Source organism: Ailuropoda melanoleuca, chromosome 20 (assembly GCF_002007445.2).
Source record: "Ailuropoda melanoleuca isolate Jingjing chromosome 20, ASM200744v2, whole genome shotgun sequence".
In the NCBI taxonomy this organism is placed as follows: Eukaryota; Metazoa; Chordata; class Mammalia; order Carnivora; family Ursidae; genus Ailuropoda; species Ailuropoda melanoleuca.
In genome coordinates, this window is record NC_048237.1 from 19,298,826 (window position 1) to 19,370,914 (window position 72,089).

A 72,089-nucleotide genomic window follows, 5' to 3' on the forward strand; every position below is an offset into this window, starting at 1 on the left:
GATATGGTATAATAAGTGGCATACTGTACCAGAAAGCTGAAGTTTTGGCATTCATTTGTAATTATTATTTTTGTTAATTCTCTTCTGGATCACATGACACTTTTCAGTGTATCTGAAACCTTAGATTCTGTGGCACTCAGCTGGAGGTCTTCTCCTAATTTTGACACGTTGCCATTTACCATTAAACATCAAGCCATTTTCCAGTCAGTCTTCATGACAGTGTTCATGTCCCAACCAACTTCAGTACATTTTGCATAATGTTATATCTAACATTATATTCAACATTTGAATAACTTCAAGATATGTCAGTATATATTTTTAGCAATTCTGTCAGAAATCATTCTGTTTTGTTTAATATGATAAATCTTTTAAAACTCAATCTCCTCATTGTATAGGATCACTTTATAATGCATTTAAACTTTCTTCCTCTTTGACTTTTTTTTTTTAATTATATCCTATATAGAATGACTGGTAATACTTTGAAAAACATTAAAGGATTTACATCCCCATATATTATTTAGTAAAGTCAGATATTGTAAATAGTGTGTGAATGCAGTAGTTTCTTTGATGCCAAGAAAAATTATATGAACTATTTAATACTTATTAAATATACTTTCTTGTTAGCAAAAGATAATAAAAATATTTTAATTATTTCACTTTAATAAAAATGTCTTGCATTCTTACCAAAGTATTTATGGTAATTTAGTTGTTAATAAGTACCAATAAATCTTTCCTTTCTCAATCTATTTACTTTTACCACACTTGCATATTATTTTATTTATTTTGAAATTATTATTATTTTTTGAGGATAGTTGGCATACAGTTCTATTCATTTTAGGAATACAATGTAGTGATTCAACTCTACATGTTATACGATCTTCACCATAAGTGTAGTTGTCATCTGTCACCCTACAATGCTATTATATTATTATTTACTGTATTCTTTATGCTGTGCCTTTTATTACCATGACTTATTCATTCCATAATTGAAAGCCTGTATTTCCTATTCCCTTTCACCCATTTTCTCCTCTCCCTGACCCACTTCTCTCTGGTGACCAGTTTGATCTCTGTATTTATTCTACTTTCTGTTTGTTTATTCATTTGTTATGTTTTTCAGATTCCATATATGATTCAGATCGTATGGTTTTTATCTTTGTCAGTGTGAATTATTTCACTTACCATAATAACCTCAAGGTCCATCAGTGTTGTTACAAATGGTAAAATCTCATCTGTTTTTATGGCTGAATAGTATTTCCTTGTGTGTATATGTGTGTATACATACACACATACCACATCATCTTTATCCATTCATCTATCAGTAGACTTCCATATCTTGGCTATTGTATAATAATGCTGTGATATACATAGGGGTACACATATCTTTTCAAATTATTGTTTTTGTTTTCTTTGGATAAATACCCAGTAGTGAAATTATTGGATCATGTAGTATTACTATTTTAATTTTTTGAGAAACCTCTATACTCTTTTCCATAGTGGCTGTACCAATTTATATTCCCACCAAGAGTACACATGCATTCCTTTTTTTCCACATCCTTGCCAAAACCTGGCATTTTTTGTCTTTTTGATTTTAGCCATTCTGACAGGAGTAAGGTGATATCTCCTTATGTTGTGTTTTTTTTTAAGTTTTTATTTAAATTCAAGTTAGTTAGCATACAGTGTAATATTAGTTTTAGGTGTGCTATATAGCAATTCAACACTTCCACACAACAGCCAGTGCACATCACAGCAAGCGTAGTCCTTAATCCCCATCACCTAGTTAACCCATCCCCCCCGCCTCCCCTCTGGTAACCACCCGTTTGTTCTCTATAGTTAAGAGTCTTTTTTGGCTTGTCTCCTTCTCTCTATCTCTGTCTCTTTATTTTCCTTTGTTCATTTGTTTTGTTCCTTAACTTAGATTTGCATCTCCCTGATTCTGAGTGATGTTGAGCATATTTTCATGTATCTGTTGGCCATCTGTATGTCTTCATCGGAAAAATGTCTATTCATCTATTCAGGTCCTCCGCCCATGTATTAACTGGATATATCCAATAAGGGGTCAATATCCAAAATATATGAAGNAGTCTATTCAGGTCCTCCGCCCATGTATTAACTGGATATATCCAATAAGGGGTCAATATCCAAAATATATGAAGAGCTTATGAGATTCAACACACACAAAAAATAAGCATGATATTAATGTGCGGAAGAATAAACTTCCACTTCTCTGACTACCGGATTAAAGCACTCTTGTCCCTTCTTCTACCAAGTACATTTATGAACTGCAAAGACTCACATATGGTGGGCTGAACCATGCTCTCTTCTAAAATCATTAGCTTAGGTATGAATTTGCTAAGTGTTTGCTCTTGAATGTTTGCTAGTTTCACTTGCGGTAGTTATGTAATTATATATTTGTAAACTATCTTATTGAATATTACATAAATTTCATTTGGAAGAGTGTTCTTCTATAAAATCATTGTTGAAATATGTTGAAAAATGTGGAAAAAAGACTTTCAAATTAGCAATATATGCCAGGTATTTAATGGAAAGATAACTATATAAGAATTCTATGCACATATCATTTCACAAGGATTTTTAAGTTCTTGATCTTGTCTGAGGAAAATTTTTTAAAAGATGAAAATAGGAGGAGATGCAATTTTGATGTTTTTTCTTCAAGAATTTTGCCAGAGAACTGCCATAATATAATAAATATTTAATGGAATTATTTGCTTATAAAAACCTTGCTGAAAATGTGCATTTATATATTTGTAAAAATATATTTAAGTTAAATATATACCTTAAAAACAATTTATTAGCTTATCCATTGCAATGTGATCATACTCCAACAGTATTTGTTGATTTGCAAAGAAATCTGTTTGATAAGGTCATATCCATTATGAATTGTGTTCATCATATAAGAACATCTTATGCTTCTATTTTATTAATGTTATCATAAACTTGTTTTATTGTAAATATGCATGTAATACTTAGGAACTCCCACCCTCTTCTTTTTTTTTTTTAAGATTTTTATTTATTTATTTGACAGAGAGACAGCCAGCGAGAGAGAGGGAACACAAGTGAGGGGAATGGGAGAGGAAGAAGCAGGCTCCCAGCAGAGCAGGGACCCCCATGCAGGGCTCAATCCCAGCACTCTGAGATCATGCCCTGAGCTGAAGGCAGAGGACCTTCCACCCTCTTTGCATCTACCTTTATCCTGTAAAAATGCGTGGCTTTTTGTTTTAGTGGCACCACTCTCCCTATACTACATTATTCCCAAATGGATTTTTAAGCAACACAAATGAAAGGATTAATGCAAATTCTTCATAGTCTATCTTCATAGGTCAATCAAGTAGAGTACTCAATACCAGGCTTTTAATTGGAGATGAGAGACTAGTACATAAGGGTGTTTAGGCCAATAATTAAATAGATATTCAAAAGGCAAATAAACAAACAAAAGCATAGGAAAAAGGCATGATATTAATAGCACACTCCCCATTCTCCTGCACAAGGCCCAACAGAAGAAATTTTTAAAGTCCGTATATCATGCAGGTCTGGATGGAAGTTGCTGCTAATTTCTTTGGGTCAAGAAACATGATAGCTTAAATGCATTGATTTCCAGGTGGTTTGCTTACCTTCTTTTCCAGAAATTAATGAGGTTTGAATTTGGTTTATATATACATATATATATATATATATATATATATATATATATATATATATATATGGCAGAGAGATGGAACACAAGCAGGGGGAGAGGGAGAGGGAGAAGCAGGCTTCCCACTGAGCAGGGAGTCGGATTCAGGGCTCCATCCCAGGATCCTGGGATCATGACCTAAGATGAAGGCAGCCGCTTAACTGACTCAGCCACCCAGATGCCCCTGAATTGGGTCTTGAAATAGACTTGAACAAGTTAGATGCATCCTACAAAATTTCTACCATCTGAGCTTACACCACAAATTCTCATTTTTCCTCCATTAAGCAGTGGGTTCCTCACCCTTCCCTCTAGGTTAGTTTTCTGTACCTTGCAGAAGAGAATCCTACAAGTATAGAGCTCTCCGCAGTATGTGTTCAGATACATTAACTTGATTAGGCTATAGGGTTTACTTATATTTAGAAAACAAAGCACCCTTCTAATGTAATTACCCTGAATGTTATCATTTCTCTTTAATTAATTCTATATTTTAAAGATAAGCATGGTTATTATTTAGTGTTGTTCCTCAGTTGAGGAAGGGTCTCTCCTCTTAGGCACAATCATGTTTTCACTGGCCTTCTAATGACTTGCCTATTATTGACTCTCCCATCTCTTTTCTCTGTCTTTAATCCCACCTTGACTTCTTCATCCTTCTTATTTAGAATTTAAATGCAAGTCTTTTTTGTTTTGCTTTGTTTTTTTAAATCAAACATACTCTTTCTAAACTCTCTCTGTCTTGCTACTATTCTGGCTATTCTCTTAATAGCCGAAATGATCTCCATAGTCTGCTGATTCAGTTGCCTCATCTGAGACTCCTCAATTTCCTTTGCCTCTATTTCTATCAGTACACTGAATGAACCCTCATTAAGGTCAGCAAATTACCTCAGTTAATTGAAATTTAAAGATTTATTTCTTATATAACTTGACTTTATATCATCATTCTAAAAATGTAAGCCCAATTTCACTTCTGTGGATATCCTTGTCTTCAAGGGAGTAAATGCCTCTGCCATTGGCTACCTTTCAACAACTAAGTTCAGTACTTAGAACTCCCACATACTGACTACCTTCTTTGTCACAGATCTGGCATCTGATTCATTGGCATATCATCTTGAGCATCCGAAAGTCATCTAAAAACACCTTGTTGAAAGCTGAAACTTCGATCTCCTTTGATCTCCTCTGTAAGATTATTTTCTCTTCCACATCTTAGTGAAGAGGTCCATCCACATCCAGTTGATAAGTAAGAAACCTGGGCATCATCTCTACACATCTCTCTATTCTTACCATTCTGATCTTCCCCAAATCAGTCCACCACTAAGTGTGTCATGTCTTACTTCCTAGACAGCACTCAAGTAATTCCTTCTTTCTATTTTAACTGGCAAAATAGCTCCCCAGGGTGCTTTAAGAGAGACAAAATTGCATGTTAATTAAATTGATATTTGCCAAGCTGTATAACCTCTTAGCTTTAGCTTTCTCATGTATAAAAATAAAATTAATAATAATTGATTGGATGACTAAGTAGACATATATTTTATGTGTGCATAATAGTATTAGTAAAGTTTCAGTAAACTTAGCTTTCACATAATCTCTCTCCTGATAATGGCAGTAAGTGAATGCTGAAAATTTCAATCTTAGTTCTCCACAATGGTTCAAGAATAGTCCTTTCAGAGCAACAGTTTCACCATGCCATCCCCTGATTAAAAAATCATCAATTCTCTTCTGTATTTTCTTAGAAGGAAGGACAAAACAACACTGCCTCTGAGGCCCATGGTGACGTGAATCCAATCTTCTTTCGAAGTACATTGGAGACTCTGGTCAGTTAGTCTTGCTTCTTCCTGACTTCCCCAGTCTCACAAAGTAGGGTGGGATCCCTGGATATATGCTTGGTCAGTTCTGTGTATTTCTCCTTTAGAACATTGTCAGGGTTTGGAATTACATACATATCTTCTTATTTTGTTTATGCTTATTTATATTACTACTCTACTAAGTTTCATGAGTAAAAGACCATACCACTCACTATTATACTGCTAAGGTCTAAAACAGTTTCTGGCTTATAGAAGGAATTCAGCTAATATTTTAAAATAGATTTATGCATCAATAGATGAATGAATGGACTTAAAACATATCATAATTTTACTTCTTTTTCAGGACAGATCACCATATACATAATTCTACAGAATACTCCTTTATATAAGATGCTGTTTTCTTTTCCTTGCTTTCTAGTTTAGATAATTAGTAAGATAAACAGCATGGAAACCTCTTACACATTTATTTAAGGGGGGAGATAATGCATTGCTAATTTATGACAGCATAACACCACTAGACCAAATAAAATCAGTAGAAAGATTTTGGCAATAAAAAAAAAAAATACCTGAAAATACTAGGTGTATTTTGTATATAGTTCTGCAACTAGTAGAATAATCATTTTTTTAAAGCAGCATCTGCTGAGTGCGTATTATGTGCCAGACACCCATACTATAACTCAGGGCTAAACTAGTGATTGAAAATATTAAAATGGTTTAGATGAAAGTCTTTGTTATCAGTTTTTCTGTGTGAGAACCCTGGTTTAATCACTTGCTAGATGCCCTGGGAAATTTCTTTAATCTCTACTTGGTTTCCTCTCTCTCTAATGATGAGCAGAAGGTAACATCATCTACCTTCCAGGCTTTTTGTGAGGATTAAATGAATGTAAAGAATTTAGGATTATAATTTGTATAAAAAACTGTGCTCAGCAAAAAGGAAGTTTTATATTATCATTACTCTTATTTCGTAGCCTTAGATGGCAATTGAATGGGAGAAAAACAAGTAACAATTCACCAAAGATATATTGTGATAACTGATATTGCATAGAAGTATGATGTTTTCAGGGTGCCTACGTGGCTATGTTGGATGAGCGTCTGACTCCTGATTTTGGTTCACGTCATGGTCAAGGTTATGAGATTGAGCCCCACGTTGGGTTCCACTTCTGTGCTTGTCCCTCTCCCCCTGCTCCCATGTACTCTCTTTCTCTCTCTAAAATCAATCAAGCAATCAATCTTTTTAAAAAAGTATGATGTTTAATGGAGTCCCAAAAGTGGGATGTCTTACCTGAACTTGTGGGTGTGAAGAAAATTTGATTCACGATGTGGCATCAAATAGGACCTGAAGGATGAGCCCAATTTGTTCATGATAAATGTGAATAGCCCTGCAAATGGTAGCATGTTCAGAGTTGGCATATGCAGTTGTCTTGACTTGTGTTGGGGCCCTGGAGTCCATGCTGTCGAACTATATGGAGCCAAAAATGTTTAAATGAAAAAGGAAAAATATCTCACAGTTGGTTAAAACCTCTGACTTACAATGGAACAATACTTCATCTTTCCCTTCATTATCCATTTACTCACAAGCACATTTTGTCTCAAAGAGAATGATTCTAGATTAGCAAACAATCGCTTAAACAACTCAACATGTTTAAAAATATAAGTCCAAATGCCTTTTGATAGAGATCATGATACCATTTTCCTCCTTCTCTCCCTTCCACTGCTTTCCTCTTTCTTCTTTTTCCCTTGCTTTCATTCTTTCTCTCTTCTTTCTTTCTCTCTTTCTTTCATTCCCCTTCCTTTTTTCCTTGCTTCCTTCCTTCCATCTTTATTTTCTTCTTTATTTTTTTTCATAATGCCTATGCTACTTTGCTTAATTCTTTTTCTTCTTTAGTCCTATACGAATTCTAAGAATTCTAGATATTTAAACTAAGTCTAGTCTTCTGGTTGAAATACAATTTACTCATTCACACACACACACACACACACAATGTTTTCTAAGAAAGAAAAATGAGTGAGTAAGTAAAAATAATTTGAAGTATTTGGAAAAGAGATGAAGGAATAGACATCATTCAAGTTCTGCTCTAATACCAGTTTCAGAGTGTTACTATCAGGCATCTATAATTTAAAAGAATTCACTCAGGAATGGTGGTATAGGTATAGTCAACAGAAGGTGTGATTACGTAAATGTGTTAAACAGAAATTCATATGTGCAGATTATCTTGAAAATATAAATTCTGATTGCCTGGATGTTACACGTACAGCTCCACTAGTATAAGGAATTGGCAGGAATACTTTGTTGCTTTTTTCTATTAGAGTTTTTGCTTTATTTTCATAGAGTTTATATTTTAATTGTTAGTTTTGTTTGTTCTGGACCCTTGAGTCTATTAAACAGATAGGTGTCTGTAACTCAGTTTTACGAAAACCATAGCTATCTAAATCAAAATCCAACCTGATAGTCTAAGCCACACTTACATCTGAAATTATTAATCTCACTAACTGCCTGCATAAAACTTAGTAAATGAAAGTGAAAAATGTCAGTGAAATGGTCTGCTGAAATGAATAATCTTTTTTGGCATATATACGTAAGTCTACTGTGCAAAATAGATATTGCATGTTCATTGTTTTTTGAATAAATATTTCAGTATCCTCTTAAACATTAATAAAATTCCTTGCATCATGATTTAAAATAAATCATTTAGATCTGTCAACTTTTTTTTTCTTTGTAATATTGGATTTGGAGTGAATTCAGTAGCCCTTAGTCATGAATATTGCCTTAGAGTCATTTTATTCCTAGTGAGTGGAACTCTGAGCTGACAAACTTGTCCTTACACTTAGCCAGTATTGAAACTGTTACAAAGGGATTATGAGATTTATCCAGGGCCAGAGTGCTAGTCATTGACTAGTTGGCTGAAAATTATGTTGCAGATGCCTGGTTCTTAACCCAATTGGCTGTGTAACATCCCTAGAGAACACTGGTGCTAGAAGATTCAGGCTGTTTCAATTTACTCTTTTAATTAAAACATAGAACTGGAGAAGAAACAAATAAAAAAGATGAAAGCAGAGCTTAAAATATCCTCTTGCTCACCCTCAGTATTCTTTGTTAAAATTCTGCAGTAAGGTTCCACCAACATATCTGAACAACTGCCACTTTTTCTTTTTCATTATGCAACATGCCACATTTATAGGCTCAAAATGATACTTTACATTCCATTTCCTCAACATAGCATTGTTAGAAGGAGCACATAATTCCGCACACTGACACCTAGAAAATGCAATGCATTGTGTTACTTCATTATACTTCCTCGTTTAGTTAGAAACTGTAGATTTAAGAATCCATCAACAACTCTTACCAAGCACAAAGTGTTCAGAACCTATCAAATATAGGCAGTGGCTTAATAGTAAAATAATAGAACTTGTTTTTAAGAGAATGGTGTTAACATATGTTGGTGAAGAGGGAAAGACTAAAAGCACCATGTGGTCTAAATGATTTATACATATAAAAACAGATCACCTCTCTTCCCTAAGAAAAACTCATTCTGAATTTAAAGGTTCTAAAAAAATTAAATTGGGGAGAATTATTTTAGTTTTCATCATGTATTCATTCATTCAGCACAAACTGAGTCTGTGCTAAGCTTTAAAGAAATAGGCAGACATGGCTCTTTCCCACAAGTAGCTTATATTATATAAAGTGGGGGCAGACAACATGTATTTACCTATGCAAAAATCAGATACTGATAAGTGGTAAGTATCAGGAAAGAAAATCCAAGACATTAAGAATTTGCTGTTGAATGAGCTTGAGTATGTGACTTGTGAAATTTGGATACACTGCATTTTTCCAGTTACTTTTTATAACTATAATGAAAATAAACACATATTTAAAAGAAAAAAAATAATTGACAATTAATTCTGGATGAAAATCTAATTAAAATATAATGGCAACAAGATAGTTCATTGCTCTGGCAAACTTATTGTGTCTGGTTAAATGTCCATCATAAATATAGGTTTAGATATGATCAGGGCCTATAATTAATGTAATTGAAAATTATACAGCCATGTACTATGGCTCACTGTCTTTCTTGCCTTTGGAGAAATATTCCAAGATAAGGCTACACAGAGATGATTAGGTTATATTTGCCTGTGTTATTAATACAAGTAATACAGGTATGTTCTTATTTGATGGGGCATGCATATTTTTAAGCGCAAGAAAACTTTCCCACAGTATAATGCAGTGTTGATAATATAAATTCTGGAACCAGAACCATTGTATGTGAATCTCAGTTTTGCCACTTAACTGAGTTATGTAATAATGGACAAGATATTTAAACTATCTGGTATCAGTTAGCTCATCTATTAAATATAGAAAAATAATCTTATCTTTCTTACATGTTTTTGTAAGTATTAATTGACTTGATACGTGTATGAATGTATTAAAACAGTGCCAGTTTCACATTGAATATTCAATACGAAATATGGTGATATTGAGGCTTACAATAATACTGATGGTAGAATATTAAGAGAGAGTCAAATTTACACTTACGGTATGAGATCAATAAATGGAATTGTGGACTATGATTTTTGCATCGTCCTGCATTCATACTTACATCAGTTAATGTCCAGTCAGTAGAAAGAAACAACACACTAATTTGAACAGGGGAGTTTACTATAAAGAATTGTTAATTGTAACAGAGGACTAGAGTAAGAAGGGATTGGCTAGTAAGAAGTAGAGAACCCCAAATAGAGAGACAGCGGTTGCAAACCCTAGGGCTGAGCCCAGATGCCTGTAGAAGACGACTGCTTCCCCGAGGCTGCCCTGCGAGCCTTGTTACAGATGGCACGGCTGCTGCTCACTGAGCCGCAGAGAAGTGCCTAACCCTACCCTTACCCTTAATTTTAACCCTAACCCTAACCCCGCAGTAGAAACCGACATAAATCTGCCCTCTGGGTTGCCAGGGAAGTCTGTCCTTTGTGGGTGCTGCTGGCTATCATGCACCAAAGGAGCAGGGCCTGGGGGAAGCTGAGTGTGATTCAGGGGTGTGAGGGTCTCTGCCGTAAAATCCCCTGGTCATGGAGGAAGGTAGTGAGGCAGGTGGCTGCATCGGAGTGCCCACAGGTATGCAGTGTAGGAGCTGGGAGGAGAACCCGCAACACTGCAGGAGCTGGAGAGGTACTCCTGCAAAGTGGCCGGGTCTGGGTGCCTCGAGAAGCTGCTAGCTGCTTCGTGTTGCTGGCCCCTGTGTTCCACAGCTGGGACACCGAAGACGTGCAAGTGCTGGCAGGAGTCCATTGCCGTGAGTGAGCAGAACTGCAGGGTGAAGAAAAGCCCTTCCACTGACAAAGCTTCTTGCCAGCTGTAACAGGGGAAAAAAGAATATTTGAAGGGTCGAGTATCATTTTCATAGAGCAGTCTAACAGGGTCGGTTTGGAGCTGGGAGGCAGTAAAGCAATGACTGGAACATTATGACAAAGAGGTTGAATATGAAAAGTTCATATTTCTATTCTTTGTGCTAATTTATTAAGCATACTTCATTCCAGTGTGGATTCTAGAAATCCTTATGATTTGGAAAATCCGCAAATACTATTTGCATTTATAGTATTGAAAACAAAATCTCTAAGTGACAACCAACCCTTAAGAAAACGGTGTACTCGTGGGGCATCTGGGTGGCTCAGCCGTTAGGTATCCATCCGACTTTTGATTTTGGCTCAGGTTATAATGTCAGGGTCCTGAGATTGAGTCCAGCATCCAGCTCCGTGCTCAGTGGGGAGTCTGCTTGGGATTTTGTCTGCCCATCCCGGTCCCCCACTCACTTGGACGTGCCCTCTCAAATATAAATATAAATATAAATATAAATAATATAAATATAAATATACTTTTTTTTAAAGAGAGCAAACTCTTGAGGGGAACCTCTGCTATATTGAGCACAGTGACATCATCTATTAGAAATCTGTTTGTATTCACAGATTTTAAAACTTTTACAGAGATGTTTTACTATTTTAATGTAAAAGCAATCCTGTCTCACAATAGTTCTTACATTACTTCACCCATCAGCCACATTCCCTCATTCCCTAAACATTTCAAAATTCAGTTTCCAAACTGCCAGGTTCTCTTCTCATACTGCTTTCTACTCTGTCCTTTTCAGTTGCCAATACTTACAGGTACTATTTGCTCATGGACCTCTTGCCTACCTGTGTTTACTTTCTAGGTTCCTCATATAATCCCATGTCTTCTACCAGTATGGAAGACTTCCATTTATAAGACTATAATATCAGCACTATTATTATTATTTTTTAATATACTCAACAGGCAGATTGAATTGGAGGAGGACAGGAAACAACCCGCACATGGCATCTTCAATCTTGCTAGGTAACAGGGAATCCCCACCAACCCCCAAACGTAGGGATAGGTGGCCAGAATCAACGGCTTTTCGGTGGAAGTGATAGTATTATAATATGGAAGGATCGAACAAGTGTAAGAATGAGGATAATGCCAGCAAATTTTACACCCCAAACAAGAAGCTTTAGGCTGAGTAGCAAGTAGGTGAGCAAATCTGAAAAAACTGACAAAATTCAAAAATCCTCACTGGTTTCAATAACTGAAAAGTGCAAAAGGAACTTCCCTTCCAACCGATAGAAGTTGACCCCCAAACTCTGCAGGGGGCAGAAGTGCTGGGTGCAAATTCTGGGACTCCCAGATGTAGAGTGGTTCAAATATGAAGAGGGATTCAAACGAGGCCAAGTTCAGAAAGTATTCTAGCAGCAAAATCCTTCATAAACAAGAGAACTACTTTAGGGGGCAGGTTTGTTGAGCTCTGAAAGGTACAAAAAGATACAAAGGAAGAACCTCTGAATTGACTTATGTGTGAGAAATAGAAAAAAAAATAACTTTTTTTCAATACCTCACGGTAATAATAGCAAAGGGAAGGGTCTGTGTATCAGTTGTTAAACTAGGGAAGCTAACCTGCTCTATCACTTCACTATATGTGGAAAGTTCCTCCTAATAATCTAAGAAAAGTCAACTCTTTTAACCATGAAAAATCAGTAAGAATGATTATCAATTCGCCTATATGTATTTTGTAACAAAAGACAAAAATTAATGAAGTTACAGTCTAAGAGTTAATCTCTCTCTCTCTCTCTCTCTCACACACACACACACACAGACACAATATAGTATCGGGGAAGATGAGAATAGCAACAATATTTCAAAGTGAGTTATAACAAATTAAGAAAATGATAAAGTGATTCCTATGAACAGAATGTGTTGAATGTTTACAATTAGTTGGTTAAACTATAGCACAGTGTTACAAGAAAGCTGACAGAACTTATAAATAAAATAGAAAAAAATCATTTTAGAAAAGACTACTCAAAAGCATACAGGAGTGAACTGACATAATAGAAATCACAGGGAATAAAAAATGATGAACTAAAATAATGATATAGAAACAAAAAGTTCCTAGAGTTATGGTAAAGGCGATAAACAATAAAAACAGTTCCACCAAAATGATTAAATCAATAGAAGAAAAAATATTGAAAATCATTCAAGAAAAATTTCCTGAATGAAAGCTCAAATATACATATTTAAGAAGCATACACATTATATAGCAAAACAAAATCCAAAATGTTCAACAGTGAGACCTATCAACAGTGAAATTATGGGGTTTACAGAATAATAAAAAAAAAAAATTTTGGACATCCACATAAAAGATCAAGTGCTTTTAAGGGAAAGAAAATCTGATTGGACTCATAGTTCTTTAAAGGAACATTTCATTCCAAAACAGATTGCAGGACCTTTTTTGGGATATCTAGTTTTTCTATCAAGCAATAATGTCTTTCAAGAATAAATGGGGAAAAAAAACAGACAATAAAAATGTAAAACTGCTGGGATTATTAGTCTTAGAAACCCTTCCATAGAGTGACATAGATAAATAGTGAAGATTTGAAGAAGATTTATCATAAGTTCTGGAAGTGAGCATTTAATGTTAAAAATCCAGGAAAGAATGATGGCAATGAGGATGATAAAACTGGATGCAAGAGTATAGTCCCCCAAAATAGAATAAATAAAAAAATAGAATGGACTGCTTTGCAGATATTAAGTTGAATGAANTATAAATAAAACTAAAAAAAAAAACCAGATAGATAATGGATAGAATAAATAAAAAAATAGAATGGACTGCTTTGCAGTTATTAAGTTGAATGAAAAAATCAATCAGATATTTTGAAAGAAAATGTGGAAGAAGATCTTTCCATGTAAATCTGCTAATGCCCATTGAACCAAGATACGGTATCTTACACAACAGGGGAGTATGTGTATTTATAAGATATTATCATAAAATGATTAATAGGCCAAGAATACTGAATACCAAAAGCAAATAGTACTCTATAATTATATGACATGTATAACAGATAAACATTTTAATAGGTGAGATAGCCCCTTTCTATTTCTTAATATGACCAGCTTACTTGTTCTCAGTTCTGTAATTGCATGTGTGTGGGTGGTAAAATATAATGCATATAATTATACAACATACTATTATTTTCATATCAATTCCCTGACTTCATTACCTTCCATTGTTGCCCTCGCTCATTCACTCCAGCCACGTGGAACTCTTTGGGTTTCTCAAATGCCTCAAGTATCTCCATTGTTCCTGTTACATAACAAGGTAAAAGTGAAAGGGAAGGAGGACAAAACAGCCCTGAGAAGAAACTGGGGAAACACATTTTGAAAGGAATTGTCATTTTTTCTTGCACTGGTAGTATTGCATTGAACAGAGCTATTCTAGTTCTAATTAACTAGCATTTGCTCATAAACAGTTCTATGTTACTGTCAGAGTCAAATGCCTTCACAATTTATGCAATTTTGTCACATCTTTACTTAAAACCTCCTTTACTTAAAAATCCCAAATAAATGAAGTCTACACAAGAATAGCACATGATATGAATTTTCCAATATTTGGACCTATCCTAATCTAATTTCTACATTTCCAAAGAACTACATGAACTTTTCGCCTATCACATAAGCTGTATTCCAAACACACCAAAAACAAGATTTCAATAAAAAATATCTGGGGTTTAAAAATATCTTTTCCCCCTCTTCTACTCCCTAGAATTTCTTTCTTTCTATTCATTCACTGTGTCCTATTATTTTTTCTTTTCTTTTTTAAATTTTTTTAAATTTATTTGAAAAAGAGCGTGCACAAGTAGGGGGAACAGCAGGAAGAAGGAGAGGGAAAAGCAGTCTTCTCGCTGAGTGGGGAGCCCAATGGAGGCTGGATCCCAGGACCCTGGGATCATGACCTGAGCCAAAGGCAAACACTTAACTGACTGAGGCATCCAGGTGCCCCCAGTGTCCTATTATTCTCAAGTACAAGCTTATTCCTCACCTTTTGTGTGCCCCTGTGCGCATGGCTAACAGTCTACATAGTCATGAAATGAAATGAAAATAGTGAGTTTGCGTATCAATATTCACTTATTTTTTTAAAGATTTATTTAGAGATAAAGAGTGGGGGTGGGGGGAGCAGAGGGTGAGGGAGTCTTATGCAGATTCTGTGCTGAGCATGGCCTTGAGATCCTGACCTGAGATGAAACCAAGAGTCCAATGCTTAACTGGCTGTGCCACGCAGGCTCGCCTCAGTATTCACTTCTAAACCTCATGTTCATGGAGAGGAAGGGGTGGTACCATATTTAATCTCTCTTTAGGCACATTGCAGAGTATTTGGCACATAGTTAATATGAAGCAAATATTGATTAGATAAATAAATAATGGGTGAAAGATGGAAGAATGTTACAGAAATTCATACAGGCTAAATTTTCATTAGGATGATCAAAGAGAATTTTTGCTGATTTGGTATGTAAACTGAATCATGGAGGAGGAGGATTATTCAAGTAGAAGAAACATTATGCCAAATTGCCAAAGAGATAAAAAAAAAATCTGAAGTGATACTAGAAAATATCAAGAACATAAACCTTACCTCTATTTTGGAATATTAATGCTAAGGAAAGTTAGATATTAAAACAAAAATCAAGTAGCCTGCAATTAAACCCAGAAACATCTCAAAAATATACAGAGAAACAGAAATTAATAAAAGGCCAATTTGAGATAAATTTAGGTTCCTGGAATTTATGTGTAGAGGGAAAAGAACTTAAGGATACGGTAATAAAATAAATGTTAGAACCATTCTTATTTTGCTAAATTGCTGAAATAAAGCAATGATATATTATAAAATCATTTTTTTTTAGAATGAGTGTCTTAACCGTAAGTTTAAGTTAAATGGCTTGCTTAACAAAAAGCAATGACATTATTATGTTTTAATTTCTATTCAACCTCCAAAACACCGCAATACAAAACATGGTTATTAAGTGTTTTCCTAAGATATGGAAAATTCACTTTTCAGGCTAAATTAAGAAAAATCCATTAAATTCTTCCTTAATTTATAAATCATGCTCATATTTTTCTTTAGTTGTATCACATAAAAGGTTGTAGACCTTAACAGAAAATGTAATATTTTCTGCATATTATTACCATATGTAAAGATAAAAGAAAATAACTTTTGGTGAATGTTCTTTTTTTAATTAATTTATTTTTTATTATGATATGTTAGTCACCATACAATACATCATTAGTTTTTGATGTAGTGTTCCATGATTCATTGTTTGTGTATAACACCCACTGCTCCATGCAATACGTGCCCTCCTTAATACCCTTCACCCATCTAGCCCATCCCCCCACCCACCACTTCCCTCCAAAACCCTCAGTATGTTCCCCCGGAGTCCATAGTCTCTCATGGTTCATTTCCCCCTCTGTTTACCACCCCCTCCATTTTTCCCTTCCTTCTCCTAACGATCTCCCTGCTATTCCTTATGTTCCACAAATGAGTGAAACCATATTGATAATTGTCTTTCTCTGCTTGACTTATTTCACTTAGCATAATCTCCTCCAGTCCCATCCAGTCCCATTTGCAGTTGATGCAAATGTTGGGTAATCATTCTTTCTGATGGTTGAGTAATATTCCATCGTATGTATGAACCACATCTTCTTTATCCATTCATCATTGGCTATTGTGGACAAAGCTGCTATGAACATTGGGGTGCATACGGCCTTTCTTTTCACTACATCTGTATCTTTGGGGTAAATACCCAGTAGTGCAATTGCTGGGTCATAGGGTAGCTCTATTTTTAACTTTTCGAGGAACCTCCTCTCTGTTTTCCAAAGTGGCTGTACCAACTTGCATTCCCACCAATGGTGTAAGAGTGTCCCCCTTTGTCCACATCCTCTCCAATATTTGTTGTTTCTTGCCTTGTCAATTTTTGCCATTCTTACTGGCATAAGGTGGTATCTCAATGTGGTTTTGATTTGAGTTTCCCTGATGGCTAATGATGTTGAACATTTTTTCATGTGTCTATTAGCCATTCGTATGTCTTCGTTGGAAAAGTGCCTGTTCATATCTTCTGCCCATTTTTTTAAATTTGATTATTTGTTTCTTGGTATTGAGTTTGAGAAGTTCTTTATAGATCTTGGATACCAGCCTTTTATCTGTAGTGTCATTTGCAAATATCCTCTCCCATTCCATGGGTTGCTCTTTGTTTTGTTGACTGTTTTCTGTGCTGTGCAGATGCTTTTTATCTTGATGAAGCCCCAAAAGTTCACTTTTGCTTTTGTTTCCCTTGCCTTTAGAGACTTGTCATGAAAAGTTGGTTTATGTTTCTTGCATCAACAACCCTCATCTTCATGAGATCAAGGATCATGTCTTATCTATCTCGGCATTTCAATGCTTGCTCTAGTGACTTGCAGACTGAATACACTCATACCATGAAAAATAAACAACAATAAATAGCATTTATTAAGAATTTCTTTTGTTCTATGCAATATACATTGTGTGAATCACAACATATAATTTGAGCAACAACTGATGTGGTAGGTACTACTATCTTCCTCTCTTTTACAGAAGAAACTAAGGCTGAAGGACAAACAGTTAAAAAAGGGAAACTCTTCTAAAGTTATATCATTGGTAAGTAGCTAACCCAAAATTTGAATCTAGGCAGGCTAGCTCTCAAATATGACTCTGTAATTACCAGAGGGTACTCTTTTCCTAGAAATGGAAAACAGGTGGATAATTAAAAGTATGGTTACTTTCGCTGTAAAATTTGGGCCCAGCAGTTATATATCTTATATAGGTTTTATATTTTTATTCTGGTGATAAAGTCAGTATATGTCACACATATTTGATTTCAGATTGCTTCAACCTTTATTTAGCAGTAATTAAATTCGAGTTTCTACTTAATGTAACCTACCTATATGGAGTACCTGTTGATAAACAATTCCCCCTGGGTCTTGTGGGTGGGTTTTGTTTGTTTTTGTTTTTTATTTTTTGATGTAGTGTTCAATGATTCCTTAGTTGCGTATAACACCCAGTGCTCAGAGCACTCGGTACTGTTCTTCCAGACTTTTTTGCAAAGATATTTTCATAGAAAATGGCCTTGAAGATAGAAATATTGTCACCTCTGGAACAAAGGGGAGGTGCACTAATTTCTAACTAGAAGAGATATGAATTCTCTAAAGGCAGAGTTCCTCTCCCATAATATAACCCACCCTATGTTTACAGTTGTCATCTGGCTCTCTTGGTGTCTCCTCATTAAAACTGGGACTCTGAGAACTAACACAAATATAGTGGATACTCTTTCTACTGCTACTGATTAGTAATAAACTGTCCATCTTTGACTCAAGAATCTATTAACATACATAAAAACGTGGCAAGCAAATTCATTAGCTTGTGTTTATTTTTTTTAAAGATTTTATTTATTTATTTGACAGAGATAGAGACAGCCAGCGAGAGAGGGAACTCAAGCAGGGGGAGTGGGAGAGGAAGAAGCAGGCTCACAGCGGAGGAGCCTGATGTGGGGCTCGATCCCATAACGCCAGGATCACGCCCTGAGCCGAAGGCAGACGCTTAACCGCTGTGCCACCCAGGCGCCCCACATTAGCTTGTGTTTAATATGAAATCTTAGGCCCTTTAAAGTTCCTAACAGATATATTGTGTGATTTTTTTTATTATGTATTATTAAGTGACTTATTTTTTAGGAAAGAAATTTGCTGATTTATCTAATATTTTAAAATATTTTAAAGACCCAATATTCGAATGATTAGAAGAGTCCGTGAAAACTCATCAGAGATTTATATTTATTTTTCAAATAGTTCAAATGCTTAAATATTCAATCTATTCCTGATCGTCTTTAATATGTGCTTGGCTGGTAATGAATATTTTTAAAACATTAGACCAGCTGTTCACAACAGGAGCCAATCTGTCTCTTGAGGAATATTTGGCAACATCTGGAAACATCTTTGCTACACATTACTAGATTTGAATACATTCATTGCTTGTCTCAACTGGGAGTGGTGTTGGTTCCAACTAGAATTTAGTGGATATAGAGACCAGGAATGCTGTTAAGCATCCTATAGTGTAACAAGACAACCTCCCATGATGAATTATTTAGTCCCAAATGTCAATCATGATAATGTTGAGGACCCGGATATATAAATATATATATATAAGCATATACATATATATGCTTCCACATCTGAATTTGAGAGATCTATGTCAATTCTCTCAATGATGAGAATAATCTGCACATAAAATTAGAAAAACATAAATATCTTTTCATTTATCTGTCTATACTACAGTATTTCATGAAAATTAAACCATAACATAAACAAGAGCAAATAATCAACAGAAAACCAGTTTCAATCATNTAAGTACACAGATCCTAATTCTAATTATGTAACTGGCTAAGGGAGTCTGAAGAAAAACTAAAGCAGCAACAAGAGTCTGCACACAGCGAAAACATCCTTTTAATGTGACTAGCAACCAAGGAGTAAGAGATTCAGTGTATCTCCCTCAAACCCAGTACCTCAAGCAAGCCCAGCAGCCAAGCGTCACCCAAAAGAGATCCACAATGGTAGACCCAGCCATCAACGTGTTTTTCCTAAAAATGAAAGGTGAATTGGAACAGACTATAGACAAACTGGGACAAGCGTGAAATAAACTGAGTACCCGGAAGTTTATACCTGATAGGTAAACAATCATATACCCCGGTTGAGACTTCCCTGACCATCCTACTAGGAAAAAGCTGTGCTGGAACTGCCAAGCACTTCTTTCCGCAGCAAGACTTAGACTTTTTTGAGCCAAAAAAAAAGCCACATTCTTACACTTTCCAGCTTGAAATGATTCATGTAAAACTTACCAGATGAACCTTGTGTTTGGCTTTTTTCTCTTCCCCTTCCCCTTGTTGCAGAGGCCTGATGGTGTGGAACTATTCCAAAGTGGCCANCACAAGTGTGGACCAACAGTGTCTCCATGCATATCATCCCATGTTAGTAGGCTCCATCTACATACAATCAGAACTTTTATCTTTTGGAGGAAAATTAGTGTTGTTTTATTTTTTTTTATTTATTTATTTTTAAAGATTTATTTATTTATTTGACAGAGAAGAGACAGCCAGCGAGAGAGGGAACACAAGCAGGGGGAGTGGGAGAGGAAGAAGCAGGCTCCCAGCGTAGGAGCCTGATATAGGGCTTGATCCCAGGACTCTGGGATCACACCCTGAGCGGAAGGCAGGCACTTAATGAGTGAGCCACCCAGGCGCCCCTAGTGTTGTTTTAAAGACAGTAAAAATAAATCCAATATTGGGGCACCTGGGTGGTTCAGTCAGTTAAACATCTGCCTTTGGCTCAGGTCATGATCCCAGGGTCCTGGGATCGTGCCCCATATTGAGCTCCCTGCTCCATGAGGAGTCTGCTTCTCCCTCTCCTTCTGCTCCTCCCTTCTGCTCATGCTCACTCTCTGTCTAAATAAATAAAATCTAAATAGATAAATAAGTTAATTAAGTAAATAATTAATTAATTAGAAATCCAATATAGAAAGAGGAGTGCAGGGGCTGTGGCAGGAGGAGGAGTTGGGGGGCCCGAATAGCACGTCTGGTGCCTGGGTTGCAAGCAGGCAGTGGTGCCTTGGCCTGTGCGACTGGCGCTGGTGTGGCCTCCATCTGGAGAGGATACAAGCTGAGCAATACGGAGCCTCTTCTCAGAAAGGTTCAACTGAGTGAAACAGACTTCAGAATTATGGCACAAGATGAGTTAATTCTAAGATGGAAACAGTATTAAGTATATGTCCAAGCTTTGGAAGGTAAGTACACAGATCCTAATTCTAATTATGTAACTGGCTAAGGGAGTCTGAAGAAAAACTAAAGCAGCAACAAGAGTCTGCACACAGCGAAAACATCCTTTTAATGTGACTAGCAACCAAGGAGTAAGAGATTCAGTGTATCTCCCTCAAACCCAGTACCTCAAGCAAGCCCAGCAGCCAAGCGTCACCCAAAAGAGATCCACAATGGTAGACCCAGCCATCAACGTGTTTTTCCTAAAAATGAAAGGTGAATTGGAACAGACTATAGACAAACTGGGACAAGCGTGAAATAAACTGAGTACCCGGAAGTTTATACCTGATAGGTAAACAATCATATACCCCGGTTGAGACTTCCCTGACCATCCTACTAGGAAAAAGCTGTGCTGGAACTGCCAAGCACTTCTTTCCGCAGCAAGACTTAGACTTTTTTGAGCCAAAAAAAAAGCCACATTCTTACACTTTCCAGCTTGAAATGATTCATGTAAAACTTACCAGATGAACCTTGTGTTTGGCTTTTTTCTCTTCCCCTTCCCCTTGTTGCAGAGGCCTGATGGTGTGGAACTATTCCAAAGTGGCCACTTCCAAAAAATTTCCCTTCTAGAACATGTAGACACTTGAGAAATGTTTCTGTTTGAAGAAACTAGACAGAGAAAGAGAAGTCTCAAGTCTTGGCACACTGTGCCTTTAGACAGTTTGGAGGAATGAAAACCGAGAAATTTAAAATTGTGAAATGAACATGTAAAATTCCAGTAAAATGTAAAAATGGAATATGCATCACTCTTAACCTCGAGCATAGTGACTGACAGACACCATATATCAGTTTTGTCAGTAGACTGTGGACTTCACAATTCTTGTTGAACTTCTGGTTCTAAACTGAAATGAGCCAAACAAGCAAAGCCTTAACAGCCGGGTGTTGAATGCTTAAACCAAGGAGAATCAAGAGCTTGTAATCAGCTGTCCCAGGGATGTGTTGCACATCTTGAAACAGAGTTGGCTTTACAGAAATATCATGAGGAGCTTAAGTGCATTCAGAATGAACTGAATGTCTTCATCATTCAACTTGACAGAAATAGAAGGTATGCTGAGCACCGTTGTAGTTCTTCAGCAGCAACTGAAAGACACATGCCAGTAGTTGGCTCAGTACCAACAGCAGGAGTCTCACACTCCAGCCCCAAGTACCAGCAGGACTACATCTCCTGAGCCTGTATGACAGGCAGAGGCCACAGGTAAAGATGGCAGTTGGCTGGCCAATGGACCGAGTAACGGCAGTTCCTCTTGGCAGAGGACATCTGGGTCCAGATTTCACAGGGAGAGGGACACAGCCGAAAATGACTTTCCTTCTTCTCTAGGGAACGGTAATAAAGCTTCCAACAGCTCAGAGGAGAGACCTGGCCGAGGAGGTAGTAGTTATGCAAACTAACTCAGTGCAGGGTATGAAGGTGTAGATATCCTACTGGCAGTGAAAACTCACAAACCACTCAAATGACACAGACTCTAACCATGACCGTCAAGAGGGGAAAACAGTGAATGGGAAAGCTGACTGACCTGTGGGTTCCTGCCATGTTCAGAATGTCTTGGACTCAAGTGTAAATGTGCAGGGTTCAATTTTGTAATTTTTTTTTTCTAACAGATTTTTATACAGTACCATTTAATTTGGGGGAGATTCTTTCCAGGAAATCAACACATACTTTCGTCACAATATATCTTTTCTGTGGGTGTGTTTTTGTTTTTTGGGTTCTTTTTCTTTTTTCTATTATTTTTTCTTTTTTTCTCTTTCTTTGTTCAGTACCTCTGTCACTTTGCAAACTGTAACAGTTAATTACTTTGTTGCTAAAAGAACGTTTTATGTAGGGTCAAGTTACTGCTATAGGAGTTAATGTGTAGTTATAAATGGAAATCTTTCCTTAAAGCACAATTATGTCTGTAGAAATCTATGTCTGTCTTAGGACCTGTGCTTTGTAAGGGCATTCTTACCCATGATAGAGTTAGCTATTAGAATAGATGTAGGTTTATGACTGAGTACTCTTATTATCCTTCCTCCTCTCTATATTGACATAATTGTCTGAAAATAACCAGGCAATGCCTATGTTGCTTGATGCCATTCCTTTTTCTTTTCACCATGTGGTGTTTGATAATCATCAGAATACTCTGCAAGATTAGAGTTATCTACCATCTTCCTTGGGGGATTTTCCAGCAGCAGCCTTCTCTCATGATAGGTGGTTACATCTGTACTGCTCTGTGCAATCAGTAGAATTGCATCCAAAATGTGCATCACAAACTTTTCAGAAGCATGAAAGAATTGAATGCTGTATTAGATTGTGCCCTAGTGAAACCTGTGTTTTCTACTAAAGAGTAAACATGGAGATGAATCAGTCAACCAAATATGAAAGTCTGTTTACCACCTGGCTATTATTAAAGGCTTCTCAGAAGATCTCAGTATATTTTCCCGGGATCCTGTGTTTTTCTATAATCAAAAAAAATTATTTAAGGTTTTATATATTTATTTGAGGGGTAGAGTGAGCAAGAGAGAGAGCACATGAGCAGAGGCAAAGAGAGGGAGAAACAGGCTCCCCTGCTGAGTAGGGAGCTGGACGTGGGGCTCGATCCCAGGACCCTGGGATCATGACTTGAGCCAAAGGCAGACACTTAACCAACTGAGCAGCACATAGAACAACGCATTTGTTGCCAAACTCACTGCATTAAATGGATGTTTTGCTTTCCAATATATTAGCCTACTTTTGAGTTATATATTTTAATTATGCATTTTAATCATTCTCAATTTGTGACAAGAAGCAGTGCATTACCTTCATTTAAAGCCCTTTCTTTTAAGGTGACACAGATAATAAAACCTAACCTACTCCCTACAACAATCTTGGATACAATTTTCTTTTTCCCTCATTAATGTACATGTTTGGGAAAATACTGTCTGCTGATGAGTTCCAGAATTCTCTATGAGGAATCTTCAGAGAACCTGCCTCAGTCCATGCTACCATAAATGTTCACAGTGACTAATGTTGACATTTGCTGGTTCTTTCTCAGTGGTGCTCCTGAGGAAATTAATAAGTGTCTTTCATGGAATATATAGATGTATTTAAAAAACGGAGCCTTGAGTTGTATCTATTTGAATATGCCAGTATTTTTGAAAATACACGTTTTGGTTTTCAGCTATGTTTCTTTTTATGTATTTCTATACATTTAAATTTAAAACAAAAAATATGAAAGGTGTTACAGTGGGAAATCTTGTCAATGTTTCCTTTTCCAGAATATCTCAGGTATTATTTCCTCAGATTTCCATTAGGTCTTTCATCATTTATACAGACTTCTAAACTTAAAATTTATTCTTAGTTTTATTATCCAAATTCTTTTATTTTTTTTATTCTCTCAAATACTGCATTAAGTTTAACTCAACAGAAAAAACTATGTCTATCGGACACCGTATTTTAGGCCACAGAAATATAAAATATTAATTTAGCACATGTGTTTTTTACATTTATCCAAATAATTACAAATAACTATTTTATTAAATTATATCCACAATCATGGAGCAAGTAAAAGAATAGATTTTAAAATTTGTTAGGGTAATAATCAAAGAAATAAACATTCATATTTCATCATCAATTATGATGGAATCCTTTTTTTTTTTAAAGACGGAAACCTTTTATAAAAATTGTTTTGGTTACAGTATTTAAAGGCATGTTTAAAAATGTATTGCTTTATGATTTTTTTTAAGTAGAATCTTATAATAATAGATTATATTATAATTGGGGGCAGTACATGTTATCCCCTACACGTTAGAGTTATTCACATGGTGAATGTTTTCCTTAATCTGTAAACAGAGATGGAGTACACAGATGGAGATGCTTCCTGTGGTGGGGCACGCGAACACTTGGTCTGACTGAAACAGAGTATGTTATTCACTATGTCTGGGCCAAGGGCATTACCTGTAAAATGAGAGTGTGTCATCTACATGACAGGATTGTTTTAAAAATAGGTAGTGGACTTTACACAGCACAGGTGCTCTACAAATGTTAACTTCTCTGTTTAACCTAATGACTGTATACTATTTAGGGAGCAATACTCTGTATACCCATGAATAACATCACAGGAATGGCCATTAAGTTTTACAATGTGAATTTAGGAACTCAGTTTTATAAACAGTATGATTGTTAGGGCCTTACCTCCCCATTAGCTGGAATATGTTATAAAGATATTTTGATTTCCTTCAACCATATTTAATCATCAGTCCTGTCTTTTTTTTTTTTTCCTTCTTCATATTACTATTTAAATAATGGTTAAACTTGGGGGAAGTCTTTGGTTTTAAATAGTCAATAGGTAAATAATAAATTATTAAATATTCATTTGTTTGAATGCACAATGTGATTTTGACTAAATTGTCTTTTATTTAAGATTATCCTGAAACGTGGAGTTATGAAATGTTCTGTAAACTATAAATCACCTGTTTTGCTACAAATAAAATCAATTCCTTTCATTTACTGAAATTTTCTGCATATAATCAATAAATCTTTAAATAAACAAGGATATTAAATTCGAACCTAACATGTTGATAAAGTAAATGGGAAAGTGGTAGGACTAAATCGGGAGTTGCATGACACAGAACCATGTGATAGCACTAACAATACCTACGGTTAGAAAGTTTCCATGCAAGGAATTAATCAAACCATTAATCATGGAAATAAAAACTTTAAAAAAGGGGTCAGAACCAAGGCCACCATCTGAATGTGGAACACAATAATCAGTGCTATCAAATTATCTTCCTGTAAGAGTAAATGTAGTATTTTGTCATTTGAGAAATAGCTATACCTAATTGGAGGGACTTTGTATATACTATTACAGAAAGATGAATCCATAGTTGGGTCATAATTTGGGTGACTGAGTAGCAATCGTATAAAGAAAATGACGTGGTTTTCACAGACACCTCAAACTGTTAATGTTCATTTGATTTTGTCATGTATTTCAGGTTGTCTCCAGAATCACTTGAAGAGGTAGTGCACGTGGTCAATTAACACAGGTATTTTCATTCACTTGCCATTTACATTCTTAAAGTGGAAGTTTGAAGTTATCAGACTTGAGGATTTATTTAGAAAGGACCTGTTGGTTCCTTTGTCCAGGTTCTGTGATTATCAAACTATCTCCTGTATATCTACTGATTAACCTTGCAACAGTTTACCTTCTGTAATTTTGAACAGAGAGAGTTTAATCAACTTTGGTTCTCTAGCCCAATCACCTGGTGACAAAGTTGGCCTTCATCTACCAAGTACAATCCACAAAAATAATAGTGATCATTCATCTGGCATCACACTTTAAATAAAAAAGTAAGTATCCCTCATGATGAATGACTTTATGCATTTTTTATATTTATATTATAAATACATTATTTACATGTATTTGCATTATTTTATTTATAAGCATTAGATGGATTTAAGAGATATTATGAGAAAAATCATAATTTGCTTATCATCTTCCCATATCCTTCAACATAATTGGTAAGTTGAAATGATACCCATTTTTTAAAATCCTTTATTCTTTAGATCCATTCCTTACATATAGGCAGTTGAATGAATACTGTATTTACTATATAGTAAAGAATACTCTATTTAAATGTTTCATTGAGATTCACATTATATCCAACTCATTTGTGTAGTTTCTACTTATGAGATAACAGATCATACTGCATTGGTATCAATATAGGACTAGATGGAGGACATCTGTGAGAATGTGTAGACAATAGGATTGCACTGTTTTTCTCCACGAAATCAGAGATTAAGATGTCATACTAGTTCATAAATTCCCAACTAAGAAATTACAAGTTAAAATATATACTGTGGTGATATGTTTGGTCTTATTATTAACCAAATTTAAGGTTATTTGGTTGTTATAATTTAAGTAATAGATCTTCCTTTTGAACATGCTCATAAAAATTCACACTTTTGACTATAATGTTAATTGTAATGGAAATGCCAAATATATAAGTGTTATCTCCTGCTAAAAATTTTATTTTAAAAGTGATATTTACTTTAACAAAATGTGAAAAAACTAGAGTCTGGATTTAGATGTATTTGAACAACTAATGTTCAGGATAAGGTTTAAGAGCAAAAGGTCTGTCTGACTATGAATCCCAACTCTACATTTATTGCTGATTGCACTGTGCCAAAACAAACAAACAAACAAACAAACAAAAAACAACCAACCAAATAAAAAGACATTTTCAGAGTGTTTGATTGAGTACAATATATATGATATGCAATAAATATGCTTTAAGGTGGCCATTCTTTAAAAGGGCAAACCAATTGGAGTTAAGAAAATTTGCAGATTTATAATAATCATTTTAATATAACTAAAAAAATTACTTGTGTTAATTTTTTACATTCTTTTTTCATTGTTTCTGGCTGGGATTTCTTGTGACATTGCATAGATAGAATGGTTGGGGACAGAGAATCTTCTCAAAGACTTCTTTAGTCAGGTATCAGTTTCTAAACTAGGAAGACTTGAACATCTGGGAGCTGGAAGGGATTACACTGCTTGTGTGGGGGGTCTCTCTTTTCTCTCTCCAACAAGGCAGCTTCAGGAGAGTCAAGCATTCTCCACAGATACTCAGGGCTCCGAAGGCATAAATCCTAATGGAGAAAGACCTGAGAGAAACCCGTTGCAAATGTAAGAACAGCATCACTTCCACTACCTTTTCTCTTTTAAAAGCAAATCAGTGTGCTGGCCCATTTTTGAGAAGTGAGAAGTTAGACTCCGATTTTTATGAAGAGAACGTCCAAAAAAGAAATGCTGACAAGTTTTAAAATCACCATTGTCTGCCATCTGCCCACAAATTATTTATATTCCTTCCATGTTCGCAGTAAACTCTCCTCCCCTCAACTGACCGGTGAAATTGTATCTTTTATAGCATAGGCTCGGATCCCAGGATGTCATCTTTTCAACCAGGATCAGGTATAGAGACGGCAGCATGGATGCCATTTCTTGAGTTCAGCAACTTAAGTATAGTTCTCCATATGAGGACCTTGATCTAAAGACGCAGTTATGCTCTCCACCCCCACCACACCAGAGACAGCAGTGGGGCAGGAATAGGGTAAGTTTCTTTTGCTTAAAATGAGTATGTGAGGGGAAACAGAAGGCAAGCAGGAGTCACTGTGGTGGTGGAAGGAATCATTTTTAAAGAATGTTACAGCATAACTTTTATTTGTTTTCAAAAGTATAAAGCAGAAATCAGAAATATATATACTATCAGATCAGAAAGAAAATAGAAGATTCTTTGGGCAACTTATTTGCCCAAATTATTTGGGTTCCTTAAATTTTGTCCCTGGACTACATTCTTCAGAATAATCCAAGATACTTAAAAATAAAAATACAGATGTCTACATTTCAGCACAGTTCTAATGAAGCATATTTTTTATTTGGAACCTGGTTATTTCATTTTTTAGCAAGGTCAAGAGGTGATGATTTTGGAAATTACAGAGTTACGCTGAATAGAGTTAATGCTTGTATTTCATAGATTTAAAAAACATGGAGAAAATTAAAATTTTAACAAGTGTAAATTCTACATAAAAACAAAGCACTAATATTATGGAACAAACCAGATCATGTTGGTGGGTATTTTTTTTATGCAAGGGGGTAATTTAAATCTCATTAATTTTTGTTGGTTATTGAATTTGAGATGAAAAGGGCTAAAAGTAAGGAAAAACATTGAACTCTATGAGGTGGTTACATAAACGTATGTCAGACAGGAACGTCACTCTTGATTCTGAGCAAATTATATTATGCTATCATAGTTCATTGCTAATTTTAAAAATAAAAATGGATTTTAGTGCCAAAATACAAAATGGTTGGCTGATAATGCCTATAGATGTTGGCAGAGAAAACTATAAAATTATTAAAACAGACTAAAAAGTCAAAATAACTTACATTTTAAAGTAAATGCAAGGGCCGTCTGAGTGGCTTAGTTACATTATCTGACTCTTGATTTTGGCTCAGGCCATGAATTCAGGGTTGTGAGATCGAACCATGTGTCAGTCTCCTCACTGGGCATGGAGCCTACTTAAGATTCTCTCTCCCTCTCCCCCCCCATTTGCATGTGAAAAACAGAAAGTGCATGTGAAAGATATATAGCAACTATATATAAAAAAATGCATTATTTTATATAAAATTCTTAGCTCTGCAGTAGCACCAAAAATACAGTGAAAGATAGCAATGTGGTACAGAAATTTAAAAAAAAAAATTTATTCTATTTTTTAGGGCCACCTGGGTGGCGCTAAGTCAGCTAAGCCCCCACATCTTGGTTTCTGCTCAGGTCATGATCTCAGTGTCCTGGGATGGAGCCTGACATCGGGCTCCACACTCAATGCAGAGTCTGCTTGTCCCTTTCCCTCCCTCTCTGCCCCTCCCCCATTGCACACATGCACACATGCATGCTGTCTCTCAAATAAATAAATACAATCTTTTAAAAAAAAAATTCTATTTGTTCCAAGTATCCAATGAGCCAGCGGTACAGAGAGGAGAAAAATCAGTTTCAGTTTTTCAGAACAGTAGTAAGTCAGTCTTATGGATGCAATAATAAATATAGTTCATAGACACAAGGAGAAAAAACAGGAAAAAAAGTCTCTTTAATGTGGAATTTAGCTAGAAATATAGAAGTTGTATTCAACCTATGCCAAGTAGAGAGCAAGTAGACCCAAGGCAACCTCTTCTCTCTGGTTACAGAGAGTTGGTCTCAGTGAATTTCCCAGAGAGTTAATAAAAATATACAAAACAAACAAATACAGGGCAACAAACTCATCCTGAAAGTTCACAGGAAGAGTCGATTTCTAAGGATGATTTGTAGGACAACTGTAAGAATATGTGGAACCTTCAGTATGACTACAGATAACAGAAAGTGCAGCAAACCGCTGGGAAATGGACAAGATAAGAAGAATGGCAAAGAAAGGAAAGAATTTGGCGTCAATATTTTCAGCTTTATATAGAGAAATATGGAGCAAAAGCGTGTCTGTTGAACAATAAAAACCGGTATGTTGGAAGATAAAAAAAGACTTTAAGCATAAGACTTAATCTGATAACCTCAAAGTGTTTGAATTCAAGTGTTTGAATTCAGAATATTAAAGATAATGTATAGAATGTGTTCAGTCTTGTGAAAGGGAAAAAGAGGATTGCTTTTCTGTTATAGTAAGAGCAAAACCACTAGTGTAATAAATAAGCAGGAAGCATAAATAGATTTTGCCCTAGATTTTATTAGCAAAACCTAGTCCAGGAATATACAGTTCATGTAGTTAAAAGTTATAGTGGCTATCTGAGTAATTTTACCAAACTATACAGAATAAAATTTTTCAAGATTGTGAAATTATTGTATCAAAACCTAATTTTTATCTCTTATTAGTCTCAGTCTCTTTATAATCACCCGTGAAATTGAGGGTCCATTTGACTTATACATTCATTATGTACCAATCTTTGTCTCAGATATTTTAATTTTTCCTTTGGAGATTTAAATATACAAATTATTGTAGAGCTGCTGTTGTAAATACCAATCATGTAATTTTTGGTGTTCTACCATTAGGAGAAAACTGAGTTAATTGTTGTCCCAATATGGACTTAAGAGATGTTCTTCACCACACAATTTAACCATTACATAGTTTATTTGCAAAGGATATGTAAGAAAAGTTTTAACATCAGTAAGAAAAGCTACATAAAAGGAAATATGCTATCATCAGGTGAAATATTCCTGGTTAGTATGTTTATCTGTGAAGAATGCAACATGGAGAGGCTAGTCCCATTATGCCTGTGGCTATGAGGATAATAACAGTGAGCCAGCAAAGAGCTCCTGCCTCTTTGAAGAACAGCCTCCATTTCCTTAACTGACTTCTTAATGCATTGGGGATATCTCATTCTCTGGCTGATAATTTCCATTCTATGTAAATAGAACAGATTATATTCAAGGGTTTCCATACTAAGGGGTTCCTTGTATGCTTCACCCTATCTTGCCTGTTATCAGTTAAATTTCCTATGCAACAAATCATCCCATACCTACTAGTGGGTTAAAAGACAAGCATGTGTTATTTCTCACAATCTTGTGGTCTAGTTGAGTATTACTATCAGTTTGGACCAGCTCAACTGTTAAAGAACAGGTAGCTAAACTAGAGTGGATGGTGTGGATGGCCTCATTCTTCTATTTCTTGGTTGGCCGGATATCAGCTGGGATGATGGGGTTATTTGGTCATGTCCGTATGTTTCTCCTCGTGCTGATAACAGCCGAAGCTGGGCCTCTTCACCTGGCAAGTATGTTCCAAAAGCATCAAGTGAACAAATGAAAAGAGGGACTTAACAGTTGTCATTTTGTGTCATGTTTGCTATTGTCTCATAGCCAAAACAAGTGCAAAACTGGCCCAGATCATTTGAAGGATAGTCCAAAAGGGTATGAAATTTGCATCCATATTTTATAATTTACCACACCCCCATACTTAACATGAAGGCTAGAAAGTGTGCTGTGGTTGGTTTTTTGTTTTGTTTTGTTTTGTTTTGCTTTGTTTTGTTTTGTTTTAGGGAGTGAGCAGGGGGAGGGGCAGAGGGAGAGAGAAAGAGAATTTTAAGTAGGCTCCATGCTCAGCACAGAGCCCAGTGCAGGGCTCAATCTCAAGACCCTGAGATCATGACCTGAGCTGAAATCAAGAGTAAGATCCTTAACTGACTTAGCCACGCAGGCACCCCAAAAATGTTTTAATAGTCTAATGTTAAGGCCATGGGGCGCCTGGGTGGCACAGCGGTTAAGCGTCTGCCTTCGTCAGGGCGTGATCCCGGCGTTATGGGATCGAGCCCCACATCAGGCTCCTCTGCTATGAGCCTGCCTCTTCCTCTCCCACTCCCCCTGCTTGTGTTCCCTCTCTCGCTGGCTGTCTCTATCTCTATCGAATAGTCTAATGTTAAGGCCTTGATGGTGGGATTTAACAATTAATCTTGCAAAGGTGTATGGATCCTATCTTAGTTCATTCAGGATGCTATAAAAAAAGTCACAGATGATTGGCTTATAAACAACAAAAATTTATTTTTCACAGTTCTGGAGCCTTCATTCAGTGTCTTGTGAGAGCTTGCTTCCTGGTTCATAGATGGTTGTCTTTTCACTATGTTCTCAGAAGGCAGAAAGGGTTAGGGAACTCTGTAGGGTGTCTTTTATCAGGGTACTAATCGCATTCATGAAGGCTCCACCCTCATGACTAAGGCAACTCTCAAAGGTCCACCTCCTAATGTTATCACCTTGCAGGGTAGAATTTTAATATATGAATTTTGGAGAGACACCAGCATTCAGTCTGTAGTAGATCTCCCCTCCCCTCCAGTCAAGAATATCAGAAACAAGGCTGAGATGTCATGGAGCATCTCAAAGAGATGCTGAGGAGATTTGGGCTCGTGTTAAGTGACACTGCTGAAAGATTTAAGAGGGCATGGTTTTCCTTTAGGTTAAGTAGGGAGAAAGTACAGCAAACCACTTGGAAATGGGCCAAAAAGAAGAATGGTAAAAAAAGGAAGGGATTTGACATCAATGCGTGCAGCTTTATAAGGAGAGGTATAGAACAGCTGTGTGTCTATTGAACATTAGAAACTGGATAGGTTGGAAGATAACAAAGACCTTAAAGGAATGAAGAAAAGGTGATTGACTTGACACTGAGAATATGTGGAAATACAATGAAAGATTATTGGTTCTTTGAAGAAAGTAAAAGCTGAGTCATTGGAAGGAGATGGTGATTGAAATAAGACACTGAATTGAACAAAAATGGTATAAGTAGATTAGATAAAACATTTACCCTTATATGCAACTGGGCAATTTTCTTGCAACTCTAAGGATAAAGAAAAACCATCTGTGCCTTCAGAAAAAATTTTAAGAAGACATTTTTAGAAGTATTTCCAAACATACTGTCCTCAAATAGTGAGAAACTTTTAAGAACAGGAAAAATATAACTAAAATAACATATTTTTTTCATTCAAGAATTTTAAACCTAGCTAATTTGCTGATCTTTTAATAGTCATAAACATATTTTCAGTTACACAATGGTCTAACAGTCAAACCATGTATGAATTAAAAAGGTAATTCATGTGCCTTTAAAAAAATAAAAATTTTTAATATTTTTAAAAAGATACATGAATACATACTATGACAGTTAAAATTTTCAAGTGTTAATGGAAAAATCATGATGTAAACCTCAACAACACTGAAGACATAGAAAGGCCAAGTAACTGTTATACATCTTGTTGAAAAATGATTAATTCATAAAATGTAATTCTCAAAAAGATGGCATAATCCAAGTACATCGGTAGTGGACATTTTTATTTAGAAAGTATTGTGAGATAAAGAGGGAAACTGAAAAGAATGCTGATCACGGGGTGTTGTAAAAGGGTGGACTTTATTACAAGAGTAACAAACTGCTGGAAGGCTTCTAGCAAGGAAGAAACATTATCAGATTTGTATTTTAGAAAGGTAACCCAAGCTGAAATAAAAATCGATGATATGGGCACCTGGGTGGCACAGCGGTTAAGCGTCTGCCTTCAGCTCAGGGGGTGATCCTGGCGTTCTGGGATCGAGCCCCACATCAGGCTCCTCCACTATGAGCCTGCTTCTTCCTCTCCCACNGATGATATGGGCACCTGGGTGGCACAGCGGTTAAGCATCTGCCTTCGGCTCAGGGCGTGATCCCGGCGTTTCGGGATCGAGCCCCACATCAGGCTCCTCTGCTATGAGCCTGCTTCTTCCTCTCCCACTCCTCCTGCTTGTGTTCCCTCTCTCTCTGGCTGTCTCTATCTCTGTCGAATAAATAAATAAAATCTTTAAAAAAAAATCGATGATAGTAGAATAAGATTGAACCTTGAGAGTCCATTTAAGGATCTACTTCAAGAAGCCGGCAGCCACTGAAAATGAAGACTAGAGATCCAAGAGATACTTACAAGATATAGTCAGACCATTCTGTGCTCTTTAGAATATGTGTTCAAGTACACGGAGGTGTCCCAGGTGCTTCAAAATCAGTGAAGATCCATGAATATTTTTAATAAAATAATCCTGATGCAGTGATCTTCAAATACTTATTTTTGCTAAAAGAAAATATACAGAATAGTACTGCCTTAATTTTAGTTTTATTCATAAAACCATAATCCTTACCAAAGTTCACCTAGTGATAAAATGACCACGCTTCTGTTCTTGGTGCTTAACTGAGTTAGTCTTCCTCTAAGTCAAATCTGCTGTTTCTTGTGTTTGTAGTTTGTTACTTGTGTGTTTTGTTAGTAAGATTAAGTAAAACTTAATCTGATAATCTCAAAGCATTTGAATTCAGAATATTAAAGATAATGTGTAGAATGTGTTCANATCTGATAATCTCAAAGCATTTGAATTCAGAATATTAAAGATAATGTGTAGAATGTGTTCAGCTTTGTGAAAGGGAAAAAGAGGATTGCTTTTCTGTCGTAGTAAGAACAAAAACCCTAGTACCAATAATAAATAAGCAGGAAGCATAAATGGATCTTGTCCTAGATTTTATTAGCAAAATCTAGTCCAGGAGCATACAGTTAATGTAGTTAAAAGTTATAGCGGTCACCTGAGTAATTTTACCAAACTATACAGAATAAAATTTTTTCAAGATTGTGATATTATTGTATCAAAACCTAATTTTTATCTCTTATTAGTCTAAGTTTCTTTATAATCACCTATGAAATTGAGGGGATTTAATCAGAGCAACATGATCTATAGGAAGGGTCAACAAGCACTGTCATAAAAGCTGAAAGTGAGTTTCTCCCAACTGAGCATACATTATGTCATGGAGCGTCTCAAAGAGACGCAGAGGTTTGGGCTTACATTAAGTGATATTGGTAAAAAGTTTAAGGGGCATGGTTTTACTTTAGATTAAGTACTGTCAGAAAACAGGATCAGTACTCCTATTTTTGTACGGAAGTGGGAAAATTGAGGCAGGGCTAAAGCTGAATTCATTAAAGAAGCTAGGAGAGAGACATATTTATATAGACATATATAGAGATGTATATTGAGAGAGAAAATCAGTTTTGTGGTCTTCGTGGATTGTTTTTGTCTGTGTTTAGACATAATTTGTCTTGTTTTAACTCTCTCCATCCTAATTATGAGTTACCTTCTTGGGTATTGGTATTCTGCAAAAGCACCTGTCGTCATCACGAGAACGCTGGGTCTAATCTCTTAGTGCTAGGCCACTTGCCACTGACAATAGTTTGTGTTTCTCCTGACATTGGAAGCAGTTGGAGTCAACGCAACTGTTTGTCTCTCACTGTCTTGTGCTATCTCTGTTACAAATAACACCTAATGTAGAATTATAAAATATTGAAATGACAGAAAATCCAGCACATAGAAATGTATTTGAGTAACTGTGGCATCTTGGCTTGAATTGCTTTAGCATTTACCAGAACAACAAGGAAGAGTTTACATTTTCACATTTTAATTTTACCACCTCATTATTGTAATACCTCTCTGTTTCCAAATAATTCCAGAACTGCGTATATTGGCATAGAGTTTTTTTGTTTTGTTTTGTTTTTTAAGATTTTATTTATTTATTTGACAGAGACACAGCCAGCGAGAGAGGGAACACAAGCAGGGGGAGTGGGAGAGGAAGAAGCAGGCTCCCAGCAGAGGAGCCTGATGCGGGGCTCGATCCCAGAACGCCGGGATCACACCCTGAGCCGAAGGCAGCCGCGTACCGACTGCGCTACCCGTTTGTTTTGATGGTATCCTTTCCTCTCATATGTATATACGTCTTTGTGAAAATTTCATGGAGAACTTTTTTTCAGTAGTTGTGGCATGATCCAGAAACACAGTTACTTTGATCTCATTGTTGATAGTAGCTATCTCCAAGTAATGATTTTACAGAGAGACCCTGAGGGGAGAGTCTCAGAAAAGTTATTGAGATGAAGGGAGTGTTTTACAATATAATGAAACGTAACATGAACTTACACGTACGTAAACTCGTGAAATAATCCAAACGTGAACTACTTCAGTGGGAGCCGAGACATAGACTCAGAGGTGAGCATAAAAACAAGACAGAGCAGAGATATCAAGAAAGCAGGACTTCACACCATACGTGCAATAGATTTTGAACAAACCACATTTGGATCTCAAAGGACGAGGTACTGGAGCTGACAACCAGGTTATACACCTGAGATCCCTTGAGGCTCGTGTTGCAAACAACCATCTTTAATGTCATTATTGCCCTAGAATTGAGCCAGGACGATATTTTTATTATGACTGACAAACTTTAAATACCTGATTATGGAGAGTATTAATTAACACAGCTCAGGCTGTGTTCACACCTCATGAGATACCAGTGCCATCTGATGAAGTGGTAGAAAGTGTTCTGTAATCAACATTAAAGGCTATGCAAGATACAGTTGAAATTACATGTTTCAGATGACAAGCCATGCATGTGAAGTGCTTTGTAATCACTCTCCTACGATTACGAGCGAGGGGTTCCTCTACAATGTAACGTGTGTGGAGGCATGCAGAAAATAAGATAGTAAACCAAGCAACGAATTTGAAGTCTTTTATCTAATTCATTTAACCAAAGAATTTGTGGGCTGAATAAGTCCTCCAGCTGTCAAAGCATAGAAACCCAAGGGCCTGTCTCATAAAGTAAAAAACTGATTAAGTTTGGGGCATCTGGCAGATACCATTTGCTACCGATCTGAATAGGTTTTAGGATAGTGCCATGAGTTGAAAATAAGGAAACATCACAAGAATAATAGAGTCTAAATAGAAATGAAGACAGTTCCTAGACTTTCCCTAATCTCCATGTTAAGAAACATCTACAGCCTTAAACCTTACATTTTCTCTTATGCTGTGGTACAGTCACTCAGGAACTACTCAGGTAAATAGGTATTCAGTAAAATGAAGCGTATCTGGGTCTTTAGGAAAAGTTCTTCGTGGTGTCTTATGACCAGAGACTGACAAATATAAAGGTACTACTGTGCCCACCCTCCCTTACCCCCAAAAAGAAGGGGTTCAGTTGCAGCATGTAGATATGTGGACTCTCAGATTTTCTAGGAAAGTAACATGGCATCCCTCTAAGTCCTTACTTCTTTTGAGTAAAGTACATTGAGAAATGAACGGGAGCTCTGTGTAAAGATTTTCCTCTGCATTTCTTTATTTTTATTTTTTATAGTAATTTTTATTACATTATGTTAATCACCATACAGTACATCCCTAGTTTTTGATGTAAAGTTCCATGATTCATTGTTTGCGTATAACACACAGTGCTCCATGCAATATGTGCCCTCCTTAATACCCGTCACCGGCCTAGCCCATTCCCCCACCCCCCTCCCCTCTGAAGCCCTCAGTTTCCCAGACATTTCTTTAAATACTCGTAAGGATAAAGAAGACTTCCTGATGGACCCACTCAGTCTTGAGGTGACTTAGAAATTGGGAAGGCTGGAGACTTAAAGTTTGGGTCTAAGGCTTTAGTTATTTCAGAACTCATCCTTGATCAGGATCAGGGAGCAGGCAGTGATTCCATCTGTTAAATTGGCACCAGTGAGAAACACTTAATCATAAACTGGGACACTGTAAGCTACTGAAAACTCTAACNACAGTGCTCCATGCAATATGTGCCCTCCTTACTACCCGTCACCGACCTAGCCCATTCCCCCACCCCCCTCCCCTCTGAAGCCTTCAGTTTCCCAGACATTTCTTTAAATACTCCTAAGGATAAAGAAGGCTTCCTGATGGACCCACTCAGTCTTGAGGTGACTTAGAAATTGGGAAGGCTGGAGACTTAAAGTTTGGGTCTAAGGCTTTACTTATTTCAGAACTCATCCTTGATCAGGATCAGGGAGCAGGCAGTGATTCCATCTGTTAAATTGGCACCAGTGAGAAACACTTAATCATAAACTGGGACACTGTAAGCTACTGAAAACTCTAACTTGTGGTATTTTGGTACTTAAAATGAATATCATTTTCCAAGCTACTTATATAATGAGATCGTGGTTCTAATCATAGATTTCTTTTTTTTTTTTGGTAAAGTTAAAGGACATAATCCTTACAAAATGTCACGATAGCTGTTGTATAACAAATATGCAGTCAGTATGAGCAATTTATTTTTATTCATAAAAACTGTCAATCCATATTTTAAGTATTCAGCCTATGCTATATGTATACTCTCTCTTTTATCCTGCGTGTCTCTGTTGCAACTTAGTGTAGGAAGCCATTTGTGAAAGCTTTGAAATCTGTAACTGATGTGTCCAAGTCTGGTGCTACGAGTGTGCCATTTCCTGAATTTGCCCACTTTAGACTTCCACATTCTCAGTTAAGACTTACTGCTCACATGAGAAGAGTCCCTGAACCCGTGGCTGATGCACTGTATCTCCTAGGCTTCAGTCCACTGGGACAGTAATGTATGATTCCATGGATCAGCGCTCCTAACTGACCGCCCTTTAGCTCTCTTGTCTGTCCTCTTGACCCATTGACTGAGCAGGGATGTCAATAAATGTGTCCGTATACTTGGNTTTAAGTATTCAGCCTATGCTATATGTATACTCTCTCTTTTATCCTGCGTGTCTCTGTTGCAACTTAGTGTAGGAAGCCATTTGTGAAAGCTTTGAAATCTGTAACTGATGTGTCCAAGTCTGGTGCTACGAGTGTGCCATTTCCTGAATTTGCCCACTTTAGACTTCCACATTCTCAGTTAAGACTTACTGCTCACATGAGAAGAGTCCCTGAACCCGTGGCTGATGCACTGTATCTCCTAGGCTTCAGTCCACTGGGACAGTAATGTATGATTCCATGGATCAGCGCTCCTAACTGACCGCCCTTTAGCTCTCTTGTCTGTCCTCTTGACCCATTGACTGAGCAGGGATGTCAATAAATGTGTCCGTATACTTGGGTATTAAGTAAGGAAAATGAAATTTGTGTTACCCAAATGAATGGAAGTAATAAGGACACTGGTTCTTTGTGTGAGAGAGTGTAAGAAAAGGAAGAAATATTTTCTATGCTTTGTTTCTGTATTTCATCTCTTTTTAAGGAAGAAAAGGGGAGAAGTGTGTGAAAGGAAATGAAAGGTGAAAAAAAGTCAGGTATGCTCTGNCACATTCTCAGTTAAGACTTACTGCTCACATGAGAAGAGTCCCTGAACCCGTGGCTGATGCATTGTATCTCCTAGGCTTCAGTCCACTGGGACAGTAATGTATGATTCCATGCATCAGCGCTCCTAACTGACCGCCCTTTAGCTCTCTTGTCTGTCCTCTTGACCCATTGACTGAGCAGGGATGTCAATAAATGTGTCCGTATACTTGGGTATTAAGTAAGGAAAATGAAATTTGTGTTACCCAAATGAATGGAAGTAATAAGGACACTGGTTCTTTGTGTGAGAGNAGAGAGAGTGTAGGAAAAGGAAGAAATATTTTCTATGCTTTGTTTCTGTATTTCATCTCTTTTTAAGGAGGAAAAGGGGAGAAGTGTGTGAAAGGAAATGAAAGGTGAAAAAAAGTCAGGTATGCTCTGTGGTCATAATAATTAAAGCACAGAATGCCTAGGGTTGTGAGAAGAAGGAAAAGAGGATTAGACATGACCTGGGANCTGTATCTCCTAGGCTTCAGTCCACTGGGACAGTAATGTATGATTCCATGGATCAGCGCTCCTAACTGACCGCCCTTTAGCTCTCTTGTCTGTCCTCTTGACCCATTGACTGAGCAGGGATGTCAATAAATGTGTCCGTATACTTGGGTATTAAGTAAGGAAAATGAAATTTGTGTTACCCAAATGAATGGAAGTAATAAGGACACTGGTTCTTTGTGTGAGAGAGTGTAAGAAAAGGAAGAAATATTTTCTATGCTTTGTTTCTGTATTTCATCTCTTTTTAAGGAAGAAAAGGGGAGAAGTGTGTGAAAGGAAATGAAAGGTGAAAAAAAGTCAGGTATGCTCTGCGGTCATAATAATTAAAGCACAGAATGCCTAGGGTTGTGAGAAGAAGGAAAAGAGGATTAGACATGACCTGGGACCTAATACCTCAAACCCGAGTTTTCTGGTAACATGCCCAAATGATTTGTAGATAATTTTGCATGTTATTTTCTATAACCCAAGTGTGGATGGGTACATTATTTTTTTTGTTTGTTTGCTCGTTTCAAGAATGTAATGAAGATTTAGTTCTACCTCTGACATATATTTCCCTCTTTAGCTGTCATGGGCAAAATGGGATATCTCTGCTGAGACAAGGCAACTTCCACTCAAAGGGGACCTAATACCTCAAACCCGAGTTTTCTGGTAACATGCCCAAATGATTTGTAGATAATTTTGCATGTTATTTTCTATAACCCAAGTGTGGATGGGTACATTATTTTTTTTGTTTGTTTGCTCGTTTCAAGAATGTAATGAAGATTTAGTTCTACCTCTGACATATATTTCCCTCTTTAGCTGTCATGGGCAAAATGGGATATCTCTGCTGAGACAAGGCAACTTCCACTCAAAGTTATCATAGAATCTAGATCACAGTTCACTCAAGGGGATAATGGCCCTGACCTGTGAAGAAAATAAACCCCAGTAATCCTCTAGCTATCATTTCCCTTTAGAAAAATACAAATAAAAAGGAGTGATATGAACATATAAAAAATTATACACTGAAAGTGGGTGTCCTGGAACAATCCCTAGAGAAGATTTAAGATTAGAAAGAACAAAGTTGAAGTTCTCAACAAAATCAAATGTTTTATTGTTCCACGTAAGGGAAGATCATTCAAACCTTAGTATCATCCAGAGATGTGTGTATGAACATCATTTCAACTCCGATCTCATTCTTTCTAAGTGTTCACACTTGCATATATGCTCTTTCTCTTCCTCCCTTCATTTCCCCCACTGCTTTCTCTCTCCTCACCTTGAAGGCTTTCGATCTAAAAACATACCTCTCCTAATCTTTGGCAGGTCACCTCTTATCCATGGGAGGAAGTGTTGCCTTGTGATTCCTTTCAGAATTTTCATTCTCACCTGACATCAAAAGTCTTGGTCAAAATACATTTGCAAAAGAGGTGAAAGTTCAAGCTGGGTTATGAATGCTAATCACTGTAGTGTTCTATTCCACAGCTACTTTAATGGAGAACTGACACTTCAGCCAGCTTCCTTCCGCGAGAGTCTAAGTGAGACCTCTGTCAAAAACATCATTTTCTCTCTGTGGCAACAACCTAATGGCATACTGAAGAAAGAATGGTGCCTTGATTAGGGAGGATTTGGCCCTGTCCTCTGAGCACAATGGTATCCTATCATTGTGCCAAGGAACATTAGTCTTTGTTCTGTTCTGCCTGTGGCCTGTGCCACAGAGAAACTGCAATAATCGATGTGCTTTGAGTTTACTGAGGAGAGAGGAGAGGGTCTGATCCCAGGCTTTCCTTTTGAGTGAGAGCCTTGTAGGAGATGCCAATTCTTTACTCAGCAGCGGTCTTGCTTTTGGCATAATGATAGGAGCAGGCAAAGAAGACTCAGAATTATTTGTGTCCTTTTTGAAATTACTCACTCTTATTTCTAAAATCAGTGTGTACAAAGACCCAGTCAGTCTTTTTCCCTCTAAGCAACCCTGAAGAAAACCTGTTTCTGATTTTATACTTTATCCAGAAGTATATAATGAAATAAAAATGCAATATTAATCATAATATTTTCCCAAATTTCAGAGTTTTATGTCTAACAAACTTTACAACAATCCAAAACATTTATCAAAAGGGAAACTCATTCAAACTCTTTTAAAATTATGGTATATTTTCTTTCACTTTGCGTTGATGAAAGCTACTCATTTCTTTCTTATTCTCTGTGTTTGTTCCTCATACGTTGTGTGATGTTTCAGGCTAAACATATCTGAACTATCATGGATCTATGTGGCAACACATTGTTTTCAAAACTAAAACTGTATCAATATAAATGTATATGATTATGTGTATCATTGTATTCATAAACATGTACATGTAATGTCATTTTTCACTGCCTTATATACAATGATGTTCAGGTATATTTACTTATAGGAAATAATCTAATACTCGTATCTAATAACAATGAAACTCAGAATCTTACACGTTTCTCAATGGGGAAGATATTTCCCACAAAGATGCGTTTTGGAAACATATGGAGGTGTTTTCAGTTGTCAGAACGATTATGTAAATATTATAGGCAGGAGCTATTGATGTTACATGTTTTGTTTTGTTTTTTTATGTTCAGTTAACCCCTGTATAGTACATAATTAGTTTTGGATGTAGTGTTCAATGATTCATTAGTTAAGTATAACCCCCATTGCTCATCACAGCACATGCCCTCCTCAAAACCCATCACCCTGTTACCCCCTCCCTCCACCCTCCTCCCCTCTGAAACCCTCAGATTGTTTCCCAGGGTCCATAGTCTTTCATGGTTCAACTCCCATGTTACATGTTTAAAAAAAAAACAAAACAAAACACGTGTTGGTACAGTACACTGAAGAGTTTTGTGTCCTCTCCAGATTTTGAAGGCCTCATCAAGAATCATGAGGTCAAATATGTTTATAATTGTCTACTGTTGTCATTTGATTGCATTTTACATAAAATGATAACACATTTTTGCACTGTTCTAATATATACTGATTTTTTCCATGAATACAATATTGGATAAATGCAAACAATGCCTGCTTTCTGTGGAATTTTGACCAAAGTTATTTGTCATTTCCAGAAAATAGTATGAATGATGACAACATACTTTTTGAAGTATGAAGTAATTAATGAAGTAATACTTACATTAACTAGCATTTGTAGCTTTAGCGAAGATTACACACACACACACACACACACCCCTTATATCAAGTGCAAAATACAAGGAAAAATCTCATCTGTTGAATGTTTTTTTACCCCTGGTAAGCACATTTTTAAAGCTTATGACTTCTTCATGATGTATACTAATTTCTGGAAATGATAATTATTAGCTGGATGAGACTTTTCTTTTTTCTTACTCTTTCTCTCTCTTTTCTTGTCACTCTACCTGCCCCTCATGGCAAATCTCATGAAAATTCATCTCTTCCAAAAAGTTGAGACTGATTCTTGGTCATCGTAGAAGTAAAATATATTAACGTTATATTTTTGCTAACTTCAGTTACTTTTTCACAGCGTAACTTGTGCGTTGTGAGTTTTTATGCTAACTGTCCTCTCTCCATTATGGATAAGAAGAAAAAAGCACCATATATATGCATGTGTGTGTGTGTGTAAAACCTTACTTCCAATATTTATTAAATACCTGCAAATTTAATATTTCATTAATCGGAGACATGAAAACTGAAAACATTCTTATAATTTCATGCTACTCAAAATTTTTAAAGCATTTATATATAGTATCTGACGATTTTTAGATATGTAGAATTCAAAGTAAAAATCTAGCTACTGCCTTCAACAATTGATCGTGCTTACTACTAAAGTTGCTAAAGTCTCAATAGTATTGGACGGGTTATTGAGTTGGGGCACCTGGGTGGGCTTAGTCCGTTAAGCTTCATACCCTTGATTTGGGTTCAGGTCTGGATCTCAGGATCCTGGGATCAGAGTCAACATGTGCTTTGGACTCTGTGCTCAGCTGAGGCANTTTTACCCCTGGTAAGCACATTTTTAAAGCTTATGACTTCTTCATGATGTATACTAATTTCTGGAAATGATAATTATTAGCTGGATGAGACTTTTCTTTTTTCTTACTCTTTCTCTCTCTTTTCTTGTCACTCTACCTGCCCCTCATGGCAAATCTCATGAAAATTCATCTCTTCCAAAAAGTTGAGACTGATTCTTGGTCATCGTAGAAGTAAAATATATTAACGTTATATTTTTGCTAACTTCAGTTACTTTTTCACAGCGTAACTTGTGCGTTGTGAGTTTTTATGCTAACTGTCCTCTCTCCATTATGGATAAGAANTCTTTCTCTCTCTAAAATAAATATATCTTAAAAAAATAAAGGGTCAATTCTAGTTGTGAGTTGCTGATAAAGTATGAGTTTCCTCTAATATACTTTATAATCAATTTATCCAGTAATTATGAATTATGCATTGTTAAAATACAGCNGCACCATATATATGCATGTGTGTGTGTGTGTAAAACCTTACTTCCAATATTTATTAAATACCTGCAAATTTAATATTTCATTAATCGGAGACATGAAAACTGAAAACATTCTTATAATTTCATGCTACTCAAAATTTTTAAAGCATTTATATATAGTATCTGACGATTTTTAGATATGTAGAATTCAAAGTAAAAATCTAGCTACTGCCTTCAACAATTGATCGTGCTTACTACTAAAGTTGCTAAAGTCTCAATAGTATTGGACGGGTTATTGAGTTGGGGCACCTGGGTGGGCTTAGTCCGTTAAGCTTCATACCCTTGATTTGGGTTCAGGTCTGGATCTCAGGATCCTGGGATCAGAGTCAACATGTGCTTTGGACTCTGTGCTCAGCTGAGGCATCTGCCTTACTCCCTCTCCCTCTGCTCCTCTCCCTGCTTCCTCTCCCTTTCTCTCTCTAAAATAAATATATCTTAAAAAAATAAAGGGTCAATTCTAGTTGTGAGTGGCTGATAAAGCATGAGTTTCCTCTAATATACTTTATAATCAATTTATCCAGTAATTATGAATTATGCATTGTTAAAATACAGCATCCATTATTTTTTGTGACATATGTTCCCATATATTTTCTTTTTTAATAAATATCTTTGATTATTAAATTTGTGTTTCAAATTGTATTGGGATTCTAACAGTAATAGCTGCAACTTTGCAATATTTTAAATAGTTTTTAATATTGGCTTTTCTAATTCATTTTTTTTTTTTTTTACTTTTTACTATTTTTTCTCCTACACTTTTGGCCGTTTATTGATTATCTTTCTAAGAAAAAATCCGGAATTGTCATTTTTGAGAGTGTTTCCTCTGATGTGTGGCATGTGAATATATTTGGATTCTGCAGTTTTTCAGAATGGTTCCAGTAATGAAATAGCATGCAATGATATATATGAGGCTACATTAATATCAAACTAAATCTGGCATTCAGTTTTGTATTCTTAATGATATTGTTTAAAGAATATACTTTCCTGATAAATAACCACCCAATAATTTCATTGAATAAGTTAAATTAAGATTTTTACTTAAATAAAAATATCTAACTAATTAGGAAATACAAGCATTATTTTGGATTTGCAACGATAGAGAATTCTTCAAATGAGTAAGGCCTTAGCACTTAGTTTTGTACAATATGCTTCATAAAATATATAAAGGTGTCATCAAACATTTTGAGACTTTTCAGTGGTTATCTTGTTTCAAAAATAATTTTAATGGTTAAAATAAATCAAAGGAAGAAGAATATTTTGTGACAGGTAAGAAAATATTTAAGGAATGTAAATATCAGTGTCCATTAGTTTCACTGGGCCACAGACACATATTCTTTTATCTATTGGCTATAGCTTGCTGTCACACTGCAAGGGTAGTGTGCATTTGAGTAAATGCAGTAAAGATGGTATGGGCAGCAAAATTTAACATATTTACAATATGAAACTTAAAAGATAAAGGCTTGTGACCCCCTGAGATATTAATTAATAATATCTCAAGTATGACAAAGAAGAATGGGACAAAGGACCTGAGTAAACATTTCTCTAATGAAGACATGCAAATGGCCAACAGATAATGAAAATGCTCAGCGTAACTAATCACCAGTGAAATGTAAAACCAACCCACAATGTACATAATCTCACACTGTTAAAATGTCTATTAAAATAAAAAACAAAAGTTAAATGCTGAATGTGGATGTGGAGAAAAGGGAATCCTTGGGCATTCATTGTTGATGTGAATGTAACCTGATGCAGGGACTATGGAAAACAATATGGAGTTCCTCAAGAAAATAATCTATTCTTTGGGGAAATGTCTGTTCAGGTCCTTGGCTCATTTTTTAATTGTTTTTTGTTTGTTTGTTGCTATTGAGTTTTATGAACTTCTTCTATGTTTCATATATTAAGCTTTTACTGGTATATGGTTTGAAAATATTTTCTCCCATTTCTTAGGTTGCCTTTTAATTTATTGATGATTTCCTTTCCTTTCCAAGCTTTTTAGCTTGTTGTAGTTTCACTTGTTGGTTTTTTGTTGCCTTTGTTTTTGGTGTCTAATTTAAATAATAATAGCCAAGACCAATGTCAAGTTGCTCACATGCTATATTTTCTTCCAGGAGTTTTATGGTTTCAGGCTGTATATTCAAGTCTTTAATCAATTTTGAGTTGAATTTTATGTATGGTTTAAGACAGTGGTTCAGTTTCATTCCTTTGCATGTAGCTGTCCAGTTATCCCAACACAATTCACTGAAGAAATTATCATTTCCCCATTGTATATTCTTGGCTCCTTTGTCAAAAAGTAATTGACCATATATTTATGGGTTTATTTATGGGTTGTCTATTCCTATTATGTTCCATTTATCTATGTCTCTGTTTTTATGCCAGTACCATACTGCCTTGATTACTACAGCTTTGTAATATAGCTTGAAATCAGGAAGCAGGATACCTCCAGCTTTGCTTCTTTTTCTCAAGATTGCTATGGCTATCCAAGGTCTTTTGTAGTTCCATAATAGCTAGGGTGTATATGCTAAATGAAATAAGTCAGAGAAAGAAAAATATCCTATGATTTCACTCATTTGTGGAATTTAAGAAACAAAACAGATGAACATAGGGAAAGGGGGAATAAAAGAGGAAAGAAACCATAAGAGACTCTTAACTATAGAGAAAAAACTGAAGGCTGCCAGAGGAGAGGTAGGCAAGGTATGGGCTAGATGGGTGATGGGTATTAAGAAGGGCACTTGTTGTGTTAGCACTGGGGGTTATATGTAAGTGATGAATCGCTAAATTCTACAAAAAAAATAAAAGAATTATTTGTTGTTGCTGTGAAAAATGCCACTTGATTTTTGATAGGGATTTCATTGTATCTGTAGACTGCTTTGGACAGTATGGACATTTGAACAATATTCATTCTTCCAGTTCATGAGCATAGAAGAATATCTATTTACTTGTGTTTTCCTCAATTTCTTTCATTAGTGTTTTATAGTTTTCAGTTTATAGACCTTTCACCTCCATAGTTAAATTGTTTTCCTTAGTATTTTATTGTTTTTGATGTTATTATAAATGGGACTATTTACTTAATTTTTCTTTTTGATAGTTCTTTGTTATATACAAACACTACTGATTTATACATATTGATTTTGCATCCTGTAGCTTCACTGAACTGTTTATTCTGTTTTTGATGGAATCTTTAGAATTTTCTATATATAATATGGAAATATATAAAAGTTATATAAAATAACATGTCAATCTGCAAATAGAAAAATTATACATACTTCTTCCTTATCTTTTTAATTTTATTTTATTTTTACCTAATTGCTCTAGCTAGTAGGTGAGAGTGGGCTTCTCTGACTTGTTTCTATCTATTAGAAGATTCCAGCTTTTCACTGTTGAGTCTGATATCAGCTGTGGGCTTGTCAAATTCAGTCTTTATTATGTTGAGATAAATTTCATCTATATTTTATTTCTGATAGCTTTTATCATGCATCTGTTGAGAGGATCATATGATGTTTAGGTTTCATTCTATTAATGTGGTACATCACATTAAAAAAAAAAAACTTTTTTGCCTAAGTTGAGCCATCTTTGCATCACAGGATAAAATCCCACTTGATCATGTTGTATGATTCCTTAGTGTATTGTTGAATTTGGTTTGCTAATATTTTGTTGGGGATCTTTGTATTATGTTCATCATGAATATTGGCCTGTAATTTGTTTTTAGTTAGTGTCTTTGTTTTGTTTTAATGTCCGGCTAATGCTGGCCTCATAAAATGAGTTTACAAGTGTTTCTTTTTCTTCAGTTTTTTGGAAGAATTAGAGAAAGATTGATTTTAATTATTTTATAAATGTTGGATAGAATTCACCAGTGAAGTAATCTGATCCTGGACTCTGAGATTCTTGATTAACTTATACAATCCCATTGCTAGTAATTGGCTTATTCATATTTCTGTGTCTTCATGATTCAGTCTGAAAGGTCATACATTTCTAGGTACTTACCCTTTCTAATTCCTTGGCAAATAATTGTCCATATCAATTTCTCATGATCCTTAGTCTTTCTGTGTTAGTAGTTGTAATGTTTCTTCTTTCATTCTCGAGTTATTTGAGTCTTCTCTCTTTAGTTCATAGCCTTAAACATTGGCTAATCAGAAACTGGATCCTCAGGCAGCAGCTGGTGAAGTATGCAAACCCTTTCCAGGAAAAAACTGGGAGATTGGTATTTTTGTCTGTAATCACTGCATTAAGCAAGGAGGAGGAGGGAAGAGCAGCAGGAAGTGTTCTCACACTGTTAGCAACTGCTTCTTTCTTTGTTATAATGTTATAGTCCTGTGGGACTGATAAACACCAGCCCCACTGGTTCTTGGGTGCTAGCTGATTTGAGGGCTCATCTTTAAGGTGGCAGCTTTAAAAGTTAGGGCACTATGTGTGTGGTACAAACCTTTCGATCTTCAGAGAGAAGTTGGGAGTCCAGGGTTTTCTCCCAATTGTAAGGTGCTGTGTTGAGGCTGGAGTTATGGCAAGAGTGTGCCTCAGCCTTTTTTACCCATTTCAATTCATGCATTTTTTCAGTTGCCCCATGTGGAGGAGTCACTCAACTAGTTTGGATTTTCTCAGAGGGAATCAATTCATATGTAGCTTTATATTTGGTGCAAATTTGGGAGGACAGAAATTCAGGAGCCTCCTGAATCACCATCTTGATTAAGTCCTAGGATTCATTCCTGGTTCTTCATGTCTTTCAACAGTACAACAAACTATTCACTAAGCCCAGAAAATTCAATTTCTGTATATTTCTGCAATTGATCAGGTACCTCTCCATCATCTCTCTTTATGCATTAATTCTATTCTTCATCATGGGTACCTGGTTTACTCTTTGCCTCATCAAGTTCATTCTTCACACTCTCATCATTATTGTCTTTGACCTTTAATTAAGTTCTATTTGAAATTATTCAACAGTTTTTCAAAAATATAAAGATAATATGGAATTTCATTCATAGTCTAGATTATGCCTAGCATTTCAGTCTTACAGTCAGTAATGTGTTAATATTTACCTTTTCCTCCAGTTATACCCACAAGACCTTGTTAGGATTAAATTAGATACTATATCCAATATGCTGTTTGATGTGTAATTTGTGCCATGCATTGTTTTAATTATAGCAATATGGAAATTAATAAAATATAGGCCAAACATTGAGCATCTGTCTCATCCAAAATCTGATCCCAAGTGACTCTTTGTATGTGATTCTGGTGCAGCAAAAACGTTTTTTGTTTTTTGTTTGTTTTGTTTTTGTTTTTCAGGGGTTTGTTTTTATCATGAAATGCCACTGAATTATTTTTCTATGGTTACCAACTTTAGTCAGTTAAGTAACTTGTATTTCTCCACCTTCTATATCCCCTTTTCTTTATGGATCTTTTAACATGGTGGCTTTCTGCATTATATTATTAATTGTGAAATTACAGAGAGATTACTCTAAAAAATCTTTATAGCATTTTGTATATCCAAGTAATTTTTCCAAGTAATTGCTTCTTAAGTGTTCACTTATTTACTTGTTAATATAATTTCAACTAAATCAAGGCATAAGAATACCATTTGCTACCAAGAGTCAGCATTGTGCTTGATGCATTTATTGTAAGAGTTCTTGGCTAATTGTTTAATATTGTGAAGAGTGATTCAATGTTTGGTTGGCCTATAAAAGTTAATGGAAGCTCCAAACATTTTTAATATTATTAGGAAATAATGGAAATCAGGAAAAGCATTCCTCAGGCTTTACGATTATGAAATATCCTATGACAGAAGTTTTATAGTTAAGACATTTTTGTCTGAAAACAATAAGTTGGTTTAGCTGGCCATGAAAAACCTTCCATCTCTATTTTTAGTTAAAAAAAAATCTTGAAAATTGATCTCTGGGGATGCAGAGGTGAGCTAGATTAAAAATAAAAGAATGTTGATATCACTATTGCTTGTAGTAGAAATGTCACGGAGCAGCTACAACTCTGCTATATAACCTAACCTTTCTATGTACTGGCCATTTATTTCTTTAATTTTTTGACAATAGAATTGTGCACTTTTCTTTGTTTAAATTAGAAATGTCTTCTAGACATTTATCTTCATTGTGACCTCCTGTATAAGGTTCAGGGATTTGGCTGCCTTGATACTTAATAGAAACTCTTCAAGTCTTTAAAATATAGTGCCTGTAGATAGCAGTGGTATTGAGCATGATATAATCATTTCCATTTAAAAACATGTTGCTTTTTTGAAATTATGCATTATACACTGTAATAATATGAACTATAATGATAACTCATGGAATAAGTTATTATTATATACAGTGTTAGCCGTGTTAGGTGTGTATTTGCAGTACTAAACGGACATAAGAATGCCACTCCTTTGTTGAAACACACATATTTTTTAACAATGAGAACATTTGTTATTTGTCCATTTTAGCAAAATTTTAGTGGAATCCACCTTAGGCAACAATCCTGGTCTGTCCTCTTTATGTACAATCTCAGATCATGCATCTTTTCCCTAGCATCCCTAAAAGTAGCTCATGTCTCTGCTCTCCGATTCTCCTGTTTCTAGTTCATTCTACCTGGCGCAAAAATACTATTCTGCGAGTTGTAGCAAGGAGACATTATGATCTGAATCATTTTGGTCTTAGCTTTAAACAAAAGGACTTCTGTCTTCCGAAAAGACTTTTGGATACCAACTAGGCAAAGGGGTGTTTGTGAGGCCAGCTAGTAATAGACTTAAAATTGCACTGGATTTTAAATAGATTAGGTTTGCTGCTGCTGCTGCTTCTAGAGTGATTTGGGGGGAAAAAGTTGCAATAAGGTTAAATATGTTCATTTAAAATGTCCCACTGAGTCAAAACGCTCTATGTACTGATACCCAGATCGTGGAGACAAAATATTTCATACCCCTAATCCTTGACTTCTAATGTGTAAATATATTCCTTTATACTTAATGTTGTTTGGGGAAGTACTAAAACATGTCATTCTACCTGCCATTTCCACTACTGGGCTATAGAGTGTCCTAGATAGAGATATAATGTTGATCCACACTTTATTTTCAAATAGAAGTACAGCTGTATTTTCTCCTTTCATTCAGGGATGTCATAATTCATTTTCTTCTTCAAATCCATGAAGTTTAAATGTGAAAATTACTTTGTGGTAAATTGCAAGAAAGTTGATATGTTATTTGATTTAGGATAAAGGATTTATAGTTAAAAGAGTTATGTCAGTTTTTTTTTAATGTGCTGGTAAAGTGATAAGTACCTGAAAATTAAAATATTTGTAACCTCTATTTTTTTATCCTTTTGAGAGGAAAACTCTATTATTCTTGATTGGAACATCAGACAGCTGCTACAATATAAAATTATGGTTGATTTTCTATTATGAATAAAAATAGCTAGCGGGAATGTAATTCAGAGAAATATAACACAAAACTTATTTGGCCTGTAAAATTTCTAAATACAACAGCTGTTACATGAGGCTGTATAATAAATAATGAAACACTTCCATAAATAAACTCAAAAGAAATAAAAACTATAAGGATATCTTTTAGCAACATTATCTTAGAATATGTGCTAAGTTGGCTATGAAGAACTAAGTAAAAAAAAAATAATGTTTTGTTGGCAATAAAAGAGTTTTCCCAGGCTAGGAAGTTGAGGGGTACAAAATAAGATGTAGTTCTGATAATTGTAAGTAATGTAAGTAGATACAGGTGATATCAGCTACATAATAAAATAATTGTCTAAATTCCATCGTTACATGTATAAATCAATATATATACAGGTGAAAATGAAAACTTGTAAACATATTTGTTTATATTTCAAGTGAATGAGTTATTTAGTCTTCCAAAATAAAAATACATTTCTGAGGGTAAAAAGTTAATATTTTACAAATCTAAAATTAGTTTAAATTTATGTTTGATAGAAAATGTTCTAAATATTAAGTGAAAAATTAAGTAAAATTACCATGTTTACATACCATGAGGAAAAATTATTTTCTGTAAATTATCACTGTGTTTTGTTTGGTTGTTGATGTAATTTCTTTCCTAATGATACCTCACAGCTGGTTTTGTCTGTTTTTTCCTGATGTCAGAAGAAATCTAAATATAAACTTCCTCATTCTGACTTTTTTGTGGACCTGAAAAGAATATTTAGATTGATAAAAGGTACATGCATTCACACATGCTGGTATTTCTTACAGATAGGACTGTTTGTACATATCATTCACATGCACATACTGATACGCACTCAGCTCCCTCCCGTTCAGAATAGTCGTTTATGGGGCGCCTGGGTGGCACAGCGGTTAATCATCTGCCTTCGGCTCAGGGCGTGATCCCGGCGTTCTGGGATCGAGCCCCACATCAGGCTCTTCTGCTATGAGCCTGTCTTCCTCTCCCACTCCCCCTGCTTGTGTTCCCTCTCTCGCTGGCTGTCTCTATCTCTGTCAAATAAATAAAAAATCTTAAAAAAAAAAAAAAAAGAATAGTCGTTTATACTTGAGTCCATCCATAGTGCCTTGATTCCAGGATTGGAGAGAGTTGCAGGTCTCTTGTTAGAAGTCAACACTTCTAATTAAGATTTTAAATCCCACCCATTCCATTTTTCTCTAAATAAAATATGTTAATGCTTCTTTATTTTCAAATTCTAACATGTCTTAAGTATGTATCCCTGTCCAATTTGGTGCTGGTAAAAATAATTTTCACTTAGTGGAACATAATTCTTAAAAAGAGCTTTATTTCCTTTCAATATATTCTCAATTGACTTAATGTGTATACTTTCATAATTATATAAATTCATCAATTTATTTCCCACTTGAAGCTACTTTGTTTTCTTATGTGTCAGTGGAATGGCACTTATCTAAACTTGTAATTATCCTTGATAAATTAGTTCTTTTGTTTGTTTCTTCTCCATTAGAATTTAACCTTTATGGACATGGTCATCTTTATTGCTGTTGTTGTTAATCAACATCGTATCCCAGGTATTAGCATGGAGCTTGGAATCTAGAAGGTATGAAAGTAAATAAATGACTTAAATGAAAAAATAAATGGCCAGTAAGAAATGAGTTAAAGCAAGTCCTAACATAAATAGTTCCCCTGTAATAATCTGAATTTATAATCTGCTTTAGTACATGAAATATTTAGTAGGATCTATTCTACCCACAGTCTATGTTCATTAACTCTAGGGAATGAAGGAATTTAGGATGTGTTGCATGACATCAAGTAATTAAACATAGCAAAGGAAGAAGTTGAATAGTCTGTGAAAGATTGAGATGAGATTAGGAGAGGTCTCATCTGTGCTGCTTGGACCTTGTCCTTCACCCTCATATTTCAAGGGTCAACCAGAGATTTGAATAGTTTATGTATTCAGAGCCTGTCTCTCCTTTACTGGATTTCTTCTCTCCCTGAGATCACTGAAAAGTGTGTCCTCTAATTTCTCAGTAAGACTAAAGTAGCCTTAGGGTACTTCACACAGCACCAGTGAAAGCCTACCCGCAGGGGAAAAGTTTTAAGAATAAGAAAATTGCCTAGATCTTTCTCTTCTTCCAAGTGTCAACTCACTTTGTTTTTTCCAGTTTTTTTTTAATTCAGATGGTTATTTGTAACATTTTATCTTAAGTTCATAAATGTTATATATAGATGTTCAGTCCTATATAAAGTACTTCACCTTTACTAGAAGTAGAAATCCTCTACAATTTTTAGTTCATTTTAAAAATAAAAGAACAAGTAAAATAAATACATCATACTTTTGTTAATTTACAAATTTTTTTAAATGTAATTCCAATATAGCTAACATGCATTGTTATATTAGTTTCAGGTGTACGGTATAGTGGTTGAACACTTCCATTCAACACCCAGTGCTCATCAGGACATGTGCCCTCCGTAATCCCTCTCACCTATTTAATCCATCCTCCCACCCACCTCCCCATCAGTTTGGTAACCATCCGTTTGTTCTCTATAGTTAAGTGTTTCTTGGTTTCTCTCTCTGTCTCTTTTTTTTTTTCCTTTGCTTGTTTGTAGCACATATGAGTTGATATCATATAGTCGTTGTCGTTCTCTGACTTACTTGCTTAGCATTATACTCTGTAGCTCTATCCATGTTGTTGCAAATAGCAAGATTTCATTCTTTTTTTAATGGGTGAATATATATAACATCTTCCTTACCCATTCATATATTGATGGACATTTGGGCTACTTTCATAATTTGGCTATTATAAATAACGCTGCTATAAGTATAGGGGTGCATGTATTCTTTTGAATTAGTGTTTTTGTAATTAGGGGGTAAACTACCCAGTAGTGTGATTACTAGATCATAGGGTTGTTCTATTTTTAACTTTTTGAGGAACCTCCATACTGTTTTCCATACTGGCTGCACCGACAGTGAAAGAATGTTTCTTTTTCTCCATCAAAATAAAAAAGTTTCTGCACAGTGAAGGAAACAATCAATAAAACTAAAAGGCAAACTACCAAATAGGAGAGGTTATTTTCAAATGACATATCTGATAAAGGGTTAGGATCCAAAATCTATAAAGAACTCATACAACTCAACAGAGACTTTGCCTGTATCTTTACAGGCAAAGTTTTGAATTTCAGCTTATCTTAGTCTCTCCAGAATGTCCATTGTCCCTACCCCCTTGGATTAGACCGAAGAAAATGGCTGCTTAGCTGCCACCTCAAATTGCTTCCTCAGCAATAGAACAACTTGTATTGCCGTCCTCCAGCCCATTTTGTCTCAGCACCATGTTATGTTTTTGTGAGATGTTTAGAATCATAGGAGCTGGTACCATTGGCATATTCTTCTTTCCTCTTTGTCAGTGGCAAACTGCGTACATTAAAACTGGCTCATTTTATCTTTACTGGTCAAATCAGTCAGGTTCTCACATCAGCTCTTTTATGTTCTTAACAAAATGATGATGAAGTCTGTCAGGCAAGGATTATTGGAGCTGCCTTAGAGTCTATCTGTCACAGGTGCCAGTCCCTTACAAGCTATGCTAGGAATTGTATGTTTAAAAAAAAAAAAAAAAGTAGAGAAAATTTGAGCCTCTGAATATTGTTGAATTTTCTCTTTTGATTTTTGCCAGAACTGGGCTCGGGGCATTTTTATACCATATCACTTTAATACAGTTAGGAAGTTAAATGATTTAAAGCTATTTTCTGTTTCTTGGAAGGCTACTTTTCATTTTGGGACTTAAATAGAAGTCTACTATTGGTAACAAGATGCAATTGGGAGCCCCCTTTTAGCAAGATGTCTAACTCAAACACACCACTAATTTTGACCCCTCCCATGCCAGTTCATTTACTCTAAGTTTCTCTGCTTCTCTGCACAGTTTCTCGACCTCCACCACCAATTTTGGAATTAGCAGTTGTCTCTAGAGGAATAACCACCATTTCTAGGCTCAATTATTTCCTCCTTTCCTAAATTTTGCCCAGCAATTTCTCATCGACATGGTGGTTCTTCAATGGCTTCAAAAACATGATTTTTCAAGCTCTTCCAATTATTCTCAACTGGAAATTTGAACAAACCTGGAGACCATCATTACCATAAGAAAAACTCTCGTATTGGTATATTTAAAAGTGTAACTTTACCTGTGATCTCTCTATATTTTTGATCAAATTTTAAGTATGTTCAAACAATATCCACAACAAAAATTATACAAGCCACATAAAAATAAGAGGTATAAAAGTTATTTGAAAAGATACATTTTTTCCATTACATATTGAAATAGCATCTCTACCAGATCCCAATATGGCTTTTTCATATTCTGTTCTGAAATACTCACAAACCCACAACTTTACCCCAAAATGGGAGTTAGAAACTAAATGCCAAAACACTCATTCTCCCATTAGACCAAACTGGAAAAATAATATAATGAGTTCAGGTAATGGCATGGTCTCATTCAGATACATGAAACAGAGCCCTCCAACAAAATTAAGGGCAGAATTTCATACGGGTTTAAAGTATACACTCAGGGGGTGCCTGGGTGGCTCAGTTGTTAAGCGTCTGCCTTCGGCTCAGGGCATGATCCCAGAGCCCTGGGATCAAGCCCCACATGAGGCTCCTCCAATGGGAGCCTGCTTCTTCCTCTCCCACTCCCCCTGCTTGTGTTCCCTCTCTCGCTGGCTGTCTCTCTCTCTCTGTCTAATAAATAAATAAAATCTTTAAAAAAGAAATAAATAAAGTACACACTCAGGACTCTATCTGCCTGGGTTAGAAACTGGCCCTGCCATTTTTTTTGCAATGGGACCTGTATGAGTTGTTTCAACTTGCATAATCCTCTTTTTTCCTATCTGTAAAATAGGAATAATTATCAATGATAATAATTAAACTACCTATCTCATAAGGTTGTTTAAAGGAATACGTGAATGGGAAGAAATCAGAGAGGGAGGCAAACTCTTAACTATAGGAAAAAAAACTGAGGGTTCTAGAGAAGAGGTGGGTGGGGGAATGGGGTGACTGGGTGATGAGGATTAAGGAGGGCACCTGATGTGATGAGCACTGGATGTTATATGCAATTGAAGAATTACTAAATTCTATATCTGAAACTAATGACATACTATATGTTGGCTAGTTGAATTTAAAAAAAAAAGAAAAATATATGATTTAGTATGTATAAAGTTATTAGAATGGTACCTGGAATATAGTGCATGTTTAATAAAAGGAAAATGCATGCCCCCAAGATAAGCAAGTAAGCAAGAAATAGGAAACTTGGGGTCTTAGAGTCATTAATACAAAAAAAGTAAAGGAAGAAATTAAAGAATTTCTCTGGATCATGGGGGAATTAAGTTTCAAATTACTCGTGTGTCACAGCATAGAAAGCAAGAAGCTGAACTGAAAACTCTTAAGTGGTATAACTTTTCTTAAATTAAACTGATATGTTAACTGATTCATTTGATGCTCATTTTAAACATTTTTAGAACTCTTTTGCAATACTATTCAACTCTGCCATCTACCGCAAAAGCTGTTCATAAAGGTACACATAATTCTTGTTACTGAAGGTATCTTACTCAAGTGTCATACCTCTTTCACGACCACAAGCCTAATACTGTCTGAGAATTAGAAAATTAAAATTTGTTTAAATCGTCTACTTGAAAACTTATTATGAGTCATAAACTTATTAGTTTTCTTATAATTCAGATTGAATTTGTTGACATTCAACATCACTATTTTAACAGAATGTAACAATTTATAGTTACTGTAACAATATTTCTAAATATTATTTCTCCCAACTATCCAAATAACAGTGCAAATAACTCAAATGAAAAACAATTATTAAGTAAACTAGAACTACTTAAAGGGTGCCTAGGTGGCTCAGATGGTTAAGTTTCTGCTTTCGGCTCAGGTCATGATCCTAAGGTCCTGGGATTGATCTCTGCATCCGGCTCCCTGCTCATCAAGCAGTCTGCTCCTCCCTCTCTTTCTGCCTCTACCCCCTGCTCATGCTCATCTTGTGTGCTCTCTCTCTCTCTTTCTCAAATGAATAAATTTAAAAAATATTTTAAAAAATTATAAATAAAACTACTTAAGGACATTCATGCCTATTATTTTATGCAGCACTTGCTTTTTTTATAAGTTCCAGAAACAGTATCTAGAAAGAACTCCTTGGATGTGTGTGTTATATCCTGTGATTTTTTTTCCCCTTGTATTCAGCTGTATTACTAAGTTAAGAAGAGATTTGAACAATATATGTAAAAATAACCTAAATCCTAGATAATTGTTCAATAATAAATATTTTATAATAACAACAGAAAGATCCATAACCTTTTCTAAACACCTAAACCTTTCCCAAAGACTTTTTAAATATTTTTTGATTTGAGAATTCAGTTAAGAATTTAATGCTAATATGATATAAGAAATTCAATTACATAGATAATACTTTATTATTTTATACGTTAGTACCTGTAGTAATTAATTTTTGAGCTAAGGCCTTAGATTCGATGTATTTATGTCCTTGTATAAGTTCTTGCTTTGCTTACGGATAGCTGCTGCCTGTTGTAACTATCAACTTGCTTTTTAATATCATTTTCACCCTCCTGTGTCACTAAGAAATAAATCTCTAGAATAATACTGTTTATTCAGGGAGAAGAGCATTGTGTTATTACTATAAAAATATTTTTTGCCTTTACTTTGATTTCTATAACCACGTGGAGAAAGTTTCATGTCTGGAGAGTTTCTGACTACATAAAGGGAGGTGTTTGGTGTGTGATTAAGATATTTTGGTTATAGTAATGAGAATATGCAATATTGTAGTAACTTAATTTCAAATGACTGAACAGGAAAATGGGCTAGCAGAGCCTTATCGTTGAAATTCTCTTTGTATAAATTATTTATTCTAAATAACTATATTGGTTAGAAAGTGCACACTTACATATTTGATACTGTAAAACTATTACCTAAAATCGATCCTGGAGCAATGCAAACTATGGAAAAGCTTCTTCTTGTAGTTATTTATCTGCAATACATATTAGGTTATATAGTATCATTTGTATTTTCTTGTCAGCTTCCCAGCTTCTTATTTTGGACATGTAGTTCAGCTCCAATGTTGTTATATAGAAAAAAAAAAAATTAAAAAAAAAAACCCCAAAAACAAAACAACACCAAAAACCTATGAGTAAATGTTTTCTTGATAAGATACACAGGAGAGTGTCTTTCACTTGCTTTCAATGCTGGATTTATTTACTTACTTACTTATTTCTGAATTTTATTTTCTCCATTTATTTCTAATTTAACTGATATTTTGCTATATTAATTCCTCCTAGCCATTTTCTATATTCTTTTATTTCCTTTTTTATTCTCTGAATTTTTTTGCTAATCTCCTTATTTATTTCAATTTATACATAACTACACCATTTTGATTTANTTTTTTAAAGATTTTATTTATTTATTTGACAGAGATAGAGACAGCCAGCGAGAGAGGGAACACAAGCAGGGGGAGTGGGAGAGGAAGAAGCAGGCTCACAGCAGAGGAGCCTGATGTGGGGCTCGATTCCGTAACGCCGGGATCACGCCCTGAGCTGAAGGCAGACGCTTTAACCGCTGTGCCACCCAGGCGCCCCTACACCATTTTGATTTATTAACGTATCTGGTACCAAATCTTTAACCATTAAAACCAGATAAACAAAATCAACAACTACAATAATATGCCAACATAAGAGTAAAAAATAAATAAATAAATAAATAAATAAAAGTAAAAATTGAACAGCTATTAAAAATAAACCACTCACCATTAAAATGTAAGCAACTATTAAATATATCTTATTGAACATATGAGCTCCAAATAAGTTATGGAAAATAAAATTCATTATAAATTATATACAAATGTACATACAAACACACAAATTTTAGTAGTGCCAGCCATGTACCATGATACCTATTTGAAAATTAATGCATAGTACATACCAAATGTGTGCATTTTACATTATTTGACAAGAATGTGTACTTTCTGATTATTGGTTGCAGAATTCTATATTTCTCCCTTTGTGTTGTTCAGATTGTTTTTACATTTGTGTTTGTTTTTTGTGTTTATCTTTTCTATTTAACCCATCTATAAATAGCTGATGTGAATTAGAATGCCTCATTTTGGTGGACTTACCAATTTCTTACTCTAATTTTATCAATTTTGCTTAATATATGCTAAATCTATTCCATCTAAACAAACATATTTCTAATTGCCTAATTTCTAATCACCTTTGATGACTTACAGATTTTATCATGATGCAATAACCCTATTTATTCCTAATATTGATTTTGAAAGTCCATGTAATTTTAATATATTAACACCAGATTTTTTGCTCATTGTTGTTACCCTCATATATTTTTATATCATGCTTTTATATTCAACTTCCTTGAGACCTTAGTCTTTATAGCTGTCTCTTGTAAAGAGCAAAAGACATTATTTAAATCAAATCTTAACAAGAGTGTTTAGTGCATTTAAGTTTGTTGTAAAATCAGCTATTTGGAAATGCTTCTAAAAGTTAGTTTAAAAAAATCTGTATTTTTTATTTTTATTTTTTATCCTTTATATGTTTTCTATAGTAGACATCCATACCGTTTACTAAAAACACAAGAGTTTTAGGATGCTCTCACCAATTTTCTCCCACAATTTTGTCATGTGGAATTTTAATTGTATGTTGTGTGTGTCAGTGTAATTTATTTTTGTTTCTTAAACCTTATCTATTCTGACATATCAACTCTTATTGCTAAAGTCAACCACACTTCATTATTTCTTTCATATCTTCGGCATTTTACTTTCTCCAAAGGTATTTGCAACATGTTTGTATGGTAAATCTGAGGCCTTATGTTTATGAGATTGTTTATAGAATGGACTTATATTTGATAAATTTGTTTGGATATAAAATTCTAGACACAGTGTTATCTTGTTGAAAATAATGCTGTATTCTTGAGAATAGATTTTTAAGTCTTGCTATTGAAAAATCTAATGGTAAGTTGACCCCGACTCATTTGCATGTATGATTTTCTCTTTTTGAATTTTTTTTGTTCCTATTGTATATTCTTAAATATCTCTGTACTTAAATTTGCTTATTTTCCTATATTAGTAGTCTGTAGGCTTCTTTATCCTGAGGTTGTTCATCCTTATTACATTCTACAAAACATGTCTCTTCTGTTTAAGTATTTTTTTCTGTTCTTTTTAATTTTCTCTTTCTGAGATTTCTGTCATTAGGATTGTGGCAATGAGATCACAGCATTCTTCTCTTACCCTTCATACATGGTATTTCTCTTCCTTAATTTTTATTATGTATTTATTATTTCTTTGTCCTTCTTTACTACATTTTCGGGAGTGCCTCTCTATCTGAGCTGTCATTTCAGTATTTTTTTCCCCAGCTGTATTCATTATATTATTTATCCAGTCTACTCTTTTCTATACTTCAGTAATCACATCCTTAAATACAATATTCCCTTGTGGATTCCTCTTATGATTTTTAGTTTATTACACATTATTCTCATTTCCTGTTTTTTAAATTTTAGTGTGATTAATAGGTTTATATTTAATTATTTTTCTCTCTTTCATGGTAGCCTATTTCCAAAAGAATTCATACTCCAGTTTCTTATTTTTCTTGTAAGATAATTTGTTCTCTTCCTGTGTCTCGATATTTTGGCATGTGAGAATCATATCACTGAGGATTGTGGGTTACTTTTGTAGTGAAAAGTATGGAGAAGATGGGCTGAATATCCAAATTAGGTCTAAAAAATAAGAGGTTGAGTCATCTCTTGTATTGAGTCCAAATCACCATAATTTCATACTTCATTCCATTACACATCGCCTTTTTTCAAAGATTTATCCTCTCGCTCTATTCAGCATTCTCCCAAGTGATACACTAAGAAGGTACTTATTTGACTGCAATCCACAGGCACTGAAATTAGAATTTAGATAAGGAAGTGACTGCTCAAAGCTGGTCAATTCCTCCCCCTCCCTGTTTCAGGTCCTCAACCCTGCAGGGGTTTCTGCATTGACCTACTTTTTCTCCTGTGATATCTTGAGCAGCACAGAAGCAGGCACTTACAGTCCTAAAGCAAGAGAAATGGATAAACAAAACTGGAATTTCTTTCTATTTTTTTTTTTATCATTCCCTGCTGCCACCAAATTCTCGTATACCATTTAGAAGCCGCACTTTGATACCCCAGATACTATGTAACAGTTTACTCCATGTCTTGAGGTATTTTCTCTGTAATTCCCTTGATCGTGGAAGATGGAGTCAGTGATCTGTGGTTATTTCTAGTAATTTCTAGAAAATACTAATGAAGGCTTCTCTAAAACCCTATCATTTATTTAAAAGCTACTATTAGTAATTCATTCTTTCTTCCTTTCTTTCTTTCTTCCCTCCCATCCTCCCTCCCTTGTTTCTCCTATTGTTCCTTGTAGCTGAAGGAATCACTAATTGACAAAATAACATGTACATTTTCTATTAACAAAAATATCCATTATAAAAGTTATGAATATATAGACAAATCTCAAGTAAAGTAATAAAATTCACTTAAAACCACTCAGAGATATTAACTGACAGCATGCTGTATATTAACGTTAATATTTTATTATGCACAAAGTATAGTTAGGATTGTATATATAATTATATATATAAAAACATATATATGTTTATAAATGCAAGCATAACCAATAACATATATTTTCGCATATGAATACCAATTAAATTCATTTCAATCCTAAAGAAACAGGTTAAAATGTACACATTAAAACATACTTTTTTTTTATAATTTCAGGCCAAATTATATGGTATATGTACATTTTTAAAATTTAAATAAAATGTTTTAATATCCTAAATTTAACATATTTTCCTCCTTTAATGTTCTTTACAATTTATAAATTTTCTCAAAATTTTTCAAGAGAAAAACTTCAGAGGAAATCTGACTGCAGTAAATTTGAAGAAGGGACGAACACTTTGTTTTTTGAAAATGTCAGTATTTGTATTCATTTTAGATTTCATCATCAAGGCTCTGTACTCATTAAAAGTGTTTTTAAAAATAGATCAATTGAGAAATCATATAATTAAATTTTGTACAAAACAGAGTGCCCCAGTGATTTAAAGTTAAATCATAACAATGGAATTTTATTAAGCATAGAAAGTTTAAACTTTTACTCATGTTTTTCTTTAATCTGTATAGAAAAAAAATGATTTATGGTTAAGTCAATATTTTTTATATAATCAAACTATAAAACATAAAACCTTAAAGTTCTATTTAATATCAAATTACATATACAAATTTACCTGATAAATTGTATAGTATGTATTTTCTGTCACTTGGCTTCTATAGTTTTCAGGAAAGTATTATTTACATAAAACATGTTATATAATTCCATAAATTGAATAATCTAGTTGAAATTATCTTTTGACATATAGATGATATCTACATGTTTATTCTTTGATAAACAGCATTCATTAAAAGTTGCCCTGAGAAAACTGAGATATGATAAATCAATGACAGATTTAAAATACCAAAAACAATAAATATGGTTTGTACATTCTGGGATTCTTTACCAATAAGCATTTTTTTTTTAATTTTATTTATTTATTCGACAGAGATAGAGACAGCCAGCGAGAGAGGGAACACAAGCAGGGGGAGTGGGAAAGGAAAGCAGGCTCCTAGCGGAGGAGCCTGATGTGGGGCTCGATCCCATAACCGCCGGGATCACACCCTGAGCCGAAGGCAGACGCTTAACCGCTGTGCCACCCAGGCGCCCCAAGCATTTTTTTTTTTTTTAATAAAGACACTAATGGTCACCAAATAGGTAACTTTGTGCCACTTGAACACCAAGTAAGTTACAGCAGGAAGAGAGATTGCAATTATATAGTAGGTAGACATAATAAAATTAAACTTTTTGACCGGAGAATCCATCTTATGACTGTGTCCCCTGGGAGGGGCTAGAGGTCACATCTGTTGAAAGACACGTCTTTCATGTTTCTGCACATCTTATAAGCAGAGGTGTTGTCTGTTTTTGTTTCAGACCACCTTTCTGGGAGTGTATTTATTTGAAAGTGCCTTGGCACATCGAGTCCGTCCCTCTGGAGTGAAGGGAGGATTTACTTGCTTGTATCCTATTATAATAAGTCTGGGTTTACCGAAGTTGGAGTTCTTTAGGCGTGACACAAACCCACTGTGTGCAGCACCTATCTTAGCCTCTTGTTTCACCACTGTGATGGTTGTGGGGGAGGTAATACCACAAACTTAGGGCTTAAGACAACAAAAATGTATTATGTTACAGTTTCTATAGGTCAGAAGTTGGCGCATACCATGATTCAAATCTTTATTCAGGCTCTCATTGGGCTGAAATCTTAAGTTTGAGTAGAGCTGTGGTTGTCACCTGGGGCTCAGAGGCCTTTTCCAACTTCATTGATTGCTGATAGAATTAAGTTCCTTACAGCTATAAGGACTGAGGTGTCTGTTTCGCTGCTACCTGTCAGCAGGGGACTGCTTTTAGCTCTCACGGGCCATCCTGAGTTCCTTGCCATGTGGCCCCACAGAAAATTAGCAAGCATGTTTTCATTGTTTCTGGCCAGTCTAATTGGCAATTAAATCTTTCTCATTGGCTGGCACAATAGTGTATGTCAAAAAAGAAATGCCTGTTTTACTTTCCTGAGAGTTCCAAAAACCTTGCTGTTGACCATGAGACTTATTTTGCAGCAGGAGATATAATCATGGATTGTGATCGTGGAATCAAGTTTTCCTAATCTAGCCTTATCTTACAGAAGCTGCAGTTCTAACAGAAAATAGATTGCACGTTCATATTCCTTTTTTTTTTTTAAGATTTTTTTTATTTATTTGACGTAGGCAACAAGAGAGGGAACACAAAGCAGGGTAGTGGGAGAGGGAGAAGCAGGTTTCCTGCTGAGCAGGGAGCCCAGTGTGGGGCTCGATGCCAGGACCCGGGGATCATGACCTGAGCTGAAGGCAGACGCTTAATGACTGAGCCTCCCAGGCACCCCTTCTATGTTCATATTCTAAACTAAGACATCAGCTCAGAGAAATCTTCCTGATGAAGTTGAGTAATGTTCTTGAGGATACAATAATTTCAGAGAACTAGTAGCTAATATATTATGTTCAAATACATGAAATCAAAAGACAGAAATATCTCTGGTTTCTCCAACAATCATTTCTAGTGAACGATTTAGAGAATTTTTTTTCCCTCAAATTCCTGAATCCTTAGGTTTTGCTGAATCAGAGGTCAGGAGTCCTGGTACTAGTAGTGGGCGCTGATGAAGTTGCTTCCACCGGGGCACATACAGATGTGGTTATTATTACTTTGCAATCTGGGCCCTTTTATGGAACAGCAGACAGAGTTAACTTTGCTTGCGTGAGTCATTGGATCTGATGACCATCAGAAACTAGATTTGCTACTACATTATGGGTGCAGCCCATTGTGATGTCACTTCATTCTTCTATGCCTGATGGTGGTAAATGGGCAGTTGCAACAGCCATGGGCCACAAAGGGTAAAACAAGTAGGGTTTGACTTCTTCAGGATAAAGTTTGTGATCAACCAACCTAGATTTTCTGCAATACTAGCCACAGATAAGGACAATCTATCTTTGGTACTGGAGGAGGCAGAAAATTTTAGCTTTGGAAAAAGTTGCCACAATAAGGAATATAGCTTGTTCCAGTAACACTTCTGAATTATGTCTTTTGTAGATAATGCAGACTGTGTTTCTAGACTACTCCAAGATTTGTTACAATTTTGGCTTCTTTCTGGTCTAAATAAGACTTTTTTTCTTGTTATTTTTTTTTCAGTCACTTGAACTTAAACTGAATACTAATAGAAAATTCTATGTGTGAAAGAGATTGGTCCAGAAAACCTTTTTCAAGTGAAAGAGCAAACAGATGGGAATGTAACACTAGGGAATTCTAATATTTAAGGTTTGTGAAGGGATGAAATTCCTAAAGACAATAAAATTGCTGAACCAGAAGGTAGTACAAAACTAATGATGTTGAAGGTATTAAGCCAAAATAAGATTTCAAGTAGGAAGAAGCAGTCAATAATGTCAGTTATCATAAAGAACCAGACAAGATAAAGATAGAAATACTCTTGGGGCGCCTGGATGGCACAGTCGTTAAGCGTCTGCCTTCGGCTCAGGGCGTGATCCTGGCTTTCCTGGATGGAGTCCCACATCAGGCTCCTTGGCTGGGGGCTGGGAGCCTGCTTCTTCCTCTCCCTCTCCCCTGCTGTGTTCCCTCTCTCGCTGGCTGTCTCTCTGTCACATAAATAAATTTTAAAAAATCTTTAAAAAAAAAGATAGAAATACTCTTTTTATCTGTTTTTTTTTTAATTTGGCAGTTACTAGGTACTTGGTTATTAGCATAGCTTCTCTGATTTTAAAGCTCAATAATACATACTTCCCTTGCATTGATTTTTGCTGTTACTCTATTGAGTGTATTTTTATATTAGCAATATTATTTTTTATGCTCATTATTTTCTAGTGATTCATATTTCCAGTATCTTTTTCTATCCTTTTTTGGACATGTTTATGCTTATTTAAATCTTTTAGTCTTGGTGTTCTATTAACTCATTTAAAAAAAGAGAGATAAAATATAAAAGAGATATGAGCCCACATACCAATGTGTTAATATCCATATAATAAGAATCCAAAATGAAGGATAGTAGTGATATAGGGGATAAAAATATTTGAAGAAATAATGATTAAGAATTTTCTTATATTCAAGGAAGATGAGAAACCTTCTACTTATCTTGAAAAGGCACAATATTTAAAAAAAACTACATTTACAACTAGCATAGAGATATTTAAGAACACAATACACATCAAGTGTATGCATATTTTTCAACTACACACAAAAATTACAATCTACTAAAAAGATGTATTTTTATATGCTATCAATTAATAACAAAAATGATTAAAACTACTATTTAAAATTTCATCCAAATACACGAAATCCTTGAGGATAAATTTAACAATATGCATGAGGAATCAAGCTCCTGACCGGAAAAAAACAACAAAAACAAAACTATGTGTGGTTTTTTGGACCCCACCATAGGCAATTACAATTTACCTGGCAGATCTCATGGGGAGGAGCTGCCTTCCCCACACCAGATTTGGTGCACAGTCAGTACATTGTAGTATCTAAAGAAAATTACAGTCAAGGACTCATGCTCCCCTAGTTGGCCATCTTCTAAGACTTAGCTACATTTCTAGTCCAGGTGCCTTCCATTTGGAAGTGTCTATCAGGGAAATCTGAAGACATTTTTCTCCATTCTCACTCAGTACTCAGTACTTTTCCACTCCTATTCTTTTCCCCATTCCTCTCTCCTGTCCCTAGGTCCATAAAATTGTAGGAGTCTTTTGTGGGGGAGGGGGGAAACTTTATCAATAGTGTAATGATCTTCTCCCCTCTCTGTGTGCTGATCCACCGAGTGATATTCCATGAAGAAAAGATGGAATAGGAGGCAGTTGCCATCTTCTCTGTTTTTAGATTCTTGCTTATACTATGGAAGTAAATGATTGAAGTCTTGACTGTCACTTTCATTTTTGGCTTGTTGCTTTGTCTATCCTGACACCTGGTAACTCAAGCTCTCTCTCCACCTCAGCCGAGCTCCTGACAATGTATTTAAGACTTGTACACTGAAAAGTAAAAACATTCTTGAGAGAAATTAAAGAAGAAAAAGACATGTTACATTAAAGGATTGGAAAAATCAGTATTTTGAAGATCTCAGTTCTCTCAATTTAATCTATAAATTCAGAGTAATCTCAGAATCCAGATTTTTTTTTTACACATTCACGAGCAAATTCTAAAATTTATGGAAAGACAAAGGATATAAAATAGTCAAAATATTTTGAAATGGATGAACAAACTTGAAAGATTTATATCTTATTTAGTTACAGTGTTCCATAGAGTGTGGTATTTAAATAAAGATAGGTATATATGTTAATGGAACAGATTACAGAGTACAGATATGCCCACCCACAAATGGTCAAGTGGTTGTCTTTTGTGGTTGTTCCAGATTTCTTTTAACTTGTCATGTTAAATAATTTTTAACTTCCAGAAAAGTTGAAAATAGAGCATATTTTCCAAATATCCTTTACTCGGCTTCCCATAAGGTTAACATCTTACATAACCGTGGAAAATTTGTTACTACCAATAAATCAATATTGGTAAAATACTATTAACTATTGACTTTGCTTGGATTTCAGCAGCTTTTCCAAGGTGTTTTGTTTTGTTTCTGTTCCAGGATGCAAACCAAAATACTGTACTGTATTTAGTTTTCATGCCTTAGGCTCCTGCAGTCTGTGAGTGTCTCCGTCTGTCTTTCCTTGTTTTCCGTGATCTTGATACTTTTGAAGAGGGCATTAGTCTCTGCTCTCCTGAAAAATGACAAGAAAATGCAATCTTTTAGTCTACTTAAGTCATATGTTAGTTCTGCTATTGAATGCTATATATTTGGAAGTGTTTTTTTTTCTTTTCTGATAATAACTAAAAAAAAAGTGAAGTCATTTTATTAGGTTAAAAATATTTTGCCAAACATATTATCTCAAGTCTTTGTGAGGTGTCCTTTATCACTTGCCAGGAAGTTATCATTTTGGCATCTCAGGCCAGAGTACAGAATACTAAATCCTTTTCATCCTCACCATTCTAATTAACCAACTGTTCAATTGCACATTGTCACTTTTCCTCAAAAATCTCAAATTTCAACTAGTATAAAAGTTAAAACCACATCCCATATCCTCAAATCTTCTAATTTTTCACAATATCCTTTGCTCAAGCTTTTCATTTTTAAAATGTTTTGATTATATATATACCAAAGTTGTATAGTGACATAATTGGCACCGTGTTAATTTATATTGTCATTGCTAAATTACTTCCTTTTCAATAATAGTAGTCATTATCCTATTGCTGTATATTTTGGAATAGATAGATAACTTATTTTTTCTTATGCTTAGTTGAATTTTGCTGGGTCTGGAAAAAATGTAAACATTTATTCTAGGGGCATATGTAAGATAGGATGCACTTTTAAGCAATAACTCAACTACCTTGATTGGGAGAGTATCATGGGAAATTTTACATATCTGATTATAGAAGGTATTTTTTTAATAGTCCATTTCTACTGATTTTACTTCCAAATTTTTAAGAAAAATATGTTCACTCGGTTGACAAAATGAGGTAAAAATCACAAGGTTAAAAATTATGCTCAATTAAACAAATACTCTACTCTGTTCTACAAAGATTACCTTCTCTCAGTTTTGAAATCTATAAACAAAGCTGTTGAAATGCTTCACTCATGTTTCTGGCATTAAAACCAATACATAATTCAAATTAAATGCTCCAATAAACAAGGCTCTAATTTATTATTTTACATGACTGCATATTCAAGAAATACTTGTATTATTAAAGTTGCACCACCTCATTTTTCTTTTATAATTCATTTTGTAACCCGTATAGGTACTGACATAAAAGCAAATCAAAAGATTAGGGAAAAAATATTCTTTACCCATGCTTGTTTCTAAACCCCAAGTTCAGTTGCCCATCACTCGAAAAGCCAGTATTCAAATGAGTTTTGATTGAAAGGTGTATGAGCTTTTTTCAGGAAGCCAGCTACCTGGGGAGAAGGTAGACTCTTGTCCAACTCCAAGGTTTCTGCCTGGCCCAGGGATTTTTAAAGGGGTTTGGGGCAGTTAAGGGAATGCAGTGATCTGTAACACTTCTGGATTATAAGCAGACTCAGTGGTGCCAGCTACAGACCATATCATGGTGCTTAGAGGTTGTGCAAGGGGGTCTAGTCCCTTAGTGCCCAGGGGTTGTGCAAAAGGGGCTTGCGGTCTGGTTCCTTGGTGCTAGGGGTGGGGTTGTGCATGAGAGTCTGGCTTCTGTTTCATGACATGTAGAAGTTCTCTGTTTTTGTTTTTGTTTTTTAGGAAAGAATGCATGATCTATAGATAATACAAAGAAAGGTTTAATCAGTCGTGTGGGCTGTGGGTGCTTGTTGAAGCTGAAACACTATTGGATTGGCTGGAGGGGTCAAGGCAACGTCATGCTCAGTAATATGATTTAGTTTAAATATTTAAATATGAATCTATCTTTTATTTTTTTTATTTTTTTTATTTTTTAAAGATTTTTTATTTATTTATTAGACAGAGATAGAGACAGCCAGCAAGAGAGGGAACACAAGCAGGGGGAGTGGGAGAGGAAAGCAGGCTCATAGCTGAGGAGCCTGACGTGGGGCTCGATCCCATAACGCTGGGATCACGCCCTGAGCTGAAGGCAGATGCTTAACCGCTGTGCCACCCAGGCGCCCCTAAATATGAATCTATCTTTTAGCCCTAAATGTGCAATTAGATGTGGAGAGCTAACATTTTCATAACTACATATTAAAACATGAGTTTATATCCCAAAATACATTTATACTCACCTGACTTAGTTTTAATTAAGAATGCTAAGTACTGTACTTTTAAAAATTGAGATGTAATTTAAATACCATAAATTCATACTTTTAAAGTATACAATTCTGTTTGTTTTAGTATATTAACAAAGTTCTGCAACCATCCTGTCACCACTCTCTAATTCCAGAATATCTCATCCCAAAAGTAAAGTAGGTACCCNGAAATACATTTATACTCACCTTAGTTTTAATTAAGAATGCTAAGTACTGTACTTTTAAAAATTGAGATGTAATTTAAATACCATAAATTCATACTTTTAAAGTATACAATTCTGTTTGTTTTAGTATATTAACAAAGTTCTGCAACCATCCTGTCACCACTCTCTAATTCCAGAATATCTCATCCCAAAAGTAAAGTAGGTACCCATTAGCAGCCACTCCTTTTTCCTCCTTCTCCTGGCGTTGGAAATCATTAGCATACTGTTTTTATGGAAATGCTAATTTTGACTTTACATATAAATGGGATTACACAGTATATGATTTTTGTGTCTGGTTTTGTCACTTAACATAAATGTTCAAAGATTCCACCATGATGTGGCCTATATCAGCACTCCATTGTGAAGTCTAAATACTATTTCAGTGTACAGAAACAGTGTATATTATTTCTCTTTTCATCGTTTGATGGACATTTGGGTTTCCTCCTTCTCCTGGCGTTGGAAATCATTAGCATACTGTTTTTATGGAAATGCTAATTTTGGCTTTACATATAAATGGGATTACACAGTATATGATTTTTGTGTCTGGTTTTGTCACTTAACATAAATGTTCAAAGATTCCACCATGATGTGGCCTATATCAGCACTCCATTGTGAAGTCTAAATACTATTTCAGTGTACAGAAACAGTGTATATTATTTCTCTTTTCATCGTTTGATGGACATTTGGGTTGTTTCCCATTTTTGGCTGTCAAGAATAATGCTGCCATGAACATTCATGTTCAACTTTTCATGTGAACATGTTTTCAGTTTTCTTGTGGATACACTTAGGAGGGGAATTGTTGGGTCATATGCTAACTTTATGTTTAACACTAATGAGGAATTGCAAACTGTTTTCCAAAGCAAATACCTTTTACATGCCCACATGTGTATGAGGCCTTCAATTGCTACACTTCCTCACCAAGACTTGTTATTGTATATCTCAATTACAGCTATTCGAGTGGCTGTAAATTTTATCTTGTTGTTTTGATTTGCATTGCACAGATGACTAAAATTGCTGAAAACCTTTCCATGTGCTTATTTGCCATTTGTATATCTTGTTTTAAAACTGGCTTTCCAATGTTAGGAGAAATATGGTAGAGTAGGGAGCTAGAAAAGCTGAAGAAAGTTGCAGACTTTTAAAAATCTTTCTTAATCTCAAAATCATTGAGTTTACATTTAGCCAACAATTTCGATCAATATGAAGAAACAACAATAATAGCAAAAACAACTAAGAGCTATACATTTTAAAATCCCATTACTTTCCTGAGGAAAGAGTTTAGATACTGTGTCTAAATGAGCATTTTTCCTTGTAAAAAGGATTGAATCACAATGAAAATATTTGAATTATCTAGACTTTAAGAGTCCTTTCAACCAAAGCAATTTTTATTTTCATATTCGTTATGTTTATTCTCTCTATGTTCATCCCGATAGCTCCATCATGACTTACGAATGCTAAGGAAATCCTTAGATCTGTTTCTTTATCTTATCGAATACTTAAAAATATATAGTATTCAAATTATTTAATGGTTAAATATATATCTAAATTATATAATATATAAAAATAAATATAAATTTTAAAAATATAAAACTAATTATTAAACCAAAAGCAATTCTCATGAGAGAGTCAGAGTTTTACACAGAAGAGGAGTAATCTAATTGACTAGTAAGGCGTGTAATAAATTTTTAAACATAATTTTTGCTTGAAAGTAGTAATGAAACCATCAATAATACTGAAGATAAAAAATAAAAACATTATTTATCAATCTTTCCTCTGAGGTTTCAAGAACTTCCATATAAAGTACACTTGGAAATATTTTAAATAATCCATAAAGAATTGAGTACCAGAGCTACAGAAGTTTCTTTAACATGCTGTTGTTAATCCGACTTACTTTTGTACTGACTGCAAGAATGTTAAATGAGAAATTGTCACACATGAGGTATCAGATTTTTTTAAAAAGTGAACTTTATTTTAGAGTACCTAGATACCAAGAACAATTCAGTTTTTCATTCAGAGGGAAATTAGAACATACTTATCACTTGTGCTATCCACCGTCACCTTCTGATGTATCTAGTTTCTAAGGCATCCTATTATAAGTCGCTTATACCCCAACGAGAAAGAACACCAAAATTGATCAATGATAAGTACTTGCTTTCCATTTTTTTTTGCACTTGTCACTACAGAGTTTAGTGATAGTTCATTGCTATCCAGTATATTCTACTTTTTAAGTATGTTACCAATTTATCTTGTATATTGTCTATCACCTGCACTCAAATG

The 72,089-nt window shown here is 35.2% G+C and overlaps 1 pseudogene; it reads left to right on the top strand.

Annotated features, from left to right (window-relative positions):
- The first annotated feature begins 12,191 nt into the window (after window positions 1-12,191).
- Window positions 12,192-21,255, top strand: LOC100483289 (annotated as a pseudogene).
- Window positions 21,256-72,089: the final 50,834 nt, after the last annotated feature.